Source organism: Varanus komodoensis, unplaced genomic scaffold (assembly GCF_004798865.1).
Source record: "Varanus komodoensis strain SLA01 unplaced genomic scaffold, ASM479886v1 scaffold3, whole genome shotgun sequence".
Classification (NCBI taxonomy): Eukaryota; Metazoa; Chordata; class Lepidosauria; order Squamata; family Varanidae; genus Varanus; species Varanus komodoensis.
In genome coordinates this window covers 19,164,387-19,236,475 of record NW_025335761.1, presented here as the reverse complement: position 1 = coordinate 19,236,475, position 72,089 = coordinate 19,164,387, and the positions used below count along the sequence as shown (strand labels likewise).

The following is a 72,089-nucleotide window of genomic DNA, read 5'->3' as shown; positions in this document are numbered from 1 at the left end:
AAAAACAAACAAACAAGTTTTCATTGCTGCCCTTCTAAGTCTCAGTCTACTTCTTATTACTTGACTGCTGACACTGTTTTTGATGATGACCCAGAGTATGCAAATTGATGACTGACCCAGAGTATGCAAAACTTTTTACATTTTCAGTTTCTTCACTGTTGACATTACAGTTGTATAATTCTTCTGTAGTTGTGATTTTTGTTTTCTCAATGTACAGCGTACAACATTTTCTCAATAAACAATATATACGGGAAATTTTGGGAGAGGGCAGTGTGGAATCTAAACAAACCAATTGTCAGTAAATAAGGCTTCGGAAAAATAGAATAATGAAAAGGAAACATTGCTCTTGGCTTGAGATGCATTGCTAGGCATACTTACTGAGGAGTAATTGTACTGGACACAGTGGACTTAAATTTTGAAAAAATGCATAAGACTGCAGTACACAATAGCTTGAGTGATGAATATCAAATGATTGTTCATAGTTTATGCTTGGTGAAGTATTTCATGTTTATCACGCAAATCCCACATTCATGATGTAAAACAGAATTAACCTTGATACATAAGGTAAGGATCCATCTTATGTAGAAATATATGGGATTAGAATTTTTAGGCATTTAGAAGTCTTGCAGCAATATTTGCATGCACAAATTATCAAGGATAACAGGAACAGGGACAGTTATGTGCTTGTTTATTCCTAAACGAACATCACCTGATTGTAACATTTCTTTACTTGTCCCTGTAAGGAATCTGAACATGTGGTAAAATATAACAGATCTAGCTGGGGATTATTTTAATAGGCACAGGAAAGGGATTAGCAGTTTCCATTTTAAAAACATATTCTGAAACCGCAAAGATACCTTAAATTAGTTGGGTTTACCAGAAGAGGCAGGTTGGTACAGAACATTATCATCAGTCAGCAGTGCAATGCGACAGTCAAGAGGGTGAACACCACCCTTGGTTGCATAGCCAGAAGTGTGGTTTTAGATCAAGAGAGCTATTACTGCCACTCTATATGACTCTGGTGCGCCCGCAGCTGGAGTATTGTGTTCACTTCTGGGCTCCACATTACAGGAAGGATATAGCCAGGTTGGAATTGGTGCAGCGTAGGGCTACAAAAATGGTGGCCAGATTGCAGGGAAAGCCGTATGAGACGAGACTGAGGGAACTGCGTCTGTTCAGCCTGGAGGAGACTCCAAGGGGATCTGTTGGCAACGTATAGGTACATGAGGGTATGCCATGCGGAGGTGGGTAGAGACCTGTTTTCTCCTGCAGAGGAGGGCAGGTTGCATTCCAATGGAGCAAAGCTCAGGGAACCAAGGTTCACTTTGGATGCACTGCTCACCCAAGGCCTGCAGAGCATCCACTGGCCTATTCAGGGAACTGCTGCAGCCACAGAAAAGGGGAGGGTGTGCTTGCCTTTCGTTGTTTTTTATATTCTGCATCCATATAGAACAGTGGCCTGGCCACCTCGGAGGTTCAAACACCACGTTTTCTGAACCCAGATGTTACAATACACCCAGGAGAAGCCCTGGCCCTACAGAACCACTTGGCAAGAGCTGCAGACCTTTACTGGCCAAGAGGCTTCTGCAGTTCCCGTGCTGCTGAGCATTGCCACCCCAAGCCCCACGTGGCCCTCCCTCAGCAACCCGACGGGGTTTGGCTGGTCCTGTTGGACAGTGCTGTCCTCTTGCCTCCCCTCCAGATTCCAGGGATTCCTCAGGAGCCAGAGGCATGTGGGGGTGCGGGGGGGGGGGTGCACCTGCTTGTCCTTGCCCATGCACACCTGCACGACAAAGACAAGCAATGTGAGGTCCGCCAGCTCCCCATTCCTCCTTTGCTCTGCCACAGCCAAGACTCGCACTGGTTGTGGGAATGGGGGAAAGCTCAGTGCAGGGAGGAAAAGCACGAAAGAGGGGGAATTCTCCTTCGGGCACATCGTGACCCCTGGGGCAACATTAACAACTGGTAAGGACCTTTCTCTAGAATAAATATACAGGTGCATTAATAATCGAGTGCATATGCTCAGCAGTTCTGCAATGCACACAAAATAAATATCCATCACCTCTACACAATGATTGGTTGTCTTCCATGACACGTAACAGGGTACAGCATGGAGCAATTAACTGCTGCCTCTGTGACATATGCTGCAGTATGTAATTTTGTTCCCATACTTCTTCAGATGAACAAGCCCATGATTTGTTTGGTTAGTGGCCCAACTTGTTTCTCCCAAGCATAAATAACTCTGGATGCAATTCATAATTTTTCTGCTGAATTATGTTGCAATCATAGGCAGAGCCAATGGGCTGGATCCACATTTCATGTAGCCCCACTGAAATCCATTGAACACACATACGTAAATCTGCATCCAGCCCAGTCACACATTATTCTGTCCTCATTACAAGACTGACTTAACAGGGGATATTTAGGTCTTAAGCAAAGATGAGGAAATTCGGTAGAAATACAGTTTATCATCCATTATATTAAAAAAAGAAAAAGGCAATGAGAACTGTTCATTGCTGAACTGTGGATAAAATGGAAAGCAAAAGCATGAGGTTTCTTACATTCCCCCTGAAATGGAGCCAACAATATGTGCATTTTTGCCTGAGGAACTGGTAAGTCTGATCCGCAGCATGGAACACAATATTACTTTTCAGAGCATCGCACTGCCCCCTTACCTCCATTGCACTGCCAAATGATGCCATCGGTCTCCTTAGCGTGCTCTTGAATGTTTGAAAAGGCCACTTTTTGAAGTGCAGCTGCAAGCTACCTGGCACAGTTTATGAAGGCTTTCAGGGCCCCACCCCTGCTGGTGCTTCAGCAAAGCCACATGAGGATACAGGAGTGTACAAGTCAGTTGAGAGCAACTCCTTTGGGTTGATTCCTCGGTTATTTCCTCCAAAGGGTTTCAGTTATTATGCTGTGCAGCTGCAAATAACCACTGAAGTGGGGGGGGGGGCAGTTTAGCTTGCTCCTTTTCAGCCTTTTCCCCACTCAGAATCACCCCTTCTCTGCAGTATTTTTCTGACTAGGAGGGGGGCTATTTTGAAAAGGCACATTGTTGGGAAGGCTGCCCTGCTCAGCTCAAAGCCTCACTCAGCTGCTTTACAGCATTTGCTAGATGCAATTGGATCAGGTCCTTCAGCCATGCTAGCAGAGAACTGGCCTCGCTTATCTCCCTGCCTCTGGCATCAAGAAGAGGAGCAATCCGAATAGAAAGACCCACCAGAGGGAAAAAGGCTGGGAACTCTGCTCCTCACCTACTCCCTGGCCTAGGTGAGCAGGCAGAGCTTTGGAAATGGTGAATTATTGTCCACATTTATTTACTTATTTATTTTACTTCAAGCTCTTCCATCCCATCTTATTACAGAAAGTCTCAGGATGGTCCTACCCAAAAAAAATAAAATAAAAGTTTTGGTCTGGTGCCAAAAGGAATAGTGTAACAGCGCCAGACTCACCTCTCTCCTAATCATCTTCAAAGAGGGCTCTCAAAGAAGGACCTCTGACCCAGATCTTAGGGGTGGACAGGTACATAGGGAAGGAGACACCCCTTCAGATCCTAAACTGCTTTCAGCTTTATAGGTAATCACCAACACCTGAAATTGGGCCAGGACTTCAATTAGTAGCCAGTGCAGATAGCAAAGGACCGGTGTTATATGTGCGTATCTGCTGGTCCCTGTTAACATCCTAACATTCTGAACCAACTGAAGTATCCAGACTGTCTTTGAGGGCAGCCCCACGTAGAGCACATTACAATAGTCCAATCAAGAAGTTACCAGCGCATGGGTCACAGTTGCTAGGCTCTGCTCATCCAGGTAAGGGTGCAGTTGGTGGATCACCTGAAGCTGAAGGAAACTGCTCCTCACCACAGCAGCCACCTGGAACCCCAAGGGCGGCTCTGGGTTGAGGAGCATTCCCAAACTGCTCACCCTGTCCCTTAGGGAGAGTGCAACCCAGTCCAGAACAGGGCAAAGATCACTTACATGGAGAGTTGACTGGAGGCAGTGCTGCCAGTCCCCAGCTTGACCAGTCTATCCAGAAGGATACCATGGTCAATGATATCAAAAGCCACTGAGAACAAAAAGGGAAATACTCCCCCTGCCCCTCTCCCTGCACAGGTCATCATACAGGGCGACCAAGGGAGTTTCAGTCCCGTCGCCAGGCCTGAAGCCAGACTGGAATGGTCCAGATGGCCAGTTTCCTCCAAGAGTGTCTGGAGTTGTCCAGCCATCACCTGCTCGAACACCTTGCCCAAGAACAGGATGTTAGCCAGAAGTCAGAATTGCGGACCCTCTCTGGGTACAGGTTTGCCCTCTTCAAATGGGCCTGATCACCACTTCCTTGGGCGGCAAGGACCCAGCCATCCCGTAGAGAATGATCAATAACCTCCTGGACTCATTCTGCCCCAGGCTGTGGGGTCAAGCTCCTTTCCCGCCCCTGAGTCTCCTTCCCTACTGCCTCTGTCTTCCTGCTGCCGACCCCCCCCCCCCACTCCACTCTTCTGCCTTCGTCTGCCTTAGGCTTGCTGCTATTACCATTGCTGCAAAACCCCACATTTTTCCAATCCACAAGTCTGCCTGCAATTTTAGGTAACTATAGGCAATTTCAACTGTTACCAGAAAAGTGGTACAGTTTACCTGTCAGGAAGATGTCTGGAGGGAACCCCCAGACTCATGCCAATTATTAAGAGTCCTGAGATGAGAATTAGAGCAAAAAGCTTTATTTGGGTGCACCAAAAGAAATAAACGGACACACGCCCAAATTAGTGTCTCCCCAATGAAGCCCCCAAGCAAGCATTACATAAGCAGGCTGATGCTCGAATTGCCCCTCACCCGTCCCAGTCTCAAAGACTCTTTCATCCTCCCCTGGACTGTTCTTCGTAATCTTTGGGGATGTACACGTGTCTTCCATCCTCACTCCCCACAATTAGCAAGACAGGTAGTTATTTTCACAGTTATCAGAAAAACAGTTGTAAATTTACAGCGGCTGTAACCAGTTCTCACGCTGATCCTCTGACATCCATTGAGGTCACACTAGTTGCGGGTTATACAGAGTTCACTTCATTCCCTCGCCCCCTCCCACCTAGGACAGGAAGTCCAACATGGCTGTGATGCAGACAATAGCAAATCTGGTCACAGTCCATCCCCAGTAACACAACTGTTGGGCATGCTAGCAGCATTTAGCCCATCCACGGGCCACCTGTGGCCTTGGAGCAGCTCTCCAAGTGGCCCACTGTGCCCAAAGTAGCTCCACCACCCTCTCCTTCCCACCCAGCAAGGCAACAGGCAAAAGAGCCCTGTTCCTGCACAGCTGTTAACGGCATTGCGCTAGCCAGCCTCACAGGGATTTCAGAGTGGCAGCCTGCGCACAGTGCTCCAGTGCCAAGAACAAATGTGCTGATCCCACGGTGCAAGGCAAGGGCACCCCTTGACTGCACTGGGCAAGAGGGGGCAAGAGCAAGGCTTCCCTCCATTGAGGGAGGGAGGCTGCTTTCCCTGGGCTGCATCAGGAGCACAGGGCAGAGGCTTTGACTTCACTCCCCCAACATTCTCAAATGCAGCCAAGGCTGGGATCCCACCTGCTCTGAGCAGTGCAAGATTTTGGATCTTGGCTGCATCTGCAGCAGGAGCAGTGATCAAAATTAAATACCCTCTTCCAGCGAGACTGGAAGGTTGTGCATTTGAGTGTGTGTGTGTGTGTGTGTGTGTGTGTGTGCGCGCGCGCGCGCGCGCGGCCATGCACACTAGCTCACACCCTACAGCACACTACTCATCCTTACATGCAACCCTAACCAGTTATAGCAGGGATGGGCAACTTTTTTGCCTCCAGGGATTGTTGAAATTCCAGAATGCCCTGACATGCCATGAAATTGCATGAATTATCAGAAACACTGATCTTTTCCATGTTACAACATTTTAATGTCTGTGTTGTTTTTCTACAAGAAACTCACGTGGGAAAAGATGAGGGTTGATGAGGTAACGTCAACAAAGTTCAAGGCAGATTTAATCCATAAGTGAATCTTTTCTCAGTCAACAGGTGATCACTGATCCTGATGTTTGCTTTTTGATTTTAGTTGGGAAATATATTGATCTAGATGTTATGATTAATCTGAACAGGCCAATTAAGGATTATCTAACTATGTTTCTGGCAGAATGATTGGGATTGCCTGTGAGTGCCAGGGAGGGGCTGCAATGAAATTTTAGATCCTGTGTTGGACTGGAATATGCCTTTCAAATGGCAAATTGTGATGAGGCTAACTTTCAATGCTCAGAGTATTTTGCATCCTAGAAAGGGTAATATTACATTTTTTTTCCAGTTTATCAGAACCACTTTAGGTTAGATTAATTTTTGGTCTCTATATCTTTGGTAAATCAAATTACACCTGTAAGATAAAACGCTGATAATTTCCAACCACAGTCTGTTTGGAGTTATATTTGCCTCCAATTTGGTGCCTTGATGTCTCCCTCCTTAATGACAAGGTAATTAAAACTAATTTAAAATTAGATTTTTGCTGAGCAGTGCAAGAATTTTGTAAACACTGAGAATACTGTTGATTCTTGCATCAGTGAGTGGGAGGCTAGCAAAGCTTTTACACAGGATCAAATTATCACTTATGCTTCATACAAGAATATTTTTAAATAAGTTTTATTTTAATTATAATCCTAAAAAACAACAAACTACAAACAACATCCATCATCAAAAACATTGAGCCCGCTGGGTCAGCCCCCACACCCTTCTTTTTCCATTTATAATAACTTTAAAAACATATTTAAATCTATGTGAAATCCCGTTTCTCTAGCCAATAACAAAAAGAGTTCCAATTTTGATAGAAGTCAATATCTTCCTTCTCCTGCAATGATAAAGTCAACCTGTCTATTTCTGCACAATCCAGAATTTTTTTTTTTTTTTTTAGAATCAATTCATCTATGGGTAGTTCTTCACTTTTCCAGTATTGAGCAAATGCAATCATCGCCGCAGTGATTACATGTAAAATCAAATACGTTTTTTGCTTACTAATATCCTACAGTATAGTGCCTAATAAAAAAAAAAACTTCAGGTTTAAAAGCTAAGGATTTTTATAACATTTCCACAAGCCGTTTATATATTTTAATCCAATACTTTTTCACATTATCACAAGTCCACCTTATATAGTAAAAGTACCCAATTTATGTTTACACTTCCAACATCCATTTGACATATTTGGAAACATCTTAGCTAATCTATTTGGTGAAAGATACCATTTATAAAACATTTTGTACAAGTTTTCTTTATACAAAGTTGCTAATATTACCTTGATATTTCTCTCCTACAGCTTTTACCACTTTTCTAATTCAATATTATATCCAAAATTTTGTGCCCACATTATCATAGTTTCCTTAATCTATTCGTCTTCCATTTTCCTATCAAGTTTATACAATTTTCTCTTTAATTTCCTCCCACTGACATTAATGATTTTCTAATATAGTGACTTAAAAAAGAACCATGTGACTTAGCCTTCTCATACCACATATAAACGTGCCAGCCCATTTGCAAATCATGCCCTTTAAAATACAAAATTCTCTTATTTCTTCTTTACACCTCTACCTCTTCTCTCTTCCTCTGTTTTCAGTATCTGTACTTCTTGTTGTAAATCAGTGTCCACTTCCAGTGTCTGTACTTCTTGTTGTAAGTCAGTATTCACTATTTCTCCTTCTTCAGAAAGATACTGTCGTGTCTGAAGCCCCGACAGAGATAGCACCTCACGAGGAGGTCTTGTGCTTGGGACCCTGTATCCAAAAGCCAACCCTGCAACCTGGCTTGGGGGTGGCTGAGCAGATAGCTGCACCTCCCCCTGACTCCCTGCCCGTTGAGCAAACACCCGAGCCCACATCAAAGCAAGAAAGCCCCAAGGGAAAAGACACCACTAGTTCTACTCAGGAGGAGTCAGAGCAGGCTGTCCCTCCTCCCACTGATGCTGAACTTCCTGAACTTGACACAGGAGACGCAGGGGGCGTGATAGACTTTTCTTTAGGAACCAATTGCAGAATTCTAAGAAGATACGAGCAAAGGCAGAGTGTGTTACATCAGAGGAAAGAAAGGCGTGACCAAGAGAGCTAGTCCCACATGGGCTCGGGGAGAGACACCACTAGAGGATTAACATCTGCATTCCAAAGACCTCAGCAGAAGAGCTTATCTATTGAGGTGTAAATCTTGTAGACAAGTAGCAATAAAGGGCTCTAGTTTTATTGCTTGTGAACGTGTGGGTTGTTTACATGTTGAGTACCACCTCGACAGATAAGTTGCTCGATCCATTGGTTCAACATCTACCCCTCCTCCTTTTGAGGCACCCGGTTCTTCCTCTTCAAGCATACTTCTAAATTTTTCATAAAACTCTTGTGCCTTAAAAGTTGAGTCCAATTTATATCTATACAAGAATAATTTTTAATTAATTAAATTTTAATGCAACAACTCCTAATAAGATGTTGAAATTACTTGTATCCTAGTTTCAGTCTGCACAGCTCTATCACTATTTACTTATCTATTATATTTACATCCCACCTTTCTCCCATTCTGGGACTCAAAGTGGCTACATGCAGTTCTCAGGTGGTCTCCCTTCCAAGCTCAGACCAAAGTCAGACCTGCTTAGCTTCAACATGGTGGACATCTTATGTGTCTTCAGATCATATTCATCTTATAAACAGCTGGTTATGTGCCATCAGTTTGTCCCCAACTTATGGCAACCCTTTGTGTGAATGCCCTCCAAATGCCCTCATGACTGTGGCTTGCCTTATGGAATCAAACCATCTCAGATTTGGTCTTCTCCTCTTCTTCTACCTCTTCTTCTACCTTTCTATCAAATTGTCTTCTCCAGTGAGTCCTTCCTTCTCATGGCAGCTTCAGTTTTGTCCTTTTGACACCAGGGCAAGTTCTGGCTTCGTTTGCTCTAGGGCCCACTTGTTAGTCCAGGGTATTCACAAAACTCTGCTCCAGCACCACATTGCAAAGGCATCAGTTTTCTTTCTGCAAACTTTCTTCACTGTCCAGTTTTCAGACCCATCCATGGTGATCAGGAATACAATAGTGTGCATGGACTTGATCTGCAGTGAATTGTCCTTACATTTAATGATGTCTTCTAGTTCTTTCATTATTCTCTTTTGTTGCCAACCAGAAATAGAATAACAAGTGGCAATACATTGCTTCAGAACCAAAGGGAATCTGTGCTGCTTTGCCAGCTCCTTTGAAAATGTTAATACACCTGTTATTGTGGTTTACAACCAATGAATCCATGTTTATATCATGTTCTCTCTAACATCATGTTCTCTCTCTAATGCCCACAGGGAGCAAATCAATTGATAAAAACGGGTATAATTAAGGAAGTTTAAAACTAGCAAATGCTACTGTGCTTGGGGGCTTATCTCTTGCAATTTGTTTTGTGTTTTGTTTGTTTGATGAAACCACCCAGAAAGCCTTGGCTGTTGAGCAGTATAGAAATTAAATTAATAATAATAATTTTGGAGGGGGTAAACAATTGAGTTCTTGAAGGAAATCTGAAATAGGTCATCCCAGAGCCATATGAGGGATCTACTTAGGAGCCTACATAGCAATTGCCTAACCCAGTTGTGAGCTGAGTGCCCCCATCAACTGCAGCAGCAATAAACTCTCCCACACTTCTTGTTAAATGCCTTTATTTTACATGGAAGTCTCTGAACATACACAAAGCGAAATGTCGAACCCTCTCTTCCACCCAATACTTTACTTATGAAACCTGCTGTGCCAGTCTCAGGAAGGAGGGGCGCTGTGGAACTGGGCAGGGCACGCCTGTGATCCTCCCGCTGAGATCCCAGTTGGGCCACCCTGCAGCTGCGACAACAGACTTCTGGGCCCACCTTCTCAGGAGGCTGAAGTTCTCCATTCAAGAGACTCCCCATCTCACTAAATCCCCCACTCAGGTTGTTGTTCTTCTTGTTCATTCCCACGGGCAGGTTGACTGGTCCCACAACCACCCTTGAACTAATCTCTTCCTGAGCAGCCTTGGACTGCAGTTGGAGCTGCATCTTTTTCAACAGCCATTTCATTATCCCATTCTGAGCTGTCAGCCCTGTTGGGGTTGGCCAACTCCCCTTCATGCATCTCAGCTGTCAGTCCCACCAAGACAGTCAGCGTCTCATGCACGCCTGGGAATCGTGCCAGAACCCACACGCATGACAGTACCTGTCATTGCCCTACCGTGACCCTCTCAGGTGCTCTTCTGAAGAAAGGGCTGTTTGCAGCCAGGCAGTATGTCAAATCGCACCCGGAGTGGTTGTACTGCCACCTCCTGAAGGGCAACAGGTACCAGCCCTTTACACAGGGATGTATTGACCCCTTCCTGGACCCATTGGGGCAGCTGCCCTTGACTAGCTTTTCTGAGCCAGGAGGGGCAAGGTCTGGCAGTGCACATGGTGAGAGCGTCCTGCTCACTTCCTCAGGCTGTAGCCACTGAAACTGGCTCCACACTCAGGTGAGCAGTGGAGTCCAGCAACTTGGCTGAAGCTGCACTAACAGAGCAAAAACCCCGCTGCAGAGAGAAGCAATTTTGTCCTCAAAGTGCGATGGGAAAGGGACAGTGGCTATCACTTGCTGGGGAGGGTGAACAGCCCCGGACCACTGAGGGAGCTCCACCACATGGCTCCCACATCAAGGATGCAACAGAGGCAGCAAAGTCAATTTTCTGTCCTGCCCATTCTACCACATACATGCCTTATTATGTGCTCTAGAGAAGGCTCAGTCATCTGCACCTCGAGCCTTATACCACAGGCATTCTACCTGTCATGGGATGTGATGCTAAACAACAAAGGCATACACAAGGGAGGTTCATGGGTGTGTTGCGGCAGTGTGCACTATGTGTGCAAATTACAACCACAACTGCACTGCAGCTTGCCTCCCATCTATGGAAACACTCCTGCAGACACCCATGTCCATATTGTGGCAACAAATAAAGCCAGATCTTGGTCAGAGCATCCCAGATCAGCTCATGCAGAATGAGGCAGCCAGATTAATTACCAAGACCCATAAGTCCAATCATGGATGGCCAGTTTTGGTCCATTTGCATTGGCTGCTTGTATGCTGCTGGGCCTACATCAAGATGCTGGTTTTAAAGTATACAGCCTTGGGAGCACAATTCCTGTTGGAGAGCAGGAATTGTGACTTACTCAGACGTTACACTCAGCTTCTGGGGCCTTCCTCTGAGCGCCAACTCCAAGAGAAGCCCAGAAGGTAACCACAAGAGGGAGGGCTTTCTCTGTGGTGGCCCCCAATCTATGCAACCACCTCTCCACTGCAGCACACCTGGCACCAAACTCATCATCTTTTCATGCCAAATTAAGATACCCTTTGCGAAAGGCCGTCGAAGCCTTACCTGGCTACCCAGGGTTTTGAGGCGATTGCCCATGCCAGCTGTTTTCCACAGGGTTAGTCTATGCAGCATGTTTTAACTGTAGTAAACTTTGCGATTTTTCTTTTCTTTTTAAATTTTATTGTATTTCATTGTCTCATTTTTCTAGATTGTTGTAAACCAGCCAGACAGCTTTGGCTATGAGGCAGTATAGAAATGAAATAGCAACAACAGCAGGGTATCTTGCAGTTTCTTTTCTTTCCGGCTAGTCAGCCATGAGAGCTGTGACTTGAGCCTCTTTGAATTTACTAGCTCTGTCATCCAGTGCTGAGGTCCTTGCTTCATCTTTAGTACTGGTTCTTTCTGCTGCCAGGTTATGGTCGTATTATGAACTTGTGATCCTACAGCCTCAAAGTCCATGTTAGCCCCTGGGCATGTATCTACTCTTTTCCTGGGCAATGCTACCTCTTGGGATTCCCACCCCACCCCATTTCTGGACCTGTGGGCACATCAGAGAATCTGAGCCACAGCTCTGGGCATTCCCACACGAACTAATCAGTTGATTGCCTCTTTGGCATCTCCCTGTTGCATCCATGGATCTGAGGTCGCAAAAACACTACTTCCATTCAAATGTCTCTTTAAAAAGGGATTATCTAATTTGATTTTTTGCTGGTATTGCACTGCAACTACTACTTCCTTTAAACATTTGTTTTGGCAACATGCAATACTTGCTTTTTATGGCGAGGTAGTTATTACACAGATACATTTTCTATTGAAACAGTCTTGAATATTCAGTGGTGTATGCGTACATGGTCTTTTGAATGAGTTACTGGTTTCTTGGACATTAAAAACACTTCCAGTGTAAAAGATCCCCTGCATCCTTCTGACATCTAAAAGAAAAGTCAGAAGGACAAGCACTCCCTAGGTAACCACTCATACCGAGACAAGGTGGTCCCATGCAAAGGGAAGAAAGGAGTAATTTAAAAAATATTAGTTGGTGATCACAGGCAGCCTCTCCAGGACAAATGAGCATCCTCAAAACCTCCAGTGTTGGGAAAACCACCTTTAATGACAGTGTTCATGCTCTCTCTTTCTGCCTCTCTCTCGCACGCACCTAGTGAAGGCCTGTGCTAAATGACTTGCTACTGCTCAGGAGATGTCTTGGTGCTCCTGCAGCATCTCCTGGTACAGCCAAGCGGGGAAAGGAGCAGTCATATGCTCAATGGAGCAGCAACGATGAACGATCAACCAGTAAAGAAGGCATTTTGTTTAATTTAAGATGAAAAGCAAAAGCAAATAGAGACATTGTGATGGTTTTACTCGCCACAGATGATGCTGTAAACACTCAGGTGCCTTTGGTATTTGACAAACAGTCCACGTGGCATTCCCCTTGGCTAGTGATGCTTTCTGGAAGTAGCATCTCATTTGCCCATATAGGTGAATGGGAGAATTATAGCACAATCCATGACATGTTTACTTGGAAGAAAGATCCACTAAGTTCAGAGGGGCGTCATCCGAGGTCAATGGGGATAGAATTACAGCATAAAAAATTCCACTTCCCATCACATTTACATACCCATAAATCTGCTGCATCCCATTTCTGCATTAACATCCAAAAGGTGGATGACAACCATAGTAATACACAAACATGCATCTAATTTCAAAACTGTTGAGAAGTCCAGTATATTGAGATGAACATAAATCTTCCCAAGGGTTGAGAAGCAGTATTTGCAGGTGAGAGAATGCCATGACAATGTGATGTAACATTTTGTTGTAATGTATTCATGACTTTGGCTTTAGTGTTTCTTTGCATGAATGTCATTTACTGAACCTGATAATAAACTTATACAGACTATATACAAACCACCATGCAGGAAAAACACATTTTTAAGACAGATTTTAAATGAGTAGGAGGTATGCATGCAGAGATTAGATGTTTGGAGCTTTTTGTCAACAGCTTGAAATAGAACTTGAGTAGGAGCTCATTAGAATATTAAAAACAATCTCTTACAATACATCCATTGTCCAGCCATGATTGAAATCATACATTTGCATTTGTGTGCATTGTGGACTATATTTCATTGTCATCAAGAAGTTCCCTCTAATCCGCACAATAATGAAGTGAAGTTCAGAAACACCTTTAAAATAAATTAAGAACTATATCTTGGCTACAATGCTGCTGCTTTCGTAGAACACTGTATCTATTTGAGTGAGATTATTTGGAATAGAGAATCATGCATAATAGAATTATATCTGTAAATGACAGGCAAATATATGGATAACCAGGAACCTGAATACCTGGGGAACATTGAAGCGAGGGTGGGAGTGCCATGATCCAGGTGGACCTTCACTTCTGTGGACAGAATACCAGAACTGCCACAGCTGGCGGGATAGGGCTGATCAGGACTGGAGTCACTTCTGAAAGCTAAAGTTCATATAACTCCAGTTCTCTTATACCAGGTACTCTTTTGACTATCAGCTAGTAGACATCTTACCAATCTATATATTTGCTTGCCAGGGAACAAAGAAGGCATGTTCATGAAGCCGCCTGAGATGCCTGAGTATGCTTTTTCCGTTCAACTGCTTTGTGCAAAACCTGGAGGATGGTGCTTGCATTATTCTGGACATTGTAATTAGTTAGATTCAGCAGTTTGTTGAAATCTTCCTCTTGCAGTGAGACCTGCCTGGTGGAATAGGGAGAGAAGACACTGGAGAGGTCCACATGGCCCAGTGACATTTCAGCAGTGCTACGTTCCACACCTGTGGAAGAAAAGAAGGGGGTGTCAGTGCCATGGCTAAGCCATCCCCAAAAACGAAATGGACCACAGAGGAATGAGGCACCCAATTGTAATTTTTATCCTACTGTTCTAAGCTTATGAAATAAGCTTCACTGAACTCCGTGTGACTTGCTTCCAAGCACACAAGCTTAAAACTATAAGAACATAACCCAAAGCAATCTAGCTTAGAAGGACATTCCACTAAAAACCATTGAGTTCTCTTCCAAGCTATTACGTTTAGGATCAGAAAGCTTCTAAATGGGTTTAAGATCAAGTTCTTGCTTGAAACCAATGTATTCTCTTCTGTTTTGTTGCCATGAACTTACCAGGTGCAAAATATCTTTGGAAGGTATCGTTCACTAGTGGGAAATAAATCACTATAGGAGCATCTGGGTTCTGTGCATCTTCAAAGACATAGCACTCCTTTAGGTTTTTCTTTTCTTCATCACTTAGTAGAGTCTTTGGAAATGGGATTCCTTGCTCTGAGAAATAGGTGAAGGCTCGCTCTAGAGGCTAGGAGTTGCAAAAGGAAGCATTTTTAGCAGGGGCAAAAGGGAAACCAGACCATGATTTCTTGGGAAACAACTATAAATTTGAAACTGTAATGGGATCATATAGGAATTCAAAGGAACATGGTAATTTTTGAAACTGGAAACCGAAAAAAAGTCCTCAACTCTGGACTCCAGTTTATTTCAAGGGGTGATTAGTAAAGCTTAAACTCTGGCATCTGGTTTAACCCTGAAATTCAGCAACATTTCTAAATTTGAGTTTGTAAATGCTGAAGTTCTACAAATTCAGATCTCAGATAGGGAAATACCTTGAACCTAAAATTTTAATTTCAAAGCCCTAAAATGCAATATTATTTTACCATATTTAGTGATTTTGTACCTTATAAAAACCAGATAGAACCTTTCACTTTATCAGTATCCATAACTGGGAATAAGAAAATAACATTTACATCTTTGAAGCAAGTTTAAACTAAGAGAATCTGAATATGAAAATTTCCATAATGAATTTTGTTTTACTTGAGCTTGGAAATCCTTTACTTTTTCCACAGCATTAGAAAGATGTTTTGAAAGCTGGAATCTTTTTGTTAACTATTGGAATAGCTATTTTAATAAAAAATGTGGCATGTTACTTTGGTTCTGAATTATCATATTAGTTTAATTGTTCAGAAGTTTTACAATATTACCAGTTATTTGTTTCTGAATATGGTTTTTATATTTCATGAGCAGAGCTTTTATTTGAATTATCTTCAAAAAGGTCTTACAGAAGACTTGGAAAAGGGGAGAAAGGAGAGCCAGGTGGAAGGAAGGGACCTTTCTAACCTTGATTTGTGATCCTCCAGTGTAATTAAAGTGCAGAATAACATCCACCTTCCTCTCTGGTCTCAAAAGTGGAGGACAACTGGTATCAAAGAAGAACGCCGTGTCTACAAGTTCCAGATTCTCTGAACTATTTTGCAGTTGGTTGGGGGAGTCATCAAGAGCAGTATCTGCAACATAAAGGCATAAACCATGACAACAAGAGAGACTAGAAAGATCAAGGGATTATAGCTTTCTTTCCTGACTAGAAATAAAACTGACCTGAAACCAGAGCATGCCTTCACAATTTGTGAAGCATCAGGTTAAACGCATTCTACTATCCAAAGTTCTGGGCAGAAAACAATTCTGGAAGCAACTGACATCTGCTAGCCTACCTTCCAGCCACCAGGAGGTAGATCAGCTCCACTGCCCAGAGTCTCCGTGTATGGACACAGGCTTCCCCTGCACAACCTGTACAGTGTATAGTTTTCTTGTGTACAGATTCATACATCAATACGTGCAACCTATCCTTCTATTGGTTTTTGGCAGAAGGGCTAATGCAGAGACTGGAGGCCTATGGAGTTCCTCATCCTCAGAATCTGTGCAAAATTGTGAATTGTGACCCAGCAATAACTTGACCACCCCATCTTTGCTTCTTGAACTCCTTGCTTAATGAAGACCCGGGCAGCCAGCATTCAGCTTGGTGAATGTGCATGTAATGTGCAGGCCTGATGAAAGAATTGGTGGTGCTTAGTGCTTAACAACAACAATCAACAACTTAGTGCTGATCCACTTTGGCATCAACCAGTGCTAAGCAAACAACAACTGCTAGGCACCAGCTGCCTACAATGTTAAAAGTATCCAGAGTCCAGAAGACTGGAAGATGTACACGGGAGCCTGGCAAAGTGAGGGGCACACACCTTGGTGGCTGGTATTCCTGTGTATCCAGGACAGGACAGGGCAACTAAAGAGGGTCCGGTACATTTCACTGAGTCCCCCAATCTCGTCCTGCGAGCAGCAGCAGCCACCAATGTCCCAGTGGCAGGGAACACTTTCTCCCCTGCAGATGAGTACAGGGAAATGGTTTTTTGTTCCAGGAGGAGGAAGCAAGCGCAGCTCCGATTATCATATCCCCGGCATTCCATGCTAAGAGCCTCCTTTCTCCTACAGCAGCTACTGCAGAACACAGGCCTGCCTTATCTTCCTCACCTTCCCCAGCTGCTACTGTCCTTTAGTTGTGTTGAGAAAAAACTCATCATCCACTGGTGAATATGCCCATTGGGTGTTGCCATCCAACACAACTGGAGGGTACCCAGTTGGGTAGGACTTGTTGAATAACAATTCTGGGAGCAAGGAATTAGCCTATGTTTTGGAAATTGCTAATTTACAAAAGAAACTAAAGAATGCTACTGCCCTACCTTTCCATTTAGAAAAATGATGATTTTGTGTATATTCGTTATGCATTTGGAATCCTTTCAAAAAGTTGTGGTATTTTGACACTGCTGGGCGATCTGTTAACAAGTTCCGCAGAGCATTGGAAAGGCCCCCTGCAGGTGTGAACATGCGAGTTGGCATCTCATGGGGTCTCTCTGGTAAATCAGGCACTTCCTCTGAGGAAAGACAAAAAGAAAGCAAACTGAAATAGTACTGATGAGTAGGAGTGAACAGGGCCAGCCTGGGACTCTGAGCCGATGGAGTAAATGGCGCTACCTCCAAACACCCAGGACTATGGAAGTTCTTTTGGCGCTTGAGGCAGAAAATTGAGTATGTGTGTTTAATGTTACAAATATTCGTTAATGTGTTCTACTGCAGAGGCAGGAAAGATGTGCCAGGTGGGAGGTAATGAAAGGCACAGTCTGACTTTCAACCATTCATAGGAATGATCATTGAAGACAATTGTCCTATCTGGACCTCTCTGTCATGTGGCCAGTCCCAGGCATGCCTTGTAATTGATCCGTCAAGCCCTCTTTCTACTCAGGTACCTTTATCATGCAAGCAAGCAAGCAAGCAAGCAAGCAAGCACACGCGCACTGCTTTAACCTACAGATGCTACCCTCTTAAAGGCAGAGGAGGTAAAAGTTCTAGCTCTGATTTGTAAACCTGAGTATCTCATAAGGTTTGGTTAGATCGCTGAGTGCCATAGAAGAACTGATACCATCTACCAAGGCTCACCCCTCACCAACAGAGTAAGCTACCAATTCTGTCCCTCCAGGTGCATCTTTCTATGGGTTTGCCCCCAGAACAACTTCCTCAACTCCTCCTCATCTGATTCAGAATCCAGTCCCATGTCTCCTTGGGGTCTCTTTGAAGAGGAATTGGCCCTAACCCCAACACCCTGGAGTAAAAATCCAGGTAGTCTTGTCAATGCATCAAAAACGTATGCTGTAGTCTTAGCAAAAGTGGCAAAAATAGCAATATAGGACTCTTTTTGGAACAAGTTCTTCACTAGCCATTTCCACTGGAAAGCTCGAAAGTTTGCAGAGCGTAAGTGGTTGACCAATTAAACTTTGCAAGAGGTCAACTGACTATTACTCTTCATTTTATTGTACCTGCAAACATTTGAAACATGTTTTATAGCTTACCAATTTCAGTAATATTATCTTGAGTCCATCTGTTCCAGAAATCCTCAGAATTGTCAGCAGCATGCCAGGCATCCAATAGATTTCTGGAAAATACACTACTCCACATCCCTTTAAAAGTAAATATTAATGAAAACATTTGCACACACACACCAGGCTGTATTTTAACCTTAAGACTGAAAGGGTTTAGGACATCCAGCCCAGAAAGCTTCAGTTATTGGCCAACATGGAAATATAACACATCCATAAAATGTAATAATAAACTTGTGAAAAGCTTGTTCCTTCACTCTCTTCCTAAAGCAGCATGATGACAGAGATATCATCCATTATCACACATTGCAGCAGCAAATTCTATCCATTAATTATTTGCTATGTACAGACCCTTCTTTCCCTGCCAGTTTTTCCTAAACTAAAAACCTCTACATGTCACTGCCTTTCTTTATAAGGAAGTTCTCAACCACTTGATCGTGATCATTTGGTCATCTTCTGCATTTTCCAGCTCTATAATATTGATTGAGTGGCCCCAACCATATTTCCAAGTGTGGTCACACCACTGATTTGTAAAAGTGCATTGTGGTACTAGCAGTTTTAATTTTTTACAATTCCTTTTCTGCTAATCTCTAGCATGGAATCCCATGCATTAAGCATTATGTAGCATTATTACATTATGTAGCATTTGCTTCCATCCTTGGGAATGCGCAGAAAACCCAGTTACTGGAAACATAACATAACATAGGAACTATGCTCATAATCATCTGTGTATGTATGAAGGTCTCATTTCCCCCTTGATATAAAAAAATACCTTGCATAAAACAGATCCTTGATTCTGGGAGCTTCTTCATCAGGTGTCCCATGAAAAACTCACTTCCAAAATCTTCAGCACGGACAAAAGCTCCATATTTAGGAAATCCCACTTCATATGGTGTGAACTCCAACCATTCTGCACAAAACATCAGAAGTTCAGCTTGAACAGAGTAACATGCTTCCTTATGCAAAACTACTAAAAATAAATCATTTGATATCTTGTGTGCTTCGATTGGGCTCATAATAACCTCAAAACATGTGTCAATCAAAACAGATGGCATCTAAGTCATAATTTTCCAACCTTTCCTGCTTCTTATATTCACAGGAATAAGGGAGAGAATACAAGCAAATATTTTATTGAACCTAATACACATTGCCCTGAGTTTTTCTCAGGAGCATTCAAGCTGTCTTTTGTGTCACTTTTGGTAGAAAGGTGGGGGAATGAATGAATGAATGAATGAATAAATAAATAAATAAGCGTGCAATTTAAAATAGTATAAAACTGAGTGCAAACATTTTGCTTTTTTGCCCACCTATGAATTCAGCTTCTGCATTCCTTTCAACATGTGGTGTTGAATGCAGGGTTTAGCCATAGATGTTCATCGCTTTTCCAGATTTGAGCTTGTGTGAACTTTGACTTATGGAAGCCAAAGAGAGAGGGGGAAGGCTGAAATGTGAAGGAACAGTGTCCCTTATGTCCTGTACAAACTCTGTTGCCATTCTGAGTCCAATAAATCACTTGCAGGATGAAATTTAAAGGGTTGCTACCAGTCATGTCATTTTAAGATACAGAAATTCACCTGGCAAAGTTGTACCAGGTCAGAAAAGGTGATGAGGAAGGACAGAATGGTGTGCCAATGAGGTGGCTTCCCTGTGTGTCTATGAAGGAACTAACTATCCCTTTAAAGGGTACTGAGATGTGTTTACCTGACCATATGAATTGCCATATTAAAGTATGAACACAATGTAGAAAGTTATTACCTCTGAAATCTTGGGTGGCAACATTGTCCTTAACATTGAGAGCCAGGTAGATGGGCAGGGGGTTCTGACCTCTGCTTACTGCCCACCGTTGATCTGAGAGTTTATGATTGTTGTTCTGGAGTTTTGTGGGGAAGATAATGAGACAGATATCATACATTCAGCAAAGAAGGATAAGTGCAACCAATCAGCTACATCTAGATTGGCCCCTTGACCTCACACCCACATACAGATCAGTTGAGGGTCAAATTACGTGTTACCACAAGTGTGCTTATCACTGGCCACCTTATTTTGTCATAAAAGCCAGGCAACTGGGGTCCCAGGATGGTTGGAGGGTGGGCAGTCCTCTATTTGACAGCTTCTTCTGCTTGAATCTGTCCAGTCCAATTCTGGTTTGAAGTCAAAGAGCCAAAGGAGGGCCTTGGAGTTGCCCATTAGTGGTGAACAACTGGACTGAGCCAGCACCCAAGTTCCTGGCCAGCCTCCTCCAGCATGGCAAGACATTGTGTATTTCTGCCTATCTTAGGGTCGCCTTGTCAGAATGTGTTCCTATACATATCAATTTGCATAAGCAAATATCACGCAGACTGGCATCCTCTTTGATGGTGTGTAAGCGGTCACCCTAAATCTAAATCAGGACCATGGTTCCGAGGGAGGAACAGTTTGTAGAAAACAGAAGAGGAAATGCAAAATTATAATTAAAAAAAAAACCTTTAGTAAGCCCACATGGAATCCTAGACTAAGCCAAGACATACCCTTCCCTTTATCTTATTTTTGGAACTCCAGCTGGACTAATTAACACTTTTTCAGAGTTCTCAAGAACATTTTCTCCTTTTTCTCCCCTCTGAGTCCTATTTTTCAGCTACAAATACCCGCATCCCACCACCCCCGGCTACTGCATGTCCTTGACGGTGCTGTAAATGCCACTGTGGGGAGGTAAACAGGAACAAGGAAGGGAATTTCCTAAAAGAAATAGTGTGGGAAGAGAGGATTAATCTCTTTGTCCTGTCATGCCATACTTTGAATCTATGCTGGGGAGTCATATGGCTAACTTTAAGTGGGCGGTGTTAAGTGTTCTTTTAAAATATGCTTACTCTGTCTGCTGAATTCAATGGGACTTACTTTCGAGTAGAATTGCCTAGGATTATGATGTTAATAATTGAATAATAAATACTAGGGGTATTTAATCAATCCATGTACTGATTTCTGCCAATCCAGATTTTAAAAATGCAAAATTATATACTGTAAAAATACAAAATCTGTTCAGACCACATATCTTTGTAATTTTGGAGTGCATAATGCTGTATTTTTTTCCTAGATTTCTATGATATATTTTTCTGTGCAGCATTTCATGCTTAGCCTGTTTCTGCAACTGTTTTCTATCCTTTCTTGTTCACATCATCCTCCCTACCTCCTTATTTCATTAACAGCCTGGGAATGTAGGATAGCTCCATTTCCCCCCTTTAGAACAAGGGCAAAGCTGAAAGGAATAGCTCTCATTTCATCCATGTGAAAACCTCAGTGCTGAAGTAAATGACTGGATTCTCACGACACAACACTCAGTCAGAAGTGCCCAGCCACAGTACATTGTCATGTGAAGCCAGACAATTCCCCACAAGGCTGCTTGTTCATGGGTAGCAAGCTGCCTAGATAATCCATAGCTCGTTTAGGGTTTGTTGGACCCACAATGTTTTGTTGTGTCATCTGAACCCAGTCAATGTCCATGGTGGGTGACTGAGTAGGCAGTCCTCCAGACATTGTCCAGGCAAGGCTGCCCAGTTCCACCCCCTCCCAAAAAGTACACAAGTGCATGCTTCTGCTAATCCAACTGCAAAAATAATTTTAAAAAATAAATATAAGTGAACCTTTGAGTGGAATTAAAAAAAAATAGGTGGTGAAACAATGACAGCCCCGGCAATGTGCCCTTTGGACACTTTGAAGGAGCTGCCACTGGCTGTCTGCACAGAGACTGCAAAAGGGTGGGATGTTGTACTGCACAAACCATCTGGGAATTGATGCCTGCTGCTGGGAAAAACAGGTGCAAGTACAAAAGTTCAGGTGACAGAGAAAAGAAAGAGAAGAGTTCTCTGCGAGGATCCTGGTTTTGTCCAGTTCCTGAGGGCCAGAGGTGATGTTCATGGTAAACCACAGCCATCCTCAAAAAGCTGAAAAGCATTTGAAGGCAGGGAGAAACAGCTAATGGCTCTGCAAACAATCATGTATAGTATACCCCATCATTCAGCATGGCTTCAATCATGAGTCCCCAAAGGTCGATAAAGGATGTCTTATATCCTGCTATTGTCCTCTGACACAGTTCCTTGTGGTAAGCCTTTAGACTCTCCAAGGAAAAAGCAGACATTTTCGATTTGGCTGCTTGCTTCCGGGCATTCTTGATGATTTCCCCAAGATCTTTATAAGACCAATCGCGATCTTCATACAGTTCTGTCATGGTCCTGGGCAAAAATAAAGAGAAAGATGCTTGTTGTCTGCTTTTTCCAGTGCTGTTCAGTGACGTTCTTATTGCAAGCATGCCTGCTGTTGAAGGTCAGTGTAGCGCTTTTCTACATACTGGTAATAATTCTAGAATAGTTAGAAAGTTCTATGGTACTGAGCAAGTTTAGTTAGTTAATCAATCAATTTTCCTATTATTATCATTATTATTGAGATGCATAACCATGTCAATGCTAGCTTGCAACTTTCTGGAACATTTTTAAGAAAATGAAAGCCCACTGTTTCCTTCTGGCCCCCAGTACATCCTCTACACTAACCTTCTGCCCTTGAGTGCAGTGAAAGATACTATCTTGTTGACACTGCTGGATAATCCAATCAGACCATGTGTATCAGGACAGGGTTCAGGCTACCTTGTCTTTTGGCTCAAGCAGCAAAATGTCTTGTGTCAAGTCTGGTTGCACGAATGGGTACAATTCTCAGAAATGCCAGCTAGGGATCCATGAGGAATTCATTCTGGGGGTTGGAATCCATTGGATTCCCTGGGCTTGGGTCCCTGGACTCTGGTCCACTCTGTTGAAGCCCTGGGTCCAAATTCCTGGCAAGCATGCCCAGTTTTCATGCGCTGCTTAGTAGGAACCGAGCCCATGCACTGCACAAGCATTGCCACCCTTCCATATACATGCAACAGCACTGCATGATGCAGAAGAAGGTTGCTCATGGTGCTCCCAAGAAATGGCGCCACACACAAATACTGTACAAGCGGCATTCCTCTTCCAGCCCCGCCCCCCCAATGCAGCAGCTGTGGCATGTGCTGCTGTGCATGGCACGGAAGAAGGTTGCCTGTTGCACAACCTTCATTCCACGAATGTTTGCAGACTTCCTCCCAGCTTGGCACACTTTCTAACACCAGCAGAGCACAAGAGGAAGCCTGTCAATGCTAGAGGAATAGATTCCAATGAGCTTCATCCCAACCCGAATGCTACCTTCAAAAAGTCTGTGGAAGTTTCAGTAAAATTTCCAGGCACTGAATACCCATCTTTGCATACATGCAGTCTAGACTAATCACAGATAAAAGCCTGCTGCCTTACCAGGTTGTACCTGATGACCCGGTGATATATGAAACACAGTCCAAAAGCTTCAGTCTCTGAAGACCCCAAATAGTGCCATACATCGCTGATAAGGCCCTCATGCCACCCCCTGTCATCGTCACAGCAACCACAGGTACCTGTTTGACAAGGAAAAATGACCCATTATGAAGAAAAAAGGAGGAGAAATGGCTCCAAAAATAGTCCCATAGCAAGTTTCTAGGACAAAGAAATGTTCTGTGATATGTGGTAAGGGGATACTAATAAATTGAATAGTGAAACTACAGGGCAGTGTCAAGTCCACCTACACATAAAAATAGCACAATTTTGGACAGAGAAGATTGAGGGAGCATCTATTGCCCCAGATAAAATTGTCTATAATGTCTGTTGAAAAATAACGAGAAGAATTGATTTAGCCCAGGTAATATTTTGTGGCTATAAAATATCCTCATGTAGCACATGCTCAACTTGGCATCATGGTTCACTTACTTCGTGGTCTTGCAGACCTTGCTCTAAATGAAGAATATCCTTCAAACAAGCAGCAACCACTTTCTTTCGCTTCTGCAGGAAACTCTTTTCATCTGGGCACAGATCATACCCTAGACGCACATCAATTTCCTTTGGGCTTTTCCACAGCAGGCCCTGCATCCTAAGGCCAGGGAAAATGGCAGTTTTAGATGCTGCTACTTGTAAGAAAGAAACATAAATGAACCCCAAGGTTTTTATTACCTTTGGAGAGCATATTAGTTAGGGTGGCCACTTCAGAATCAATCTCTCTCTCTCTCTCTCTCTCTCTCTCTCTCTCTCTCTCTCTCTCTCTCTCTCTCTCTCTCACTCACACACACACACACACACACACACACAGGGAGGAAGGAAGGAAGGAAGGAAGGAAGGAAGGAAGGAAGGAAGGAAGGAAGGAAGGACAAATTTGCACAATAAAATTTGCCTAAAAGACTTTAGGGAAAAAGGCAAACTACAGTTATGGACTGTTGAAGGTCTTTTTATTGGAGCAGAGTTAATCATATGAAATAGTTCACCAGGAAAAAGCTAAAAGTTATAGAATGCATTTATCTGTAATCTTCTTTCCCATTGGACTCTGGTTACTTTATTGAAAATTGTTTTATGTAAAATGAAATAAGGTCACAACAGTATAATCCATTCAAGTTTGCTAAATATTTGCAAACAGTAGGTACACAGTTGTGTTCTCAAGGAAAGGAAAATGCTGAACCAACAGACATCCCTGTGTAAAGATGCAATCCTATGCAAGTTTAGACAGGGAAAAAAGCCCACAATTCCCAGACCAGCTACAATTCCCAATGTCCAACAATGCCCAGCAATCCCAGTTATTCTGTGAGTTGAAGGCCCTTTCTATGTCTAAACTTGCACAAGGGATTGTGACCTAAAAGAAGAAGACCAGACACCAATTTCCATGTTATGTTCAGACAACCTCACAAAGAGCTCCCTGCAAAGCCAAACCCAATTATGACTTCTTGCCTAGGGACCCTGACAGTGTCCAAGCTTGTCATGATACAACTTTACAGTTTTACATATAAAGCTTGACAATTAAAAGCATCTTAGATCAACAAGATATTGTAAAAGAGCAAACAGATCTAAACTAGAAGAACGAAAGAGCAAGAAGTATTGGTGAGTGCAGTGCTAAGGTTTGGAAAAGGCTGTCTTACCAATCTTCTGATGTCACATTCAAATCAAATGTTTTGTTCTGGGAAGAAATAAAAGGCTGTTAAGTAGGAATGAATCCATCAAGGTTGGATTTACTCAGTGTGCATATTTCTTTTCCATATATACACATTGTCTTTACATTTTTAATTGCAAAACTGCATTGAAAAAATCAGAAAAGCATGAATAGTGTTTTGTGCTTTTTCAGTTTCGTTTTGTGTATCAGTTTGGGATTTCCAGACTAATTTCTCCACTGTTTCCTGCCATGGGCCATTTAAGTTTTCATTCCTTCCAGATCATATTGTATTATTTTTACAATGTTACTATGGATAAAGGGTGGAGAAATAGTAAGTGGCAAATTCCATTACCCAACAGGGAGATCAAGCCAAAGTATATTGTGCTTGTTTCACTAGATGCGCGTTTTTGCCCATTTACCTGGAATGTTTTGGAGGGGAAACAAAGGAGTGTGAAGACTTCAGGAAAGCTCATTTCCAGGCCTCTCCAGCCTCGTCCTTTTCCTGCCCCCTTTTACCCCTCTCCAAGGTCACTTCCCTGACCTTGGAAAGCAGCTCATGTGGTTCTTTCCACATGACAATGGGGTAAGGGCAGAGGCTGAACTCCATGCTCTGAATTAGGCATTTATATTATCATTCAGTGAACAAAATGTATCTTCAGCTTAGTTTCAGGATTTATGCAAGAATTGATGTGTTGAGTTGACCCAATACAGTAGGCAAGAAAAATGTTATGCTGCAAAACTCTTATCAATCTACCCACATTTGGTGCAAAATAATGCTGGAAGTACTAGTTTACTTCTGAACACAGCTTAACCAAATATGTCACAGACACAACCAAGCACGTCATGTTTCATCCTGCTTCTGCTATTCACACATAATAACCAGCCATTCTTTCCATGGCTTGTCTCATTACGTGGAATCCAGCCATTGTGTCTTATCATGGTTGACATCCACTGTAAGTCACTGCAGTTGATTGCTGCACCAGGGTAGTAATCATGGCAAACACCTGTGTTTTTATATCATGGGTTGCTTGTCATGCCGTGCAAATACATCACCATGAGCCACATTTATAGGAAACTCACCACAAATAAAGCACTAGAAGCAGTCACCATGTGGTAGCTGTTCTCTTACACATTATGCTATAAATATATCCCACACTGGGGAAAAGTTTCTGTATGTTTTTTGTTCCAGTCTATCAATAGTGCATTCTCACCGGGGCTATTGTCACTTGATCTTGAATAGGAAGTGAGTTCAGGGGAACGGTTGCTGATTCATTCCTTTGGTTGGAAGCCTGTATATGAAATTAAAAGATTATTAAGAAGTCTTATAAGGAACTCATATTTCCTATCAGGAGCTGCAAGCGCTGGAAGCAAAAGTTCATGGTTCTGAGCAACGGCCCTGCATGATAACTGCCAACTGCCTCCTTTGGCAGCGAAGCATCTCCTGCTTCTCCTCAACCTTTTAAAGCTGGAACATTGTCTAGCACTTCCTTGCTCTTATGCTTGCTGCATCCTCTGAACTACCCCTGTTCTTACCCTGGTACCTTCCTTGGACAACAGCTCAGCCCCAACATGGCCTCCTTGTCTTCCTCTCTTCAATTCACTGGCCATCATAGCTACTGTTTCTTTATGGTGAGAGTCAAAACATTCAAGTCTAGAGGCCAAATCCCTCCCCTTTTGGAGCCCCAGTCTAGCCCTCCAAGGTTCCCAGGTGGTCACTTCTTTTCATCCCCTTTCTTCTCACCAACAATCATTTGGTGGTTTCCTAACTGTTATGCAGTATTTCCCCCATTCTACTAGGATGAAATGCTTCCCGTTAATTGCTGGCAGTAGGGACCTTCAATTACAATATGCTGTTTTTCTTGATGTATTTACTGATCTGCATTTTGACCCACTCCACTTTGCTTCTGGCTCTGCCCACTGCTGGACTGTGACCCCTGAGAGCTTCTCCAAAATAGAACTTGGTCCTTGTACTAGGAGAGGTTCCTCAGCCCTGTTTTATGGAAACATAGAAACAGAGAGAGTCAGAAGGGGCCTCCCGGACCATCTAGTCTGACCTCCAGCACCAGCCGGCTCCACTCACGACATGCCCACCATGTGCACGTCCAGCCTATCCTTGAACACCTGCACCGATGGGGCCTCAACAACCTCTCGTGGAAGCCCATTCCACACCCTCAGGGTCCTAACTGTCAGGAAATGCTTCCTGGCATCCAAAACAAGAAGCAACATACCACACAGAGCTGTCTTCTCCGTGGTTCAATGTCTAGTTCTGATGGGTTATATTTGATGTAGTGAAATTTAGCAGGAGAAGCACGACAAAGCCAGTTACCCAGTGTGAGGTTCTGAGCCTCTTCATAGGATCCAGCCACTGAAAGGGTGAATCTGCTTTCTAGAGAGAGAGAGAGAGGGAGGGAGAAAGAGAGAGAGAGAGAGAGAGAGAATAATCTACCACCATGTTAACATCCTTAACCTCCTCCTAAAATGTTTTAGAATGATTTTTCTGAATATTGTGTAGATTCTGAACACAGAGGTTTGGATCTCAGCTATTCTAGAAATGGGAGAGCTCTTTCTGTTTGGTGATCCAGCAGAATTTACCACTTGTGGAAAGGAGAATGGATAAAAATTCTCAAATACCTCTTTCAATTTAGACATTTCAAAAATATACAGTGGTACCTTGGCTCATGAACTTAATCTGTTCCAGAACTCTGGAAATTGGTTGTAACCCAAGTCAAATTTCCCCATAAGATTCAATGTAAATAAGGTTAATTCATCCTGTAACCATTTTTTTAATCGCAAAAAAGTGAAAAAAGTGACAACAGCAAAGATCGTGGTCATTTCCCCCCTCCTCCCAGCACAATTGTGCAGGGAAGGTGAGCACGATCACGACCATCTCCCCCCACCCCCGCACAACCACAATTGCACCCATCTTCCTGTGATCGCGGCCATCTCCCCACCCCCCAGCACGATAGCGATCGTGACCATGCAGGGAAGACAGGCGCGATCGTGATCATCACCCAGTGTGGAGTTTGTGACCTGAGACAAAATTTTGCCAAAATTTCTGTTCGCAACCTGATTTGGTCCTGAACTGAAGCATTTGTGAGCCAAGCTACCACTGTATACAGCTTAAAATGATTCTTAGATTTAGTATTTCTAGCTGCCTATCTGAATAGTCTGGAACAAAATTTCTTGGTTTGTCCATTATGTTTGTTCCCCAAAATCCATCTTCTCTTTCCTAGATTTTGTAAGAAAATTCCCTCTCCAAATAAACCTTCTATGTGGTTTACAAAGATGTCAACTCACTTCATGCAAATGAAATGCCTGTGAACATTCCTTGGCTTTATAGAAGTTCAGCAACAAATGGACAAGGGAATGGCTTGAGAGGTAAACAAGACAATGACCAGCTTATTATATAAAGATAGACATTAGCTGATACCTGGTGAATCCTTTTTTTTCCTTCCCCCATCCACTTGAACGTCCAAACATGCAACTTCACGAGACTATAACGAATAAAAACAAACCACAATAAACAATGGAATGCAGGACATGTGTGTGCTTTCAGGCTTCTATTTCATTAATCTCATAGGTATGCTATAAGATTACAGTGGTGCAAATGAATTAAGTCAGGGGTTACTTTAAGCCCCAGCTCACCAGAGTTTCACCCCTGCAACTCTTTCCTATGCTAGAATTCAACCCTTGAATGTGTGAAATAAAATAAACAAATAAATAAATAAATAAAACTTAAAGGAAGAGTTGGTATTATACTATTGAGTACCTACAACTGGCCCCCACATATTAATGCTAATTGAAGCCTTCTGGGTCAAAGGGTATGAATTCAAATAAATGCAACTCTTGATTCTCCTACTTTAAACATTAAATATTGCATAAAGTTCAACCTCCCTTCTCTGTTTAATTAATATATGTTAATCTACAGTAGCTCTCTTATGGATATTGCAAGCATTTTAGCAAGAGCAAAAGCTCTCTAGTGAACAGGACTAGATAAACACAGCCATACGTGTTTCCCCCTGCCCCTGCCCCACGGCCAAGACATTTGTGGGGAAGGGCGCCATGGCAGTGGTGGTGACCACAGATCTGAACCTTCCCGGTGGAAAACTGATATTATTCCTACTGAAGAGGTGGAGAAGTATAACTTCTGTTTCCATCTGGGAATACTGGGGCTTGTATTTCTAATACAAAATATGTTCTTCCAGAGACAAACTGTCTCTCCTGATAGGCCACCGTCCTCTCGGTTCCCCGCCAGGCCCACATCCTTTTCTGTTTTTTTCTGTACTGTTCTTTTCTTTTCTGTCCTGTTCTTTCTTGAGGGCTCCTTCCTTAGAGAGAGACGCTTTAGGGAAGGTGGCCCTGGAGACCACCTTTACCTTCTTAGTTCCGGGTAAAGCATCAGCTCAGCGCTGGATTTACATATGGGCTGAACGGGCTGCAGTTCAGGCCTCATCGTCTAGGGAGCCTTGTTCTCTTGCATATTTTTAATTACCATTAATTTCATTTCATTTGTAATGATAAAAATCAGGGGCATATCTAGGCAAAAGATCATTTTCTGGACAAAAAGGGATAAAGAATGATCAACAATGTCACAAGATCAGCTATGATCTCTGCCTAGAAAATGATAAACTGCAACTTACTGATTTTAATAATATAGTTGATAAGTTTGCATTCAAAAAAGCTTGAAAGAAACTGTTCTTTGTATATAGTGTAATGTTATCACATAGATATGATTGCTCTATCAATGTTCTATGTGGACACCTTCATTAATTCCCTACTTTTGTAAACTTATTAAATGTATAAACTATCTTATTATCAGTGCCAAAATTTCAGCAATGTTCTACTTTCATTGAGTAGATAAAGAAGAGAATGAGGTTTTGTTTCCCATGATCAGATGCTATTAAGTCTGGGCCTCCCAAGGTGTCCTAGCCCAGGGCCTCCAGTTGCTTTAATTAAGGACTGCATCAGCCTCAGAGTAAGGCATCATCCCATGCCTGGGCCCAGTTGGCTAAATCTGCCCCACCTCAGGGGAACAAAAGATCTGATCCAGTTACAACATCCACAAAAACGTAACCTCTTTCAGGGCATGAATCTACCAGTCTATCTGCAAGTCCTACTTCTGTCACACCCCCTTGTCCCTGCCTTTTCCTCCAGTTTCCATGTCTGATGGAAGGCCATGGCCAAGGCCTGGAGTTGCTGGGCAATGCAGGACCAAAACAGCTACTGATGAGGATGCCTGGAGTGCATTTGCTCTCAGGGGAGGCTGGGTTGGCTGGGGAGGTATCATGGGAGTAGGTCCTTGGAAGTAGCTTCAGCATTTTTCAAGCAGTGGTGTCAATGTGGACACGCTCTCCTTGCTGGCCCTTCTTAATCAGAATGCAGCATTAACTGTCTGTGGTGATCCTACTACTGAGGGAAGATTTATAACTCTGCATCTTTTTTCAGTACTTGTAGGAGTCCACGCAATTAATGAAGGTAGATGGAGGAGATGCTAGTTATACAGAAAATTACATTGACTGTAATTTCCTTAAAACAATGGTTTCAGAACCTATGGCTGGAGATATATAGAGTTTACTAAAACCATTCCATCTGCATTTTGCGCATTTTCAGTAGTATTCTATTCCATCATCCTCTCATTGACAGAACTGGATTTTGCATGAATACTTTCATACCAATTTCCACAGATTTGCACTTCTGAAAATGTGCTAATCTCCCTAAAATTTGCAATTTCTTTCCAAATGTGCATGTCCATGTTGTAGTCTATGGGAGTAAATTTTCATCCAGTTTTTTAAATCATATTTTTCTTCAATTGAAATTATGTTTAAAAAGTGAAAGAGAGAGAAACACAGTCTGCAAATCCATAGAATCTCTGTGGCATGCAAAAATGCTAGTTTACTAAAAATCTGCAAGCTGGATTCATAGAAATCCAGACATATTTGAGTCCACTGCAGATTTGTCCACTGGTATCTCTACCTGTGACATAAATGATGTGCAGCACTTCATTTTTACCACTTGGTGGCACTCAGTCAGATGGTGGGGAAGCTGATGGGAGCTGTGACCAAGAAATATTGCTCAAGTCCATGCTTTTCTCAGCATGAGTAATTGCAGGGAACTGCGTGGGTGCATTAAGAGTCCGGAAGTATAAATCTGAGTCCCAGCTAATCACACAGAAGAATGTCTCTGTGTGCAGGATCCAAGCACCCTCTCTTAGTTCTTACTAGCTGAGTAGTTGTAAAATGATAGTACAAGAGTAAAATTACCACTAAGACTCCATTAGTAAAAATCTTTTCTGGAGCATCTGGACTGAAAGAGAAAACAGTAAGAAAAATAAATGATCACACTATTGTTTTCATTAAAAAGGATGATATTTTACATGCTTGTTTTGGTGTGCGTCAGAATCCCCATCTGATGGCTTCCCACTGACTCTACAGACTGGACACCAAGCCAGATACTGACTAGACAAGAAATGTCATGCAATGCTGAACCAATCCATGATTATCCTGGCTTAGTCCAGGAGCCCTTTAAAAGGTCTCCTTTCCTGGGAGTGGGGAAACTGGAGAGAAGGGCAAAATTCAGGAGGAAACCCAGAACAGTGAGAGAGCAACAGCAGGGTGGAGGCCATGGACGAGGAAGGCGGCTCTGAAGGGCGCGCCAGTGGAGTTGGGCCAAAGGAAGGTCAGCTGGAGCAGCTACGAAGTGGCAGAAGGGGGCTCCCACTACAACTGATGCCTTTCCCCAGAATCTTTACATTATATTTTGGGTTGCTCATAACAATGCTGTAGCTGGAAGCACTGATGAGCAAGTGGGCTTACTTTGTAGGGATTGTGTTGCTGCCTAGGATACAGGCCAGGGGTAGAGACTGCATGACCTACTCGTTGTTGGTAGACTGGAACTCCCATCATCACCAGACAACTTAGCCAAGAGTGAGGAATGATGGGAGTTGCAGTCAAGAACATTTGCAGTCAAGAACTTTTACAAGTCCCTTTTCCCTGATAATGGTCTGTGGTCCTGATCCATCCATTTCTTATACATATGACAGCTCCAATGCATGCTCAGAGCCCCCAACACAATGGGGCAGGGGTGAGGAACCAATGGACACCAAGGCATTGTTGAACTAGAACACCTGTCAGCCCCATCCATCATGGGCAACAGTGGCTGATGGTAAATGTTAGGCTTTCTCCATTCACTACTATGGAAGCAGAAACTCTACCCAGAAAAAGGATAAGCAAAGCTGGCCTTCCACCAAAGTTAATGGAGAAGACTGTTTGGGCAGAAACTCCATGTGTGCCCCAGAGCACATCTGAAGCTGTAGAGCAGGAATATCACATAGAGAACTAGCCCACAGCAAGCTATAACTCTTTCCCCCCAGTATTTAATTTTCTTTGTCCCCTGAATTTTATGGGAAGAAGTATTACAAGATTTCTTTCAGTCAAGACTTAGAGTGATTCACAAGCTGTTTTGCCATGTGATCCTGAAGCCCTTTTACTAAGTGCCTACACAGTCTGTTAACTGCTAGCATGTGTCTTGAATGAAAATGGTGTGTAGAGACATTTGGTTGCCAATATTGTCCCATGGACCAGACCTGAATTTGCACAACCAGTGACACCTAGCTGGGTGCTAAGAGAGATCTAAAGCAAGCTGTTTATCTATGCCACTTGCTTTGGCCCAGTAGTAGCCAAAGTAGGCCATGTTGGTAGGCCTCCTTAATTAGAGCTGCTCTTACCTGCTCTCCATCGTAAACTCAACTTCTAGTTCCTCTTTACCCTGCAAGTTTAAAAAAGAACACTTCAGTGACTCCTTGTTCACATGCAGATGTCTGAAACGGGAAAGTCCATAAGTGCAGACCTCTAGAGATCTAAGGCATGTGAGCATCCCTGTTTTGGTCATTTAAACCCAGTGCATGGATGAGAAAACTCAGGGAGGCGTATGGGAGCAGGGACAGTGATACAGGCAAACAAAAGATAGTATGGATACTGGGTGAAATATATGTGCCAAAAATGCAGCTCATCCAACCCAAGGGCTGGCAAACTACCCTGTATGTTTTCTCAATTCATGTATTAAAAATACAGTCTCAGGAAAATTTCAAATAAACAGAAATTCAAACACTATGGTTGGCTCTTTCCTACAGGGAGCAGTCAGGCCAGGGAATTCCCAGGATTCAACATTTGTTACATAAATTGGAAAGACATACGGTTCTGTAACCAGTGGCTGCTTCTAATACTGGTCTCCCAAGTCAGCCTCAGAAGATCATGATTTATACTACAGATCCCTGGGAGAAGGAAGGGAAAGTCTCCTCTTCCATCCCACCATGTAGATTGCTTTTTCTTCTCTAATGCTACCAAGAAGGACAGAGCCTTCTGCATCAGGACTGCTGCTACTCCTGGTGATGCATGCCGCCATGTCAAGAGAGGAAAGAGTTCCTCTCTTGACATGGATCGCTGGTGGGAGAAATATGGGGTGGCAATTTGGCCAGTTCATGGGTTGTACACACCTTGTTTAAGCCTCTATCTACCCTCTTCCTGAGCTACCACTGGACTGCACCAGTTTTGGGAAGACTGGATAAGCTGCTGTACTGTTGCTGTCTCAAATGCTAATGGGGCCTTTTAATCAGTTGCTCCAGGAAATGCAGGCCTTGGCAACATGATCAGCCAACAAACAGGCTTACCAAGGGAACCCTCCGTGAATGATATTAGGAGGGTGAGTACCCGGAGGAGGGCCTTCTCTGCGGTGGCGCCCCACCTATGGAATGCGCTCCCCAGAGAGGTCTGCCTGGCGCCATTGTTATTTGTTTTTCGGCGCCAGGCTAAGACCTTTTTATTTAAAACTTATTTTAATTGTTAATTTATTATGTAGGTTTTTTAACAAAAAAAATTAAGCCGAGATGCACTGGGTTTTAATATTTTTATTGTATAATTTTTATATGCTTTTGTTTGTTTTTGTTGTGAGCCACCCCAGGGCTTTGTTGCGATGGGGACAGCGTAGAAATGTTTTAAATAAATAAATAAATAAATAAACTAAGCACTTACTTGAACTCAGTGGGACTTGGGGATTTCTGAATCAAGACTCAGACTTGGTGAGGTTTTCTGATTTCTACCTCAAACTTTGTCCTGACTTGTGTCCATATTAGATTCTGTGTTCTGTGGACTTTTTTCCAAATGTACACGTCTGTTGTTCTCATCTTTGAAAGGTATGCATTTTCTACCCATTGATTTAATTGTGTTTATGTGCATTTTTTTTCAAATACACATGTTTTCATGAAGATTTTAAAGCATAAAATGCTTTAAAAATGCATAAAATTTTTAAAATGCAATTTTTGTTTTTGTTGTCAAGCAAATTGTATTGCAAACTTGAAAATGTACAACCTTTAGAGCACAGAATGCAATAGATCTGCCTTCGTTTCTGGGAGGTACACACAAAAAATAATTTGTTCTAAAATGAACTGAAACGCATTTCTCATCCATGCCTAGTGAGATTCTATCCCCAAATTACTGCGGTACATGTGGCTCCTGAACACAGGCACAAAGGTGTTTATTTTGGGTTTTCCTCCAGTTTTACAGAATGCCTTTTAGTTTCAATACTCACCTTTGGGTTCAGCTGAAAGTTCAGACAAACTGTTTCTCCAAGTTGGATTTTAGATACATCAAAGAAAACTGTAAGGAGATGGTCATCTTTGGTGTGCTTATCTTCATCACAGACTTTAAGCTCCAGGATGTTCTAGAGGAAGCAAAGGAGAACCATGTCTGAATAGTTTCCATCCATGTCCAACACAAGTTCATCCACCATGTGGGGTGTGAGAGCAGGCATGCGTCTCCAGCCTTCCCCTTCCCCTTCCCCCACATGCTCACCCCCATCCCTTTCCCTCAGCTCCTCCCCTATGTCTCTACATGGGTCCTTTCCCTCATCACCTGCTTCCCTAACCTTGTTGAGTGCTCCCCACCCTTCCCCTTGTACCCTTCCATACACTGCACCCTCTGTCTGGACTTTGCTGAGCAGTTTCTCCATCTGAGACAGAGGGTGCATAGCTGAGAACATCTGAGGGTCCCATCAGAGCAAACAGAGTCTGCTGGCTATGGCAGAGAGTTCCACCAGTTGCTCTTCGAGTGCAGCATTTGCCCCAGGGGGAGAGTGGATGGCAGGGCTTCCTGGAGCATCCCCAAGCAGGCAGCCCTCCAGAGAGTCCCTTCAGGTGCTCTTTCACGGCAGCATTTGCCACAAGAGGAGAATGGGACCCACCTGGCTCCCGGGAGAACCTCCTATAAAAGCTGAGCAGACAGCTGCTTCAGAGAGCCTGGCAGCCCAGCTTTCCTGCTGCAGAGAATGCCATGACAGCAGTTGCAGGGCTCTATGGAGCAACTACTGGAAGGGATGGGGGGACTGGTTCAGTTTACGGCTTCCCCCTGTTCTCCCACTCTTCTTGGAAGGCCAGCTCTGCATCCATCCTCCCCATGTGGAAACATTTTGTCCTGACAGCCCTCTTTGTTCCTTGTTTTGTTTTGTTTGTTTGTTTGTGTTTGGTCAATTCATCTCTGTGCCATGCCATTGCCCAGGCTCCCTGAATGGTTTATAAAAGTTCTTCAGCGGAAGTGTGAACATTACCTCCCTGTAATTATGAGAAGATGCGTTTTAAAAATTCATGAAGATGTTTTGCTTCAAAATGTTTGCTAATTGCACAGTATGACAATAGCAACAACAACAAAAGGTTGATCCTGTCTCTGCGACTCCCTCACCATCAAGTTCTGCAGATGCCTCCACTGAACAGAATTTGCTCGCCACTATGATAATGCGATAATCACATGTTCTGGGCTATTATAATAAATGTCACTCAAAAGTTGAACCAGCAGCCACAAACCTTAGCTCAGTATATAGATGTAATCTTGGTCAAGTTACGCTTAATTAAAATGAAACCAAAAATGAAAGTGAAAGTTTCCACAAAGGAATGTTTTGTCAGGATTTTCATAAAAGAAGTACGGTTTCTGTGCATATTCATCTGTTGATACTTGAATATCACCGAGTTTTGCCAAAGGCAAGTTTTGCAAGATCCATTCTGGAGCCATTTATTTGATTATTGTTGTGTTTTTCAATGTATTTCAATGTATTTGATTTCGTATTATTTTTGGCTGCCACCCTATAGCCTCTGGGCATTATCTGGAGGGCCGTCAGATTATCTGGAGCCCCAGCACCAAGGTCCTGCAACCTCAGAGCTGGGGCTTTGAATGTCCCCCTCCCCGGCAACCAGCATGGAAAGTACCACACCAGCTGCTTCCAAAGGGTGCCTCAGACCCCTTCCCACCTCCTGTGTGGGACTTCATCTACATGGCCAAAAATGGCCCTCTACAGGAAATGCATGGTGTGGGGAACATGCGGAAGTAGCTGCCCAGACCTTGAGGATCCTTCTGCTCAACTAGGTGTGGTGGGAAAGTAAACCACATGTATGTGTTGAAAAGCAATTCGTACACATTCTTGAGAAGACTCAGGATGCAGTAAATCACACCTGTCTGTGATAACCCATGATGTAGTCTGTATCTGTCCTTGCTGGAAATGTTTGGTATTAACACTTGAGGAAGGAAGGAAAGAACTATAGAAACTATGGAAAGGACTGCTTGTGGCTTTGAGAATGTTATGTTGCTGCTGCTGCTGCTGCTACTGCATGGCTCCTACACATCACCCAGACACTTTTCGCTGTGAATGGCTATTGAGAGCTGCCTAGAGAATTACTAATTCTTGCTGCATTTGGCTAGCATAACAACTTACCTTTACTTGATTCTGGATCTGGAAGTGAAACGTTTCATTCCACACAGGATCTTTGGTGTCATTCACAGTCTGGGTTTTGGTCCTTTTCAGTGAAGCAGTTGGCATCCAGAGTGTCACATAGCAATCAGACTGGGTTACTGTCCCAAAAGAGAAGTTCTTTAGTGATGTACCACAACTATTTAGTGGACTCTTCAAAGCTGTGTCTGTTTATTACTATAGATAAGCCAAGATCCAAAGAGCTGCTTAGACTCACACTAAAAGCTGTTTTCATAAACCTGACATTCAGTAAATTCAGTTGACTAGACATGTGTCCTGAATGAATCTGGTAAGAAGAGGGAGAAGAAGGAAGGTGGACAAGGCATGGATGGAGTGGTGGTAGCTTAGTGGCAGAGCATCTGCTGTGCATGAAGAAACTTCCCAGGTCAGTCCCCAGTTCCTCCAGGTAGGAATATAAAAAGCTCCTGCCTGAACCCCTGGAGAGCTGCTCCCAATCAGCATCCAGAATAGTGGGCTCAACGGACCAATGAGAACTTTCCATATTTCTTAGACAAGGCTGGTTCCCAACATTTTGCTGCTGGGGGCAGAAGGCAAATGGTGCCCCTACCAACCTATGATGCACAGCACTCAAGGCCAGCTGAGGCAAAGAGCTCCTCAAGTGCATTTTCCTGGCAGCAGGAATACAATCTAGTAAACAAAATAATTAAGATGTGTTGCCCTTTCATGACAGCACCCAGAATTAGCTACCCGATGTGGCCAGTTCACTCAGCATATTCGTAAAGCTGGTCTTAGCATTCCTTAATAAAGTTCTCAGGTGGAACCACACCTGTTGTAAGGGAAGCAATGCATTCACCACCTCTAATTCTGCCTTAAGCTCATGGAATTGATTTCATAGGTCTTTGGATCCTGACCATAACAAGCGTCATTGGCGGTGACCCAGTGAAGATGCACATTATATGTTTTAAATGAACCACTTCCTCTGTCTTAAAAGAAAATCAGTCCATAAAATTCCCAATGACTTTTAGTCATTGCCTGGCTACCTCATCACAGAAATCCAAATGGTTAACATTACAGACTGTGGGGTCAAACCACTCTTCACCCTGGATCGGCCACATTTGAAGCTTATCCGCAGGACCCAAGAAATTAGAAGAACGCTGTGTTCAGACAAGACTACACAATTCTCCTACATGGGATTAAGAGGAAACAGATGTTTTCATAGAAATGGATTCTCCACATCATATCATCCTCACAGGGTATATCTATATTCCAGCTTTTTTTTCCTCTTGTGGGGAACCCAAAGCCGCTTACACATAGAGATATGGACATCTGGGGGTGGACATCTTTTGGGTTTCCTTGGCTTGGCTCCTCAGGCTCAGCCTGCTTTCTCTCTGCCCAGTGTCACCTTCATGCAGAATGTCCACATGGGCAACTGATAGGAAACGAAGCCAAGTGAGCCTGCGCGGCTAGCCCGTCCACCTGCTGCCGCACCACCTGTGCACCTGTTATGCAAGTGGCGTTCTGTTTCCATACATATAACTTGCGGGTTTGCAATCTTTTTGTAAAGCAGTGTGCATCTGGGCAAGGAAAGAGTCCACTAGTGTTCCCAAGTACTCATGGACTTCCTCTTAGCTCTGCTCACTTCTGGCCAGGGTTGAGCACGGGGAGGAAGTCCGGTAAGCACAGGAGAGCTACATTTCAGCTGGATCTTTACTGCCACACTGCTTTATCCTCAGAACAACAACCCTCTGAAGTAGGTTAAGTTGAGCGTGTCTGACTGGCCCAAGGTCACCCAGTCAGCCTCATGGCTTGGAGGGGACTAGAAGCCAGATCTCCTGGGTCCCCAGTCCAATGTATGCTTAGCATTGATACATTTAAATGGCCCTATTAGTAATTTACACTGACAAGTACAATGAATAGAAAATAAATGGAGAATCACAGTATGGGTGCAAAACTTACACTAAGATTCTCAGCCATCACACACACACACACACACAGAGAGAGAGAGGGAGAGAGAGAGAGAGAGAGAGCGCATTCCAAGTTCTCAGACAGAAGCCTTTGTACTTGTCTAAAGATCACTCCTGGGTAACAGTGTCCGCAAGAGAGAGCAGTGTACATTTTATGGCATCACAGCCACTTTACCATGGCTAACAAACAAGGCATTCATTAATCCTCAGGCCAGTAGGGCTGGGATGTAATTGCTGTGTATGGCCAGAAACCTATGACAGCAAAAGCACCTAAGTCCTATGCTGAGGAACACTCTGGCCACAGAGTGCTTCAGCCAGCAGCAAGGAATTCATCTCGAGGAATCACATGTCCTGAGTCCTGCATTTTCACAGCTGCATGACTAACGCATTCATTTGAACAAGCACAAGATTTGTAGTAGACCATCAAGTTCAGCATTTGGTCCTGAGCAACAGCATGTTTTTCTCTTTAAGGTAGCTCTTTCAAACTTTCTGGGGCATATGCGTTTAATTCCATAAACGCAATTAGATTAGATTACAATAGTATAATCTAATACCCTAAATTAATCTAATTTCAGAAAACTAGATTTTTTGTTTTTGCAAAATGGAGAGGGTTAGAAATATTCCAGTGTAAATTTTCTAATACTAGCTGCATAAAATACAAATGCTGTTTCTGAAAATAGATGTATAGCGTCTATCAAAAATGAGCAAGGGGCTTGATCCAGTCCATTGCCAGGCACCAGGCACAATGATCAACTTCTTCACCTGCAGCTGCCAGCTGCAGCAGGTGCTGCTTGTGCAGCACATAGAACTTGATTTCTGGTGAGCACTCCCATGAACGCTGGGTGCTCTCCCCAGGAACTTCGATTCTGCACTACTGCAAGGTGCAGGGGAGTCCAGGGAGCCAAACCCAGGAAATTCAACCAATTCCTACCCCCAAATGGATTCCTCACACATCCCTGCAACAATTCTATCCCTGTCACTTTTTATAGGGCTTATACATTGTGAAATCCAATATACATCACCCCCCCACACACACTGTATGATAGATATAAATCCTGGAAGCAGTCACACAGGCTGGGTCCATGACTGTTGGATGTTATGAATGTGCACACCATATTCAAATATTATACCCACAAATTGACATATCATGCCTTCCAAAGTGGGAGTGTTGCTTTAGACTGATGGGACAGCAGGCAGACTTGCATGTTCCCACAGTGGGGAGAGGAGAAATTGGGGGAACATGGCCTCTGAACCAGATTTATATCACCAGTATACATATAGAGTGACCCAGGTGCACCATATTACCAAATGGGCCTTATAGGATAGGATCTAGGTCTAAAAGGCAGACCAATGGGACTGAAGCAAGCAGGTTTTGACACATGCTTCATGGGAAGATAGAAGAAACAAAATAGAGATAATTACTTTCCAGTTTTCAACCATGTGATGATCCAGTTGTGATCACGCAAGCAATTTCTGTCCACCCATCCACTTCTATGGCTCACTCTTGTGTAGCAACACTTCCTGTTTCCTAATAGCTAATTCTATATTATGTGTCCCTAATCAAGACTGAATAGCTGAAGTGTCTCTTCTCTCCACCACCCAGCTTAACGTGGGTGAACAAAAATATACAAACCAACAGCTAGCAGAAACCAAAACAGTGTGAAGACTTATCTGCCTCCAAGCAACCTCTCAGGTGTAACTGAGCTTAATTGCTCTTTTTTACGAACAGAATTAAGCTGGGTGCTAAACAGGTGAGATATTGCAGAATAATTGTGACCAGGTTAGAATGAGTTTTCTTAGGTGAAACAGAAGAACCTGGGTTGAGGCAAAATTTACACTTCACAGAGGTCCCCCTTCTACACCAGTGTATTTTGACAAGCTTGCTGGTGGGAAGGCTGTATTTACTTTCCTCCGCAGGTGGCTTCATCATGCAGCAGGCCAGTCTGGCCACTAGGCAGCCATTTCCAGCAGCAGATGCTGGAGAGCAGGGCATGAGGGCGAAAGAAGCTGTGCTCCCCAGCTTGCCCCGTATCCCCTACGGTAGCCAGCTGCCCTCAGGGGTCTTGTTGCCCATGCTGAAGTCAGGTTTAGCTGCCAGCCCATGCAACCTTTGGGCACGGAATGGAGAAGCAAGGCCCATGTGCCCTTCCCCTCAGACAGCAAAATACCTTGGCCCAGCACAACTTCTTCATGTTGACTCAGTCAAAATGCGAGAGGGGATCACGTGATCAGCATCCAGTTTATTTATTTGGGATATTTCTAACCTGTCCAATCACTATGCGTCTCTGGATGGCTTACAAACAAAATTCAATATATACAACAGTATAAAATATCATAGAATACCCCAAACAATAATAAGACTAATATCCCACAACTGAAGTAAAACATAATTAAAATCTTTTAAACATTAAAATACTGGGTGAATAAAAAGGTCTTGACCTGGCGCCGGAAAGCATATAACGTTGGCGCCAGGCAGACCCCTCTAGGGAGCGCATTCCATAGTTTATAAATTAGATTTTTTTTCTATTAAATTCTTAACCTAAAAATCATTTAGATTTTCTAAAAAATTTAAATCTGTAAAGCATATAAACTGGTGGTCATTTTGCTGGCTTAATGTGAAGCTGGTCAGAGAGCGATTGGAACTTCTACATGGCACATCTTGTCCTTTCATTGAGTCCTCCACCAAAAAATTTAACCTACACAGACACACAAAGCTACTAAAGAAAACTAGGATGGGCAACCATGAAAGAAAAATCATGTTGTATCAAGTGAACAATAGGCTAAAAATGAGCCAATGATGCGATGCAGTCACCAAAAGTCAAATGCTATTTTGGGATGCATTAACAGAAATATTACTTCCAAATCATGAGAAGTAGTTGTTCCTCTATACTCCTCACTAGTCAGACCTCACCTGGAATACTGTGTCCAGTTCTGGGCACCAAGATTTAGGAAAGATGCAAGTAAATTAGAAAGGGTCCAGCAGAGGGCAACAAAAATGATCCAGGGTTTGGAAACACTGCCCTATGAGGAGAGACTGAGAGAACTGGGCATGCTCAGCCTTGAGGAGAGTTGGGGTGGGGGGACATGATATCCCTCTATAACTACCTCAAAGGCTGTCACAAAGAGCTCTTCTTGCTGATACCAGAGCATAGGACACAGAATAATCAACTCAAGTTGCAACAACCCAGATTCAGGCTGGACATCAGGAAAAGCTTCCTCACTGTCAGAGCAATACAACAGTGGAACCAGCTGCCTAGAGAGGTGGTGGTCTCCCTCACACTAGGACATTCAAAAAGAAGCTGGACAGCCATCTGAGTGGGATGGTGTGACTTGGTGTCCTGCAACAGCAGGGGGCTGTACCCTTCATGGCTCCTTCCAGGTCTACTATTCTATGATTCTAAGTTAATGGCACAGCATTCTGTTCCCACAGAGGCCAGCCACATACCTCCAGGAAGCCCACAAGCAGGTTATGAAAGCAATGGCCACACCCCATTCATGTTCTCCACCAACTGTTCCATAGCAGAGGTACCATGCAGCCATCAGGACTGGAGACTATTGCTTGCCTCCATGAATTTGCCTCTTCCCCCTTTAAAGCCAACCACATTTGCAGCTGTCACTACATCTCATGGTAGCAAATTTCAGAGTTTAACTATACATGATGTGAAGAGGTACTTCCTACTGGTGCTCAGTGAGTCTTTGCTGTCGGATGACAAATAGGAGAGCAATCATGTACTGCCTAGGAACCCATCTGGGGTCCATAGGAAGGTGCAAGTCACCTCCTGTGTGCCTGTACACAGCGATAGGATAGGGGATCATTGCAGGTCACATCTCACGACCTGTCATAAGAGTAGTTGGAAAGGGAGAAAGGGGTGTGTGCTGGTGGATGGGATGGGGAGGGGAGAGGAGGGGAAAGGCTATGATATGTAATCCCTGTGGGCTCTCTAGTCCCCTTCCCAGCCATCCGAAGTTAAGTCAACTAGTTGGAGTTAGAGGCCCCTCTACCTGATCACTGTATGAAGGCCATGTCGAGATTTCTGGGACTGGATGCTGCATTGACTAGCAGAACCGGATGTTCTCGCCATGGTCTTATGATTTCTCCTTTTTCTTTGCACCTTGCAGACTTTAAATTTGGTGTTTGCTGATTTTTTTTTTTTAAGGGAGAGGCATATCCTTTCCAACAAACCTTCTTACTGATAGACATCATCTTAAGTGTGTTGTGCAACTTCTTCCCATTATTTGTGATGCAATCTGGCTTCCTCACATGAAGAGGAGCTTGGGGGTGTTGTTGATCACATGCCTCCAGTTGCAACACGCAGGCAGCAACCTGTCCATGCCTGTCATCCACCTGTTTCTTCATAGCCTCCCAGCAAGCCCACTGGGATCCGAGGCGATGTTGCCATTCTCCAGAAGTCAAAGGCTTGCACGTAGCAGCTGGGTGGTGACTACCTCCTGCTAAATCCTTATGCACAGAACCCACTTCATTGTTGGATATACCATATAGGGAGGCATTTCTGTGCCCTTTCCTAAAGTTGGATAGTTAAGGGATTCCTGAGTGGGATCCAGAAACTCCCGGAAGAGAAACAGAGGGAAATATGGAGACAGCAACAAAATCTGGTAGCATTAAGCATTCCTGTTCAGTGTTCCAGCCAGCCATATGTTTTCTCCAGAACACAGTCCTCTGTTTGCAGATTGCTTCTCTTTGATGAACTGTTCAGGCTAAGTCCAATGTAAAGTCAAAGAACAATAAGGAGACAGAACTTCAACCCTTGAGGTTGCCAATCAACAGGTTAGCAACTGGACATCAGGCTAAACAGGTCACTTGGTTCCATTCTTCCCCACTATAATCAGAGAAATTATTTTATGTAGCTATGTACATAACATGCTATTTAACATCTACATGAAACTGCTGGGAGAGGTCATCAGGAGGTGTGGGCTGCGGAATCATCAGTACGCTGATGATACCCAGCTCTACCTCTCTTTTTCAACCAATCCAGGTGAGGCAGTGGCTGTACTGAACTGGTGCCTGGCCAGGTAATGGGCTGGATGAGGGCTAATAAACTGAAGCTCAATCCAGACAAGACGGAGGTCCTGTTGGTGGGTGGTTCGGGCTCCGGAGTAGGTGACTTGGACCTTGTCCTGAATGGGGTTGCACTCCCTCTAAAGGACAGGGTCCGCAGCTTGGGAGTGCTCCTCAACCCAGAGCTGTCTTTGGAAGCTCAAGTGACTGCGGTGGCAAGGAGTGCTTTCCTCCAGCTTCGGTTGATCCATCAGCTGTGTCCCTACCTGGAGGACGATTGCCTAGCGACAGTGATACATGCATTGGTTACTTCCCAATTGGACTTCTGTAATGCACTCTACGTGGGGCTGCCCTTGAAGACAGTCCGGATACTTCAGATGGTGCAAAATAGAGCAGCCAGGTTGCTGACTGGAACTGGGCATTGTTCTCACATAACCCCCGTCCTCCATCAGCTTCACTGGCTCCCCATTGAAGTCCGGGCCCAATTCAAGGTGCTGGTTATCACCTACAAAGCCCTTAACGGCTTAGGACCTGGATACCTGAAGGAACGCCTGCGTCCATATTTGCCCTCCCACCCCTTGAGATCGGCGGCAGAGGCCCTTCTCTGGGAACCCTCCGTGAAAGACATTAGGAGAGTGAGTACCCAGAGGAGGGCTTTCTCTGTGGTGGCACCCCACTTATGGAATGTGCTCCCCAGAGAGGTCTGCCTGGCGCCATCGTTATTTGTTTTTCAGCGCCAGGCCAAGACCTTTTTATTTAAACAATATTTTAATAATTGTTAATATTATTTATTGGTTTTAATTTTTATAGCATGGGTGAATCCAGATTTTTTATTTTTTATTTTATATGTATGGTTCATATGATTGTTTATTATGTTGGAAGCCGTCCTGAGGCTTATGCGACTGGGATGGCATATAAAAATTCCAAATAAATAAATAAATAAATAAATAAAATGTACTGCATTTACATCCTCTTTCTTCACCCTACATGGAAGCCAAGGCAGCCTACATAAACTTCCTCCTCTTCATGTTATCTTCATGACAACCCTGTAAGGTAGGTTAGGCAGAGGCCTAACCAAAGTGAGCTTCATAGCTAGATTTCCCAATATGCTAACCACTGCACCACACTGGCTGTCAGTGTCTTTCTGCTTACATTCTAAGTAGTTTCTAAGTCCAAATGCAATTTCTCGTGTCCTCTTTTGTTCGTTTTGGTGAAGAATTGCCCTCTTTCTGGTTAGTTGTTACCCTACTAATCTATTCCATTCAACCCCCATGTTCAACCCCCAGGGTTCCATTTTCCCCGCAACACTGAACCAACATTCCGTGCTAAATGCTCAGCCCTCATTTGCATGTTGGGGGCCAAGGGGGAGCTCCTTTCCCTCCCCTGTTTTTTCCTGAAGACTTTTTGCACTTCCTCAAGACCTGGGGGTTCCCACAATCACACCAATGCTTCCCATTGGTGCAGGGACGGAACATAAGATGTTTGGGATTGCACTTTAGAATGCAGACTCCACTTCTACTTCATACACAGGCTCTTGGCCAGTTGCGTTCCTTTTAGTCTTGCCAGTTTGCCTTTTGAAAAACGAGTGTTTTGCAGTTGGCTATACCCACCACGAAAGCCATCTTATGAATAGGCCAATTCCTTCCCCCATGCGATATTGCTGTGCGGGGGCCAGTTTTGATGTGGGTCTGCCTGCAGAGTTTCCTTCACTCCCTCTGCATGCATTTCTGGAGAGGCTCCCGAGATGGCTATTTCAGATTCTGCATCAAGCTTCCACTCCCAGGCTGCAGGTCGTGTTAAATGATGGCAGCACGGTGATCTTGCCAAGTGTTTGACTTCCGTAGCAGCTCACCTAACATTGCTGCCTCATGAATGCAGGCTCAGGCATCCTGGCTGAGCCATCCTTCATGTGACTCTGTTATACCAGCAGGATAACCAGCCCTGCTTATGATTAGCTGACAAACCGGAGTCCTCCAGAACACTTGAATGGGCGCTTAAGCTGTGGCACATCAAACTGCAGGATTCTGCCCACTTGGTTATCTAGTTCTGCAGATGTTAAGGCTGGGTCCACATGTCATGACATGCATATCTGCGGTTACCACAGTTTTTACTTCAATGTGCCTGACAGACACTCCGGCTTGTGGCAGCAACTTTCCTCTTTCCCACCATCCCTTTTCTGCTCAGTGCTCAGGTGGTTTTCCAGGCAACGCCGTGGGGAGTGTGGCTCCATTCTTAGACAGCTGCAACTGCAGATCAAGTCCAGCCGTGGCTGTCAAGCAGCCTCTGTTGTGCAAACAGCAGAGAACGCGAGGGAGCTGATTGGGTCCCCTCACCCCCTGCTCTGGAGGGGGGCGATTGAGCAGGAGGGAGCACGCCTGAGCCACCCTCAGGAAAAAGTGGGGGAATCAGCAGGTGGCCCCACAGAAAGTAGCTGCTGATTCGCCCTCAGCTCACCACACATTTGAGTGTGGGGGGGGAGTCCCTGGGTGGTGGCACCAGTCTGGGGGCAGAGAAGGGCAGCAGGGGAACCAGCTGAGCAGCACCGCTCCTTTCCCAAGCGCTACCTGGATCGTCGCCTGCTGCCACCAGAATGGTTAGGACAGGCATGGGCAGTGTGGGGACTCTTCCAACAGTCACTCAAACTGGCAACTCTCAGTGGCACTCACTGCTGGCCACTCTACCCATGAAGCTCTCTGGCTCCAGCCTTGGTCCTACAACTTGTTGTGTTTCTCTGGTTCAGTCGACACAAGAGGCCATCCTGGTACCAAGAATCCATAGGAGAGACCATGGTTTCTAGCCATGGTTTCTCAAGTGCCTTGCTGAAATACCATGAAGGGGTCAGACAACACAACAGATCAACAATGAAGTTTATAAAAGCCACTGTAGCTTGTTGCATCATGTGATCCTAAGGGGCAAATTCTTAGAGCCACCCTGAATTAAACCAAAGGACCATCTAGCCAAGCATTCTGTCCCCACAGTGGCCAAATGGATGCCCCAATAGAAACTGACAAGTAGAACATAAATGCGACTGGCGGTGGGAGGGAGGTGCGTGTAAGGAATCTGGTTTGTGGTGGGAATCCACCCAGTAGCCACAGCTCAGTTCCTTTGATTCCAGTCTGCTTTCTCTCTTCCCTCACAGCAAGTGTCTGTGTGGATGTCCAGCAGGAAGCAAGTTCAAGCTTCAGCACATGTGACTTATGGACTTTGCATTTTGTGCAAATAATTTCATAATTTGTGTCTTTTGCACAATGACTTATGTATTTTGCAAACCCTGTGCAAAAAATGATGTACTTTGTGACTCTTGCACGAAAAATTATGTATCTTGTGTACTTTGCACAAGACTCCACTATTGTTCCTGAGTGATCAAGCACTTGATTGAGGCTTGGCTCACTTCCATGAGTGCAAGAAAGGCAGACGCCAACCTGATTGTCCCATCCCCACATCTCCTGGTCACTGGAGGTAATATATAACCATCCTGCCTTCTACAGTCTAGATAGTCATACAGAAGAGAGGCATCAAAGATAAATCCATAATTTAACAGACCAGCTGTCATTTGCCAACCATTTAATCCCAATCTGTAAAATGTTCCATCGGGCCCCTTTACTGATAAGATTCCTTTTGTCCAAACTACCCAGCCTCCCCACTCACCCATCCCAAACTACTACCAGCAACAAAAACCCAGTTGTAGTCATGCATGTGATTGGTTTCCTAGGGCCCAAACTGGCCTTAATATTAGAAATTAAACCTTGGTCTCTCCTGCAGCCTAAGTCTTTTGTAGTATGGCTTACAGTTTGTTTCTTTTTCTCACTCTTCAAACTAATATTGGTGCACCTCATTTTTTTTCATGGTGAGCCTTGCCTGAAGTCATGATGCCTGGGCAACTTTGATGTCAGTAGCCTTTTCCTATATTGATCTTTGCAAAACTGGAAGGTTCTTTACAGCCAAACCTTGTACTTGTTTATGTCTGTTCTGTTCCATGGGGCTGCACTCAAGTCTGAGTACATGAGATTGGCACCTTGATTGGGAAAACACCAGTTAACTTGTGCATAATGTTGGAAGATAATGCAACCTATTAGTAGAAGTGAATACCTACTGGGGAAGAACAATGCCAGCTTCATACTTACTAACCACCTGCTACTTTGAAATGCCTTTTACATGCTGAGAGTTGTTTACACCATGCATTAATGGCAACATTTGAGCCAAGTTGGCTTTGCATTTGGAATTCTCAACTTGCCTTGAAATAAAAGAGGACTGCATATGTGCCAGGCTAACCTGTTTTGTTATTTTCATCTGTACTTGACTAAGACTCCAGGTTTCTAGTACCACAAACAAGCTCCAAGAACAATTTAAATACTCACACAGGTCTGCCTTCCGGAGATTTTTCATTTTTATGATCTTAACTGTTAGGAGGCTGCAAGGAGAAGGTTCCGCCTGCAGAATGTGAGCAAACACAAAGGATGGGTTACCATTTAGCCTACTATGGGGATGAAAGAGCCTCACACATCGGGGACATGTAAGTTAGCTGCATAGTCCCTGTCGAGAAGTGATCCCAATTCATGATAGCAGAGATTGCATCCCATGTAGCTCTAGATACAGGTCCATGCTAGACCCCCTTGAAAAACATTCAGAATTCCATACATGCTCAGAGCAGTTACCCATGACCTAACACAAGGAGCATTTCCGTATTTCCATTCCACTTCCGTAAGCACAGTCATACATGCCATTCCTTCTTTCAACTTTGCAGGGCTACCCACATAGCTGATGGTGACCCAACCCTGGGCTGTGCTGGTAAAAGCATTTAATTGTCAATAGATAGAGCCAGACACCTCCTCTTTTCTTGTAAATAATGTATCCTTTAGCAGTTGTGGGTGTGGGTATTACTGTTTACAATGCTATGTTTGCTAGAGCATGATATGAATGATCAGGATGTTAGTAATACCCAAGGAGGGCCAGGCAATCTTTTTTCTCAATTTAGTCATGCTTGCTGGTCCACTTGGCTTGCCAGCATATCAAAAGCACTTTCAGACTAGTCTGGAACCACATTTCCATATCCACTGGATCCAGCTTTGGGTCTCAGATCAGTCCCTCAGGTTAAAATCTGAGGTTAGAAAGTTTGCGCACAGCCACACAGGTGTTATTTGAGTGCCTTCATCCAGCCATCCTTTTACCTAGTACCTCAAGCTGTTTGCCTTGCCAGGGGAGGACAACACCAAGAGTGAACCCCAACCTTGCTTCTATAGCCCACAGAATCACCCCTTCTTTGCTGTCCACTACATCAATGCTCCAGTAGCCCCCGTGGTCCTTCAGGCTCTCTCAAGGAGTTTCCATCAAGCATGTCTGCTTGCTGTGACAAGCCACAAGAAGAGTTTTAGGCAGCACTCCAGTGTCAAGGGTAGACTAGCTGGGCACCTGACAAGGGCCCATAGACCAGAGCCACTAAGAGTTGATCTCCCCTTCGCCACTGCAAGTTCCTTATCCACCTGTCCCATCCTCTGGTTTAGACAACTGAGAGGTTAAGAAGGTGCAGCAAGGGATGCTGCTGCTTACTTGTTCACTGAGTCTCTGCCTATGAAGCAAGCAAATTGTGTGCTGATGTGGAAGGGAATAAGGAACAAGAGACACTAGTGCTATGGTGGGGTAAAGGGGGACTCACAAAGGGGGCAACTCTTTGTCCGGAAGCCTTGATGCTCATCCTCTTCCGAACTCAGAGGCTCATGTGCATCCTGTGCCCAGAGCAAGGCATAGCAGCAGTGATCTTCCACACCCCTATACCTTGCACCAGGTATTTTATCTTGGGAGCCATTTTTGGCTGCCCAGATAAAGCACCAGGGAGGGAGAGTGAAGGAGGCTGGGATGCCAACTGTAACTGGCATAAGTCCTCATCCCCAGTGGTATTTCTGCCACTCTGTACTACTCTGGTGCGCCCACAACTGAAGTATTGTGTTCAGCTTTAGGCTCCTCATTACAGGAGCCAGGTTAGAGTCAGTGCAGTGTAGGGACACAAGGTTGGTGGCTGGTTTGCAGAGGATGGGGTATGAGGCGAGACTGAGGGAACTGGGTCTCTTCAGCCTGGAGAAGAGGAGACTCAGAGGGGATCTGTTGGTGACATACAGGTATGTGAGGGGGTGTCACATGGAGGTGGGCAGAGACCTGTTCTCCCCTGCAGAGGAAGGCAGGATGCACTCCAACGGAGCAAAGCTCAGGGAACCAAGCACTTCCTGACAGTCAGGACCCCGAGGGTATGGAATGGGCTTCCATGGGAAGTGGTTGAGGCCTCATCGGTGAGGGTGTTCAAAGACAGGCTGGACATGCACATGGTGGGCATGTTGTGAGCAGAGCCGACTGGAGCCAGGGATCAGACTATATGGCCCGGGAGGCCCATTCTGACTTTTTATTTATTTATTATTTATTAAAACATTTTTATGCCGCCCCATTCGCTGAAACCTCGGGGCAGCTTACAACAATAAATTAAAATAATTATAATCTTAAATTTAAAAATATAAGCATTTAATTAAAAATACAAAAATACAATATAAAATAAGTCGCCCTGGCCAGATAAAATCCAATAATATTAACAGTTAAAATGCCGCTTAAATAAAAAGGTCTTCACCTGGCGCCGAAAAACAAATAACGACTTGCGCTGTTTCTGTTTCTCTGTTTCCTCCCCTTCCTGTCCCCAGCAGGCCTCTTGTTGCCTTCTCTGATACCCAGTTGTGACAATGGAGGGGTGCAGTTGGCCAGGTTCTTTCCACACTCGCCATGAGGGAAGGAGCAGGGGAGGTGGGCCTATGGAGCCACAGTTCCGAGGTCACAGGACTTCAGAGCTGGGACTCCCAGTAGTCCTACCATCTCCCAGACAATGTCAGGAAACCACAGCTTTGCATCCTAAAGGTGCCTTGCCTGAGGGCCCTCAAAGCACTTTTACCAGCACTGGTGACCACCATGATATCAGAATTCATCTTCACTGGCATTACAAGCACTGTGGCTGAGGGCAAGTCCATTCATTTGTTAATGACATGCATCTTGGGTCTGACAGGAGTGTGTGATGAGCTTTCAGTTCACTAAACTCTTGCATAGTTCTAACCACATAACATGACCCTGCTTGTCACTATCCACTGGGGAGTTAAACATTGTATATGAAAGATATAAACCAGAAGCATAGTTAATCCAGTTCCAATTCTGGAAAATATGAAGTAGGTCCAGCACCAATTTTTACCAGTTCTGTACAAGGCTCATCTAGGTCTCTTAATGCCACTGGTTATTCTCCATTCTATGTTTTTCAGACCTGAATTATTTCCTGGCAGCATAGGAGAAGAAAAGCACTTGCAAAGGTGTGCCTGGAAATGCTTTCTTCAGACTTTCTCTGATCTGATGGTTAAAGCTATAGCCCAAACCTGGCAGAGATGTCCACGGATAAATGCCAGAGTACTCCGAAAATGCCACTGTAAGCATTTTCCCATGTATTAGGATAATTTCTGGACAGAGATTTGTCAGCAGATCCATAGAATTAGGGAAATGCATGTTGCATGCTTTGAAGCAGTGACTAGGGAGAAAAGCTCTTTTAAGAAGAGAGAAATGAGTCAATTAAAAGAGGATGAATTCATTATCCATGAAGCTTATTTTGTGTCATTATTATCTTGTACTTATTTTGTTTTGTAATGCCGAAGATTAAATATTTCCTTAGCTCCACCCTCCTTAGGGGAAAAAACTAAGGGGGAAAAACCCTTAAATAATTATCCCCCTTGACATTTATTAAAATAACTTTTCTCTTATTGGTTAACCCTGCTGAAAATTCTATTCTTATGGGTATATAGTTCTTGGAGAATGTCTACATGTGCACCATGAACATCTTTTATTTTATTTTTTAACCTCTTAATGTAAGTTCACCTATTTCCATGCTAGATTTCTTGTTTGGTGAGCCCTAGGAAAAGCCGGGACACCATTTGTACTTGAAGCTGCAAGATCCTGAGTGCCACATGGTTCCAGTGCAGCTGTGTGGACCAGAAAGTAAGCAGCATCTGAGCCAGTCCTCCAGTGCTGAAGGGCTGGGGATCTCCATTCACTACACCTGGCCCACAGGTGAGAGTCGTGTGAATGTCTTATTACGGCTACACAACACATTTTCTAGCTGGGAAACTGAGACACTATGAGTGTCATTTTCATTTTCAGCCCATCTCTAGCCACACTCAGTTGATCACCATAAAAGAATAATTCCAGTGCATATTCAGTGCAGTCTTTCACTCACATCTGACAATTTTCTTAACCATGACTCCCTGATCAAGGTGAAGGTATGACCAACATTGTTCCAGAGTTAAAGAACAAAAGTTCCCTAAACTGGGGATAGCAGAGAAATATCAAGCTTAGTTTTGCACTGAACTATCATTATGAAAACAAAACCTTGCCTAGGCAGCTGCCAAATAATATGGATTTGAGGTTGCATTCCAAAGTAGCTTACCTGTTGTTTGCTTCCAAGCAACCCCATTGTGGCCCGTGTTGTACAGATCCCACAACAGTTTCCCAGACGACACTGATAGATTAAGTCAATGTTCAGCCTTTAAACTCAGAGATGATGAGCAGGTGTTTTACAATCTGACTCACAGCCCCACCCCAGTTTAATTCCCTTTAACATGTAGCAATCTCTTTCATCAAACTCATATGCTAAGAGCAATGAACAAGTGTGCTAGGTGTCTACTCGCAGAGTCAGTTAATAGAAAAGCAAAGAAACAGAAACTGATCCCCAAGCACAGGGTTACTGGCAAAAAAATGGCTAACTGCGACATCTTCATACATTGCAAGCTGTTATTTGAATGGCCTACCAAATGCCTAATATAGCAGAATAAACACAGTTTGGACCGAACACTGAAATTGCCCAAAAGGATATGGAGAAGATGGACAGCACAATGCCCATAACCCTCTGAATTCAGATGACTGCAGGCACCCTATTCATAGTAGGAGGAGCACATTCACCTCTATACTCCATGCTCTGTGCAAAACGCCTGGGCAGCTGGTTTCTGCCATCTGAGTGTTTGGACTTGGAACATGAGGAGAGGAGGCTGCAGCCCACGCTGGTAAAGTCTGTGTCTTCTATCCCCACAAGCCCATCTCCAAGACCCTCTTGTAAACTTGGAGCATCACCTGATATTCTTCCAGTGTTGGCTGCAAGGGTGCTCCACATTTATTGTTCCAGCTCAGAGCAAATTTCTATGATCACAGCTGGGGATTCAAATTATCCTGGCCATCAAGATGGTCTAGCAGCTATAGGATTGTCCCCACAATATATGAAGATTTTTAGCAGAATTTGAAGCTGAATCACACACCATTACTCTTGCCTCTGGGATCCCACTGGATATTATACGGCACTAGCAATTCCACACTCCCTTATTATGTTTAGAACATAGGTGGGCGGGAGGTAAATCAGGTTTACTACTAGATCTTCAAGGATTGGCAGTAGGTCAACCAGAGTTTCTGGCTCCCAGTGTCTTTAGCAATCATGGCAACAAAAGGCATTTTTTCCTCTTAAATTAGCCTACTGGGACTTTTTTTAAAAGTAGAGTGAGGAGTAGGAGACATAGTTTTGTGCATGAAATGATCTGTTAAGGAGTTCCAATTCTGGTACATGAAAAACAAAGGGTCATATCCAATGTTAGCCCCAATCATTTATATAGGCAGAACTAAAATTGGATGCAAATTCTTTGGCTGAGCATTGTTTTGTTGGTGTGTCCCTCTGTTGGTGTGTTCCTGGATACAGCACTGTAGTAACTTCTTTGGTGGGCAGGTATGTTACTAGTTTCACTGTTTGATTTGTTCTGCATAGATATATCCTGAAGCAGAAGGAGCCTCCCAGAAAACTGACATGGAACATGTACAATAAGCATGTGCTCGAAGATTCCCTTTGCTTCAGTCTTATGAGTGGGTTCACACCCACAGAGAGCCATATGTTTGAAGTACCCAACACACAACTGGTCACATCAGCCAAGGCACACCTCTGAGGTTCCTCACATCCACCAAGATTTCAGCTGGTCATGGCTTTTTGGTCACATAAAAAATCCTGAGATCCTGAAAGCTGCTTTTGTGATCCTGATTTTATAGTTATGAGCAGTCCCTGCAATATGTCCCCACAGTACCTTGGAGAGGCTGCCCATGGTGGCTAAACCCATGAAAATGTTTGCACATTTTAATACATCTCAATATTGATTGTCAGCATAGCTCAGATTTGGATGACTGTAGCTATGTAGGAACAAAGGAACACAGTCCAAGAATGGGCAATGAGGTGGGCACTGGTGAAACTGGGCATGCTGGGGCCAGAGCAGGGAGTGGAGGAGGCCGGGACTGTGCAGCTACACCAGGTCCTATCCCAGCCTCTGTTCCTCCCCTTCCTGCCACTAAATCTAGATGGCTGGAAGCTGCCATCCAGAGCAAATACCTGGTGCAAAGCATGGTAGAAGTCCAGGCTGTTGCCACCGTGCCCCACAAAGGGCACAGGATTCCTATCAGTCTCTGAGTTTGGAGGGTTTTGTGCATCTGCCATGGGAACAGTAAAATTGCACACCGTGTCCCTTGTTCCACTAAGCAATGTTCACTGTGAATGCCACTGAAAGAGACACACAGAGAAACTATCCCAGCCCCTGCTTCTTTTCTCTGCTACTGCCCATTTCAGTTCACTCCTAACTGAAAGCTCATCTGAACAGCCATGGCGACCCCCCACCCCCTGGTGATATAAGATTGCACTTGACAGGTGAGGAGAGGATGCAGGGCTGAAATGCAGCAGAGGACACTGGAGAAATGATTTCTAGCTGAAACCAGATCTTGTTCTTGGTATCCAGACTTCTGGAATAAGGGCCAATGTGCCCAGTGTGATGAAGAAAAGTCACGAACGCTTTGCAGGGGAAGAAACATTTTCTTTTGCTATAATGATGCAATTTCTGACCTAGCGGTGGGGTGAGACTGATTATGCCTTGCCTTTGCCTGCCTGAAAGCATAGCTCTTCTTCTCTCCACCCTTGGCCCATGAATCATTCTTGGATATCGAATGATTTTCATTGGTTTGGCTGCATGATAAATTTAGAATGCCTGATCTAAAAAGACCAAGAGGTACTTTCTATTTTAAATAGGTTTAAAATGTGTAACATGTGTAAACAGGAATTTACTAGCAGGAGAAAAGGAAAAGTCATCTCTTAATACACATAGGTAGTATAGTTGTAATTTCACACTCAGACACACAAACCTTCACCCCACATCATTCCCTTGACAAAAGAACAGTGTCCCAATAGCAGGGACAAGATCACTTGGGAACACTGTTGAATCACTAAGGCCAAAACATACATAGAAACATAGAAACAGAGCGAGTCAGAAAGGGTCTCCCGGGCCATCTACTTTGACCTCCGGCAACAACCGGCTCCGCTCACGACATGCCCACCATGTGCACGTCCAGCCTATCCTTGAACACCCGCACTGATGGGGCCTCAACGACCTCTCGTGGAAGCCCGTTCCACACCCTCAGTGAATACAAAGGCATTCATGTCCTGCTTCCCATATGATCCAGTTTTATAGGATCTGGGCAGGAGGAAACCACCAGGAAGAACCCACCAGGATGCACCGGTGGCATTTCTGTAATGCAAGAATTGGCTCGCTGATCATTTTGGAGAAGGTCACCAAGGCAAAGCAAATGTGTTGCTTGCTTGCTTCTCCATGCAAGTTGTGAGAATATGGTAATAAAGATGCAGAGGGATTATCTAATTTTAGCTGACCTAGAACTTTAGTTAAGCAACTGCCATTAAGAATACAGCTCTGAGGGTAAGGAGAGTGGTGAATAAATACAAGAGTTTATTTTGCTTTTTGTAGGCTAGAGACAGAGAAGAGTTTCAGAGAAGTGAAAGGCACAATCATCCCATTCTCACCTACATGCACAGGTTTAGAAATTTTGTAGTGCTTCAAAAATCCACAGAACAAGTTTGTCTTGGACTAATTTTGAGACAAAAACATTCAGGATGGGTGAGAATTTTGTTTCAGTTTGGGTTCAGTAAGAATGTTCAACGATTCACAAAAAAATTTTTATTCTACAAACAGCCTTGAAAATGCAAAACTATAAGAGAAACCAAAACTGTAGTTTTCATGTTCTTAAAAATCTGTGTTTGAATCCATGTGGATTCAGCTATGTTAGTGTTTAATTAGGAATGTCAGCTCCTATTTCTAATAGAGTCCTCAGATTAACAGCTTTCTGGAAAGCATGTGTGTTATGGCCCACTCTGTGCTGGGAATTGCTGTATTTATTGAAATTGGCTCTGAGAATGTCATTTCTGCTAATTTTTATAAGAGTTTACCAAAATTCACAATGTTCTTCATATTCAGGAGAGAAAGAACTTGAGATTTCTATGAAAATTGAATCTGAGAAAAAAATGAAACTGAAAGACTTCCTGTACCTAAGTTTTAGGATTCATTCCATGCTCAACTCCCCTCAGGTTGGCTCTTTGACCAGCTGTTCTAGGATAGAAAAATGTAAGGCAGCTTTTCCCACCTAGTGCCGCCAGATATTTCACACTGTAATTCCCAGCCATTGGCCATGCTTGCTAGGGTTGATGGGAAATGAAGTCCAAATCATCTAAAGGGGACCAGGTCAGGGTACTGTGAAGTTTCTTTGTTATGACCGGAACACATGAAATTTTATAAAAATTAACTTCAGGAGAGGGCAAAACTGCCAAATTTACCACTTTAGAAGTTATGTGCATAGCATCAATACATGGCTTGGTCACTAGGTGACATTGGACTTTGGTCCTATCTGAAGGAACTTCCTGCATCTGTTCTGTTCTTGTAGGACAGAGACAAAGTTGTTTTCTTGCTTCCTGACTGGTGCATCCTCTAAATGCAACAGGACATCATAAGAGAAGTCCTGATGTGAGCCGCCTTGAGGCTTTGGCGAATGGGGCGGCATAAAAATGTTTTAATAAATAAATAAATAAATAAATAAATAAATAAATAAAAGTCTTGTTTAAACCAACAGATTCCTACCAAAGCAATGAAAATGGCACAGTCCTCTGCATCACAGGATGTCAGCCTGTGAATCCCTCTAACCCAGGGATCCTCAAACTTTTTCAATAGGGGGCCAGTTGAAAGACGCCAGCTACACATGCAGGCCAGGGGTGGGGGGGGGGCAGGGTGCGCAGCCTGGTGAGGCGTCGTCAAGTGCGCACGAGGTGGCGTTGGGCATGCGCGGCAGTGGCTCTCTCGCTTGGAAATCTTCCAGCGAGTTCAAAAACATCTCCGAGCAAGTAAGCCACCGCCTCCAGCCCATGCTGCAAGACAGAGGCGAGCACACATGTATGGGAGGCAGGCGGCGGCGGCTTGCTCACTCAGAGATGGTTTTGAACTCTCTGGGAGATCCTCCAACGAGTCTAAAAGCATCTCCAAGTGAGCAAGCCTCCACTTCCAGCTTGCACAGCGCGCTCACCGCATGGGTGGCAGGCAGCGGTGCAGGCCAGATAAATGGGCATGGAGGGCTGGATCCATCCCACAGGCTGTAGTTTGAGAACCCATGCTCTAACCCTACAGCACAAGAAACCTCAGGTGCTTTTCTCATGCTCTCCACTAGCTATGTGCAATGTGACAAACAGTTCTCAGGCCAGGTGCAGTTCCATCCTGAAACACAAATTTTGCTGATTGTGGATACGAAACAAAAGGTGGCAAATCTGCACACCCAGTGTGCTCTGCACCCTCAGCCCAACGATTAAATCAGAGGCTTCATTTTCAATTGCAATTACAGCTTTTATTTATTAGCCTATAATTGATAACAAGAAAATCCTATTCGAGCTCGCTCAGGAGCAAGTCTCACTGCTCCCTCCCTAGTCAGAAGTATTTAGAAATGCAGCTGAAAACTTGCAGCACTGCGGCTGCCGCTGTTGTTTTCTTCGCTCCACTGCCAAACGCAAAGCGTCAAGGATCTTCTTCTCATTGTTCAGGATGTTGTATTCAGTCAGGTTCACCAATCTGTTAAAGTTCTTCTCTGAGAAACTGACCTCCCTTGTAGTAAATGGGGAAAAAATACTGGAGACATCTACATTGCCCTCTGCCATATTTGCAGGGCTCCGTTCCACACCTGTGGAAATAAATGCAGTAACTCTGAGTTTCACCAGCAGGCCTTCTGTTCTAGGACATGGTAACATGGACTAGCCACATGATTCTGTAAGCATAAAAGTATTGCTTAACTGCTATATTATATACCTGAGTGTTGTGATATTATTGATGTTCTGTAAATTATTTTTCTTGGAGGTAAATAAATCTCATTATAAGGTCACACCAACATTTGCCCCAAATGGATATGAACCGCATTAGTGGTCTACACATTGGAGCCTCCATAACACACGTGCTGTTTACATCCAAACTGTACTGCCAAAATGCATTACTGATATGGCCATTTTAAAGACACTTTGGAAATGAAACCTTTGTAGCTGCAGAGAGCTGGCAGAAACCAGATGTTTAAAACACATTACACACCGATTCTGAAAATATGGCATTGACCACCTGTTTGTCTCTGGACCCAGTTTTAAAACACTAGTTTTGGCCTTTGGTGCCCTAAATGGTTCAGGAAGGACTGGACTGAAAATCTGTCCCAATACTTTGTTTGACCTTCTTTGGTGTTGATATATCATTCACTGTGCTCGCCAGTCTTCATACTTCAGCACACACGGACATTTCACTGCGCTCCCTCAACATCTGAAAGCTGGTCAGTAATGACATTGTAAGGCGAAGAATTGCATGGTGAAGCCATCAGCAACTACCTACACCCATCAAGCCATGTTTCAGGGTACTTCTACAGTCTTGTGGTCAAGGTAAGAATAGCTGTTCACCCAAAGAAATGCATAAGGTCATTGGACACAGGATAGTATTATTGGGGTGTGACTAGTATGGAACATTGCAAAGCTCAATGGCATTTTACAACCTACCTGGAGATTCGTATTTTTTGTAGGTATCATTCGTTAGTGGGAAAAAGAGCACTATAGGAACTGCTGCATTGTCTTCATCTTTGAACACGTAGCACTCCTTCAGGTTTTCCCTGTCTTCCTCACTTAACTCAATGTGGGGAAATGGGATTCCCTGTTTGGAGGCATATGCTGAAAACTGGTCCAGATTCTAGATAAATCAACCAAGCATAAAAAGGGGTTAACAGTCAAGTATATGACAACATTATTGATGCTGCAATAGATGGCAGTGTAGCCTATTTCAGTAGCACAAACAGGCGTTTTCACTAAAACCCTAAAAGGGGGCAGGAAAAGCCTGGGAATTCACAGCCTTTGCTGGCAGCCCCAAATGCAAGGCAGCAAACGTGCTCACTGTTTTAGTGCTATTGGTGGCAGAAAAACATTGACTGTTCTGGGGTTTCTAGGGCCTCCCCATGCAGCTCCCTTAGCAATTCTGCTGCTGTGTGTGCATGTGTTTAAAGAAGAGCACTGCAGAAGACACCCATTGAGACCCTTGGGGCTGAAAAGTTTGCGTGACCCTGATCTAAAGGCCTAACACTACACATGGCAACTTGGCATGCAAATAATGCATAAGAAGCCCTGCATCCAATCACAAAAACTTTTATAAGTACATGTGGCGTTTGTATTAAGCACTTGTACAATATTCAAAATACAACCAGGGCTTTGTTACCCTGTGGAACATCCTTTTCAGAAAGGCCTGGTAAAGCCTTAGCATGCCCACCTTTTGAAAGCTCTGAAAGACAGAAAATCCACAAAGTGCACCTGCTGCATTTTAGCCTTTGCCTGCAAATCCCACCCAAAAGCAATTTGTTATTTGTTATATTTATATCCTGCCTTTTTCATTTCAAGGAATTCAAGGCAGCTAACACAATTTTCTTCTTCCTCTCAATCTTATCCCCGCAACAACCCTGTGAAGTAGGTTGGACTGAGAGTCTGTGACTGGCCCAGAGTCAGCTCCATGGCTGAGTGGGGACTGGAGCTGAGATCTCTGGGCCATATCCACACTCTTAACCATTGCAGCACACTGGCGCTGGCTTGTACATAAGAAATGGAGAGCTGTTGAGACGGCAAAATACAGTGGTCACTTAAGGATTGCCAAAAAGGAGGAACTGCATCATGCAAAAGGTTAAGGCAGAAGATAGAGATTTGCACAACATTATCCTGATATATAGGTATTGATGCAAATTTGAAATAATTACCATAATTTAGGCAGAAATGCGTCTCACCCAAACAGGGAAGACTATGAACAAGTGACCTGCATGTTCAGTCAGCTGTTCAGGTGCTAGCTGTTGGTGGACAGCTGCAGCACTCAGCTGTTCTTCCTCCCTGTGGTTCTTTGATTTTAAACCAGACTTGGACTGGCCAGCATATCAAGCAGAAAAGAACTTGAAATAGAGGTCCAGCCTCAGTAAAGCAGAACACATGGCTGCCCTAGTATAACATGACATGCTGCGGAAGGTCCATTTGCAGTACGCTGCATGGCTTGCCAGCAAAACCATCCTGAGTGCATTCCACTCAGATTCCATGGCATGGTACCTTGTAAGCTGTCCAGAGACTTTTTTTTTAGTAATGTTTGGCATAAATTTTTTTAAATAAATTAATAGCATGTTCCAGGCAGCACTCCAAATCTCTACAGCCCTACTAGGGCAAGAGCCATCTTTTCCGTGCAGTAATATATAAAGGGTTGTCTAGACTCTACACTTTAAAAAAAAATGTATAAACAAAACCATGAAAAGAAAATCCAAAGTCTGTCCCTGGCAAAGCTGAAATTTGCAAACTATGTAAGTTATGTCAATTGATGACATAATTTGTATCATGCTGGACATTATCATCATGTTGGACATTATATGAGTGGAGTTGACTTGTGCTGGGGGTCAGACTAGATTGCCCAGGAGGGCCTTTCTGACTCACTATGTTTCTATGACTGCAAGTAAAGCAAAATAAACATCTTTTAAAAACTGTTTACTCTTCAAATATGAGAAAGTTGTATTGCAGCTGACAAAAGATAAGCTGGATAAGCTCATGTGTCTCACCAAGGTCTGGCCACCCCCACTGTAATTTAAATGTAGTATAACATCCACTTTTCTCTGAGGTATCAGAAGGGGCGGGTAGCTGGTGTTGATGAAAAACCCAGTATCCACCAGAGACAGTGGATGCGCTCCTGTTTCCATTAGCTTGTCAGGAAGAGAATCCAGCACAGTGTCTGAAAAGAAAAATTTTCACGTCAACTTTTTAACAAAAGCAGGTCCCTTTCACAAAAAGAAAGGAGCACTTCCTGCATTACTGCTTTTCATTCTTGTTTAATCCTCTGCTGTTCCTAATTTTTGTAGTGATTTTATAATACAGTTATTCTTATTTTATTTCTGTACTGTTATTAGTGGACTTGTATCTTTTGGAAGAAAGGTAGGATAAAGATGTTTCAAATAAATAGCTAAATCCAGGGCTTTTTTTGACATAGAACGCACCGGAACTGTGTTCCGGCAGCTTTTTTTCCAATGGATTTTACGAAGTGATTTTGAATCATAGCAGATCAGCAGCAAACATCATTAACATTAACAGCTATCTGCTATCTGATAGTGAGATAGTGAGGGCACTGCTCTGGCTGCTCGGCTTGGGATTGGTGTGTGTGGTCGCGCGCTTACTGCCGAGGGCGACGTGAGTTCCGGCACCTTTTTTTTTTACACAAAAAGCACTGGTTAAATCTGTGTTGGCATAACAAGAAGATGGCAAGTCAACAAGCTGTGTTTTTAGATTGATTGCCCATTAAGGGTTAATGCAGACTAGTATAGTCTGGTTAAAGAGCATATGGGGAAACCAAACTTCTCTGTGGATGGTCTTACTGTACTTACTTTTAAAAAGTCTACTTAGAAATAAGTCCCGTGTGGGGGCGTTTTTTGGATGAATGGTACAGTTGTTGTGTTCTGTCATCTGTTTGGAAGGGATGTATAATGCATCTGAAGAAAGTTGTCCTTTCCATTAGTCTGCAGACAGAATGAGATTGCTTTGCTGCCAAAACAACAGTGACTGATTACCAGGCACCTCATGGCACTGGGCTTGGACAGTCTACACACCTCAGAGTACTCTTGGGAAGAGTGGTGACAATATCAGGCCACACATTAGTTAACAATGTAAGACCTCTGGACTGATTGTGCTTAGAGTAAATCCTAGGAGGTGAACATTTATCTTTTGTGGGCATTCCACTTTGCTCTACACCTTCTTTTTTTCCCCATTACTCCAGCTGTTCACAGGACTCCTGGGAGGAAAAACAACTCTCCACAGGGCTGGCCTAAGGCATCTGGTTATCAGAGATAAAAGTTAAATTGTCTCTCCATCCACCCACAGTCCATGTACAGAAACCAGGAGGACTGTTAGTTGAATCTTACTTTGACTCTTGGCAATGAGACGGCAGCTCAACCAGATAAAGGCATGGGCCATGGGGAAGTGAGATAACTTAGGGAACACAAAGCAGTTCACAAGGGCATACATTTGTGTCTTCCAAACTGTGCAGCTTCCCTGCCACACCATCAACATCTGCCACCTCCAGCAGGGGCCTAATAAACAGGCCAGCCCAAACCTTCTGAAAAGGAACTGGATGCAACTGCCTATGGTTTGATCTGGCCCTGCCAAATGCAAAAACTGAAACAACAAGAGTTGTTTAAAATACCATTAGATGTATACTGAAGAAGTTCTGTGTTTACCTGTCAACCTGGTGGTCCTTGGGAACTCTAATAATACTGATTTTTGTTACCAATTTAAGAAGCATATTGCCTCACCATGTTTACAGGTTTCAAGTATATACTACTTTTGTACTTAGTATGGGTGCCTATCTCTTGGTTTTTATTATTTCTTCATTTCAAAATGTTTAGTCTTTTCATCTTTCAAAGTGAAAATAATATACCTTCACTAACAGACACCGTTCTTCAGTCCTGAAAGTGTTGGAAGGTGTTGTATGGAAAATTTAAAAGAAGAAAAGAAATTTATGTTATTTAAAATGTGAATGTTTTTATCGGGTCTGAAGACATAAGGCAAGAAAGGTGGCAACACATCACCTGCATAACCATGGTAATGACATGTGACCAAAGAGGTGTTTTAAAAACTGCATAGTGTCATGTTGCACAGGTTGTCCACATGCTTTGAACCCACTTTTTACCTTACAGAAAAAAATGTGTATTCTTTCAAAGTATCTTTGGTGGAGCCAATTGCCAGATTCAAGTAGAAGTGGCACTTTATCCTTGCGGAATTTAATGAATCCTGAGTTCACTTAAAGCAGAACTAGATTACCTATTTTTGTTAAGTATTGAAAGGTACGCCCTTCTCAGATTGTGAACTGAGTCAGCTAGATCCTGGTCATGAGTGATAGCTGAAATCACTATATACACCTAACAAGATATCACCAGAAATGTAGGTTTATTACTGTGCCTTTCCATGTAGTAAATTGTGCATTCTCCAAGTATCTGTCATGAAATTGTAAACCCTTCAGGAAATTGGGATATTCTGACATTGTTGGGCGTCCTGTTAAGACATCTCGGAAAACAGAAGCAAACTGGCTCTGGGAAGTGACCAGGCGAGTTTCCAGATCATGTGGTCTTGAAGGTGAAATGGAATCATCTGCAAAAGGCACAAAGAAACTTTAAAGTGCCTTAACTGTGCTCATGTTTATATGCTTATGTGTTCAAACAATATTGCACCCACAGGAGGCCCACAAGCTAACTGAAGGAGCACTGAAGGTGGAAATATACTTTTTGTTTAATTTGGTATTTTACACACACACTTATATGGCTAATATTGATTAGCTGCATAAATGTGTAACAAGAAACGGCCTTCTATTGAGTCACATCATTAGTCTATGTTGTCTAGCATTTTCTCTTCATACTGAAGCCTGATCAAGTTTGGGACAAGTTTTTTCCAGCCTAGCTTCTTGCTCTACGATAACCAGAGATGCTGAACTGAGTGAACTGAACTATTTAAGTGCCACTGCTGCTGACTTGATGCTGGTGATCCTAAGTTCTCCAAGCCACCCAGCTGCATGTTTTGCCACCCAGCCACAACTTCATGTTAAACATGAAGGAAAAACCAAATGAAGAATTCAGCCCTTGCACCAACTTATAAAACAGCTACTAAGTACTAGAGTTCTTTAACCTCAATTTTTTCCTTTCCCAATGAATGCCTCCTTTTCAATATCTTTAGGTCGCTATCCCTGCCAAAGAAATCCCAGATCCATGCAACCATGTTCATATGTGAACATTTGTGCAGCTCTACATCTTTATGAAAAGGATGGTCTCTTAGGGCACAATCCTATGCATGTTCACACAGTAAAAGATTCTAAAAGTTTACCTGTCAAAGGGATAGGAAGAAATTTAGCTGCCATGCTCTGTGCTCTTCCTGATCAATGTGCTTTCCTATCTCTGCTCACTTTCCTCAAGCAAACAAGTACATTTTTAATAGAATCTTACACGATTATACCCTTCCACCTTTGAAAGGAATGAACTCATTCACCTATGCAACTGTAAACAAAAAGGATATACAGTTTATTTTTTTAAGAGAGGCAAGAAAGAGGAAGAAAGCCACATTACCAATGTCATGTACTCTGTCTCTTGTCCACTTGTACCAGAAATCTTCTGAGTCACTGGCCAAACTCCAAACATACATAAAATCCAAGGAAAATATACTGCTCCACATACCTGTGGAATGGAAGAGATTTTAAATGACTAACCTCTAATCAGGTGAAGTCTTATGGGTGGTTTTTTTCCCTTGCACTGAAATTCAGTACATAACTTGTAATATTTAGATGAAACTGATTATCTGGACCCATTTCAGTCCGGCTTCAGACCCGGGTATGGTACTGAATCTGCCTTGGTCGCCCTGTATGATGACCTGTGCAGGGAGAGAGACAGGGGGAGTGCATCCCTGTTGGTTCTCCTGGACCTCTTAGCGGCTTTCGATACCATCGACCATGGTATCTTCCTGGATAGGCTGAAGGAATTGGGGTAGGAGTAGGAGGCACTGCTTGGCAGTGGTTCCGCTCCTTCCTTGACAGCCAATCCCAGAAGGTGGTGCTGGGGGACTCTGGCTCTGTGCCATGGTAACTCTGCCATGGAGTACCACAGAGTTCCATTCTGTCCCCCTTCCTATTTAACATCTACATGAAACCGCTGGGAGAGGTCATCAGGAGGTTTGGGCTGCGGAGTCATCAGTATGCTGATGACACCCAGCTCTCCCTTTCTTTTTCAACTAATCCAGGTGAGGCAGTGGCTGTCCTGAACAGGTGCCTGGCTGAGGTAATGGGCTGGATGAGGGCCAATAATCTAAAGCTCAATCCAGATAAGACAGAGATTTTGTTGGTGGGTGATTCGAGCTCCTGGGTAGGTGACTTGGGCCCTGCCCTGGATGGGGTTGCACTCCCTCTAAAGGACAGGGTCCGCAGCTTGGGAGTGCTCCTCAACCCGGAGCTGTCCTTGGAAGCCCAAGTGAAAGTGGTGGCGAGGAGTGCTTTCCTTCAGCTTCGGCTAATCTATCAGCTGCGTCCCTACCTGGAGGAGGATTGCCTAGCAACAGTAACACACACATTGGTTACTTCCTGGTTGGATTTCTGTGATGTGCTTTATGTGGGGCTGCCCTTGAAGACAGTCTGGATACTTCAGATGGTTCAAAATAGAGCTTCCAGGATGCTGTCAGGGACTGGGCATTATTCTCATATAACCCCAGTCCTCTATCAGCTCCATTGACTTCCCATCGAAGTCCAGGCTCAATTCAAGGTTCTGGTTATTACCTATAAAGCCCTAAACAGCTTGGGACAGCCATTGCACCATCACATTAATTTAGAACTGGCAACCACCAGCACTGAACTCCATGAAATGCACTTTTGAGTAGATACTCATACAATGGCACTGTAGCAAAGTAACTTTCTCCATATGCTCAAATTTCAACAACTTTATATGCAGTGGGTTTGTCAAAGAGTTAGAATTGTTATAAATATAATAAATGAAAAGTAAAATCTATCATATGGATTCAACATTATATCCATCAAATTAAGTCAAAGCTGATATGAGGCCTAAAATGAAACTTTTGATAAAAGGTATATAATATTATTCCACAAGGAAGGCTGAGCACCGAAGAATAGAAGCCTTTGAATTGTGGTGCTGGAGAAGACTCCTGTGAGTCCCTTGGACTGTGTTGTGCCTAACAACTCGGAGGAGTCGTTAGTACGTGTAAGAGAGAGAGAAACTCCCAGTGAGAGTCAGGCTTTAGAGCAAGAAGACTTCTACTTGGTGCCCATAGCACAAACGCCCCCTGCCCTCCCTCCCAGCTGCCAGACTCTGACGAAGTTTTTGTCCAGCCTGCAGGAATTGCTGAGCAGACGGTGGGACAGCCCGTTGCCATGGAGAATGCCCAGTGTTTGAGCCAATTAGAAGAGAGACAAAGTCAAAGAAGGAGGGAGAGGAGTTTATCTAACATTCACATAGGGTTAAGAGTGTGTCATAAATCTGAGATAGGTCAGAAAGGAGGGGACAACTGTGTTGCTTAGAACTACCATTAACGACTCCTGTACTATTCATCATCTGTGTATCTTTGAAGTTGTTTAGAATAAAAGGCTTTAAACTTTTATTGCCTGTATCTGTGTGAGTAATTAGGAAGAGTGGTCCGGCCTCATGACAGACTGCAAGATGATCAAACTAGTGAGTCCTAGAGGAAATCAACCCTAACTGCTCTTTAGAAGGATAGATACTGAAGATGAAACTCAAATACTTTTCACCACCTAATGAGAAGGAAGGACTCACTAGAGAAGACCCTAATGCTGGGAACAATTGACAGCAAAAGAAGAAGGGGATGACAGAGAATGAGGTGGTTAGATGGAGTCACTGAAGCAGTCGGCGTGAGCTTAGGTGGACTCCGGGCGATGGTGGAGGACAGGAAGGCCTGGAGGAATGTTGTCCATGGGGTCGCAATGGGTCGGACACGACTTCACGACTAACAACAACAACAAATATAATATTATTATACATATTTTTATTTAAATCCTGCTTTTTTCCTTTCAAGAAACTCAAGGCAGCTTATATAATTCTCCTCCTCCTCTTCTCAATCTTATCCTCATACCCACAGCCCTGTGACTTAGGTTGGGCTTAGAGTCTGTGAGTGGCCCAAAGTTACCTAGCAAGCTCCATGGTGGAGACAGATCTCCTCAGTCTCAGTCCTGCACTCTTTAACTACTACACTACACTATACATAAAAGCTTCCATATAGCCTGAGTGCCTGATCTTCTGTAATTTTGGAAGCTAAGCAGGGTCACACCTGGTTGAAATCTGGATGGGTGACTTAATGTTGTGAACCGCCCAGTGGGTATAGCAAATGAATGAATGAATATCTTAACAATTATAACAACAAGCAGTAGACTACTTATTCTGTATTTTAAGTAATTATAGCTAAGACACACACATATACATGAATGCATAACTGAGCAAATCTACCATTATCCAGAGTAAGAAGGTGCCTTATATTAAGTCAGACCATTGGCCCATCTGGCTGAGTACTGACAATATGGACTGACATGGTTTCAGGAAGCTTTTCCAATGCCATCTGGAGATGCCAGGAATTGAATTTAGGCACATTTGCATACCAAGCCTGTGCTCTGTCACTGAGTTACAGTCCTGTTCTGACTGAGGAAGAATCTGAAGCTTAGCAGGCTCACAATCACAGAGCAGAAGACTGAAGATATTTTCCTCAGTGATTTTCCTATTGTGCAGGTTGAGGGCATAGAGGGATGTATAAGAAACTCACTTCAGTTCCTTTTTTTCTTCTTTTTGAATGAGCACAGACTCAGATAGAAACACAGAAACAGAGCGAGTCAGAAGGGGCCTCCCAGACCATCTAGTCTGACCTTTGGCACCAGCCGCCTCCGCTCATGACATGCTCACCATGTGCACGTCCAGCCTATCCTTGAACACCCGCACCGATGGGGCCTCAACGATGTACTTTGACAAACTCTTTTTTTTTTTGCTTATGTGCTATGTGCATATTAAAATGTAATAAATACAGCACCACAATTCCCAGCATGCCCCAGCATGTGCATCAGCTGACTGGATCAGTGGATATAGAGAACAAGTCAAATGCCTTTTTCTTCCCTTCATTCTTCTGCCCCACTTGCAGCTTCTCTCACGCATGTCCCTTTCCACACCAGGAAAAAAAACCCCAAAGCTTATTATTTCCCCTTGACACATGAGTTTACCTTCCATGAAGCACATTCGTGATTCTGGGAGCTTCTTCATCAGTCGTCCCATGAAGTATTCACTACCAAAATCCTCTGAACGAATGTAGGCTCCATACTTGAAGCTTCCCACTTCATAAGGAGTGAACTCCAACCACTCTGTGAACACAATGAAATGGAGATTTAATATGTACTAAAGAGTCTCAGTAATGAAATTACCCAAGGCATATGGACTATTGTTCCTTCGTGTGCGGTAGTCAAGGGTTAGGGTATAAAGGAGGAACAGAAAAGACAGTCACAACAACTGCAGACGAAGGGTTAGCGTGAGGTATCAACAGTGGGTGTTTTTCCTTTCCCCTCTCAGAGTAAGAATGAGAACGATAGGTTTGTGTTCTGTTTCAGCTGGTGAGGCTTGTCCTAATGAGGATCTAGCTAGATTGACCATGATAAAGCCTAGTTCGCCTGAAGACTTGAAGCAAGTCAGGTTCAGTGGATTTTAACCAAACCAGAGTCAGTTTTCCCAGAAAGACAGAAAAAGAGATCTCAGAGTGATGCTTTAATTAGACAAGCTTGCCTGTATGTTGCTCCAACAGGTGGCAGATTGTGACTGAGACTTAAATTTGGTGTTTGCTTCATTAGGCTTGTTAGCCTTATTGAGTAAGAACTTCTTATCTGTTCAGTAGGTTCAAGCTGTGAGGACAGCAGAAGAGGCTGCAGCATGATGTTAAAGTCCTTAGACTCTAAGGAGGAAAACAAGATGTCTCCAGGTCACAGGAGATCTGGTCCCTGCAGACTACCTGGAAAACCAGGACCCAAGAATGTGGGAACTTCATAATGCCCATCTGAAATCTAGCCCTCTGCCTCATCCAGTTCTTAACTCTGGAGTCCCATCCTCTGAGGGCAAAGGATTGCGTTTCTGGAACATAACAGCCAGTCCCTGAAGCCTGGCCTTTCCCTGCTGACTATCCTATTTAAGCAATATAATATAATCCAGCAATATGATGTTGGATTTCACCATTTACTTCTAGACACTTACTGACTTGAAGATGTATTGTGCCTCTTAACTAATGCCTGATCTTTTCCTGTTATGTCAAACTGTGGATGATATTTTTAAAAATAACAAATTGTCTCTTTAAATAAGCCTAGCCCTTTATTTAGGATGGTGGCCAGATTGCAGGGAAAGCCATATGAGGCAAGACTGAGGGAACTGGGTCTTTTCAGCCTGGAGAAGAGGAGGGAGGGGTGTGTCACGGAGGTGGGTGGTCTCCCCTGCAGAGGAGGGCAGAACACACTCCAATGCAGCGAAGGAACCAAGGTTTAATTTGGATGCCAGGAAGTACTTCCTGACAGTTAGGACCCCAAGGGTATGGAATTGGCTTCTATGGGAGGTGGTTGAGGCCCTATCCATGAGGGTGTTCAAGGATAGGCTAGACATGCGCATGATAGGCATGTCATGGGTGGAGCTGGCTAGAGCTGGGGCCCTTCTGACTCGCTCTGTTTCTATGTTTCTGTGTTTCATTTAATGGTACCAAAAATTATTAGCAAGAAAAATCAGGGAGGTAACTTTACTTATATACACTGAAACACTACACAACTGAAACAAAAAACAAAAACAAAAATCTGGATCTCTGCATATAGAAAAAAATCTACTCAGTCTAGAATCTTGCCTTTCAAAGACAGTTTACTGGCAGGAGTGGACAATTTAGTATGTAATTTTTTTATTGAAATTCCTTCATCTCATATCTTATATTTGAAAGTCAAAATACGCTTGAATTTTGGTGGGATTATTTTATTAATAAAAAGCAGGCAGAAATTGGGTGCCACAAAAAGATGATCAGCAAAAAATTCCCATGTGTTAATCTAAAGAAAGACTTCTATAAATGACTTTATTGTTGGTACAGGAGACCACAAAAGTTGGTCAGGATATACTGTATGCCAATGTTCACAGTACATGTTGGAAATGTGCAGGAACTGACCATGTTTACTTGTAAATTTATGTTTTTGTTTTTAATTTTGGTTGTGCCTTACGCTGTATTTTTGGATGATTGCTTTATATCCCCCTCTCAGCTTATTCATTTATCATTTAGCTATTTATTGTATATATTTAATTTATTTTATTATTATAAGTTGTTTTATTACTAATAATTTTATTGAAATTATTTTTATTGCATTGTTGATTTTATTGTGTTTGTATGTAAACAGCCCAGAGATCCTATGGCTAATCAGGTGGCATATAAAATCAAATGAGAAAAGCAAATCTGAACAACTTTGAATGTCATTTATTATTTATATGAAACAGCAATTTGAGTTGGACATCAGGAAAATTAAAGCTTTTGCAACGTCAGCATAAATTTTTGAGGATGATATTGGATGGTGTTTGCAATGTATCTTGGAAAATTAGGATTAGTTTGCATGGTGATAGCTATTGTTCAGGTTTTCTTTGTAATTACAATTTTTATGTAATTGATATGGCATTCTGATTGTATATTTATAATAAGCAATAAAAGTAGGCACTCACAATTTATTAGTATGGAGGAAGAAAAGGTATGGTAATAAGACAATTCATCATACCATTACCTCTAAAATCTTGAGCACTGTATTTGTTTTTAAGGTTGACCGCCAAGTAAATGGGCAAGGGGTTTTGCCCCTCACTTACAGCCATTTGCTGTTCTGAGAGGGTATGACAGTTTTTCTGCAAAAAAGAGAGAGAGAGAGAGAGAGAGAGAGAAGTTTAAGGTTCAGCTAAAAGCTGGCTGGCCTGTGTGTATAAGTGCCTACCTATATTACACTTACTACATTTAAACTCCACCTTTCTTCTATTGTGGAACTCAAGGTTCTTATTAAAGAACTCCAAATTCTCTTGGAATGTTTGTGTTAGGTAAATCTGGTGGCAACTGGCAGTGATGCAGATCCTGCTTCATGGACTACAATGCCCTTGCCAGTCCTGTGCTCATTGTTGCCTGACTTGTGGCTAGACAGAAATATGCAGAGAGGGGAAGAATCACCTGTGTAAGGTGTGTCTGAGGTTGGTGAGGAGTAGATGAGTCTTGTATGCATTCATATTAAAGGGATGTTAAAAGAGCTCTGCTGTGTTAAACCAAAGGTTCAACTAACACAATAACCTGCTTCCAGTAGTGGCATTGTGTGCTTCCAGAAAGTCCAGAAGCACAATATGAAGGCAATAGCCCAGTTCATTGTTACTGCTGGACAAACTTGTACCCAGCAGCAGCATCTACCTCTGGTTCCATACAGCCACTGTGGCCAGTAACCATGGATAACCCTAACCTCCACTAATTTGACAACCATCTAAACTTGTTATCCCTGCATCCTGAGGCAGTGTGAAATACTTTCTTTTCCAACCAACACACTTCAAGCTGATTTGCCATCATCATGTTTTAAAATTGGGGCGGGGCGGTGGATACAGCCATTACCTCATCATGTAACATGGACTCAATGACAAGCCCCCAGAGGTCAATAAAGGAAGTGTCATGTCCTTCTTCAGTTCTTTGTTTCAGTTCATTATAATAGTACTTCAATTTATCCATGGAAAAGCAATTAAACTTGGATTTGACTACTTGCTTCCGGGCCTCGCTAATGGTTTCTTCCAGATATTTTTGTGACCAATAAGCATCTTCATACAATTTCCCCATAGTCCTGAGTATTAAAATATGTTAAAATATAAGAGTGACATACAACTAATTGCACAAAACCTTAAGTTCTCAAAACCTCCATGCCAACTGTTAGAGGGCGGCAGATGGGATAAAGCTTTAATACCCAGCTCTGAGATCAGAGTACTGTCTCAGACCTTAGCACTGGGCATCTAAATTGTCCTATGGCCCACAGACAATGGTTCTCTTAAATCTTTTAAAATAAAATAATCTTGTTCATTTATTACAAACACTATAAGCCTAAACTTCATGAAGCACAGAATATGTCTGTGAACCTCAGCCATGAATCACTTATTAAAAAGTGATTTTCATTCACAACAGAAGCAGGACTGGCAGCGTGGATGATGATGGTGCTGGTGATAATGATAATGTATTTCATGTCTGTACCACCCCATAGCTGAAGGTCTCAGGGTAATTTCAAACAATGCATAAAAAGAGTGCAATAAAGTACAATAAAAATACAATAACAAGAAGGATAAAAATAACAGACAGCTTAAA

At 43.4% G+C, this 72,089-nt stretch overlaps 2 protein-coding genes across 4 annotated transcripts in view; both read right to left on the bottom strand.

The window, feature by feature from the left end:
* Window positions 1-13,886: 13,886 nt before the first annotated feature.
* On the bottom strand, window positions 13,887-40,726 carry LOC123026285 (cytosolic phospholipase A2 epsilon-like). Its single transcript, XM_044435718.1, has 19 exons — window positions 40,639-40,726; window positions 36,773-36,909; window positions 34,604-34,735; window positions 32,745-32,785; window positions 31,282-31,324; window positions 28,452-28,515; window positions 27,250-27,407; window positions 26,233-26,310; window positions 25,011-25,048; window positions 23,818-23,977; window positions 23,332-23,468; window positions 22,023-22,245; window positions 19,796-19,910; window positions 18,813-18,950; window positions 18,014-18,121; window positions 16,850-17,041; window positions 15,456-15,622; window positions 14,454-14,640; window positions 13,887-14,110 (listed from the first exon to the last, which is right to left on the bottom strand). Exons 1-19 carry the CDS (start codon window positions 40,724-40,726, stop codon window positions 13,887-13,889), a joined length of 2,430 nt encoding a protein of 809 aa, XP_044291653.1.
* Window positions 40,727-57,553: 16,827 nt separating this feature from the next.
* The window catches only part of LOC123026807 (cytosolic phospholipase A2 epsilon-like), a 56,700-nt gene continuing 42,164 nt past the window's right edge, over window positions 57,554-72,089 (bottom strand). For 2 of the 3 annotated variants that reach the window (XM_044436849.1, XM_044436850.1), the window contains exons 14-20: window positions 71,355-71,577; window positions 70,501-70,615; window positions 67,945-68,082; window positions 64,295-64,402; window positions 60,755-60,924; window positions 58,686-58,872; window positions 57,554-57,838 (exon numbers count right to left, since the gene is read on the bottom strand). In XM_044436849.1, the coding sequence (XP_044292784.1) occupies window positions 57,585-57,838; window positions 58,686-58,872; window positions 60,755-60,924; window positions 64,295-64,402; window positions 67,945-68,082; window positions 70,501-70,615; window positions 71,355-71,577 (1,195 nt within the window). In that variant the 3' untranslated portion in view covers window positions 57,554-57,584. Of the gene's footprint in view, window positions 57,839-58,685; window positions 58,873-60,754; window positions 60,925-63,135; window positions 63,330-64,294; window positions 64,403-67,944; window positions 68,083-70,500; window positions 70,616-71,354; window positions 71,578-72,089 lie in introns of those variants that run through there. The other variant, XM_044436851.1, reaches the window with a different exon arrangement.

What these genes read in the sequence shown, in the direction of transcription:
- LOC123026285 (XM_044435718.1), bottom strand. Translation starts at nt 40,726, where the DNA reads ATGCCCTGCTCTCCAGCATCTGCTGCTGGAAATGGCTGCCTAGTGGCC. An exon ending in AAGGTCTGCAAGACCACGAA is followed by an intron (nt 23,469 to 23,817) that starts GTAAGTGAACCA and finishes CTTGTCAAACAG; the next exon opens with GTACCTGTGGTTGCTGTGAC. An exon ending in AAGGATCTGTTTTATGCAAG is followed by an intron (nt 18,122 to 18,812) that starts GTATTTTTTTAT and finishes TTACTTTTAAAG; the next exon opens with GGATGTGGAGTAGTGTATTT.